The following is a 72,089-nucleotide window of genomic DNA, read 5'->3' on the forward strand; positions in this document are numbered from 1 at the left end:
TTTTTCATTTGTTTCTGAGAATACATAGAAGAAGCACATGAAGGAGAAGGAAGTGTATAATGAAAGAACAGACACTATGGAGAGCCAGTTAATACAACTGGCTTCCTGCAAATCAAAGAAAAAGAGTGAATAGGAAAGAATACAGTGCTAATGTCTAAGAAGCTGCAAGAAAACCTGCACAAGATAGAGCTTGCTTACAAGAAATGGACAATTTCAATACAAGATTGTTATTGTGGAATCAATCTGCAGCGCATGACTGACCAGCATGGCCTCCTACAACCCATGAAGATTTGGTGGGCTGACAGACATAATGTTATCCTCTGGCTACAATAATTATCCATCAATAGCTATAAGACTCTGGAATGTCTACCACAATGCTTTATATATGGAATCTAGATGAGAGAAACTCTTTCTTCTGTGGCAGAGAACATTGAGTTTTGCAAGCCTGAAGCTATCACAGGGAAATTTCTTCCTCCCCATTCGTCACTCTTGCAAAAAGAAAAAAAAAACCAACACATAAACACATAAACAAGAATCCAAAAGATTCTTAATGACATTATTCAAGACCCTGGAGACCTTGGTGCCACTATATCCTTGGACTTCAGAGTAACCCTAAACAGTGTATATACATATATATATATTTTTTTTTTCTTTTTCTGAAACGAATGTAAGTTCAGGGTCTATTGGTGGCAAACAAAATCCCTAACACAGTCATATTTCAGATTGAAAAGGTTGCAGGTTGTTATCTACAGATGTACATCACATTTTTCAAAATACAATTATAAACAAAAAATTATTGATACTATATCTTTTTTTATTATCCTAAAGCTCTGAGATACATGTGCAGAACGTGCAGGTTTGTTACATAGATATACACGTGCCATGGTGCTTTGCTGCACCCATCAACCCATCATCTACATTAGGTATTTCTCCTAATGCTATCCCTCCCCTAGCCCCCCACCACCTCCACATGCCCTGGTGTGTGATGTTCCCCTCCCTGTGTCTATGTGTTCTCATTGTTAAACTGCCACATATAAGTGAGAATATAGTGTTTGGTTTTCTGTTCCTGTGTTAGTTTGCTGAGAATGATGGTTCCCAGCTTCATCCATGTCCCTGCAAAGGACATGAACTCATTCTTTTATATGGCTGCATAGTATTCCATGGTGTATATGTGCCACCTTTTCTTTATCCAGTGGATGGGCATTTGGGTTGGTTCCAAGTCTTTGTTATTGTGAACAGTGCTGCAATAAATATGCATGTGTGTGTGTCTTTATAATAGAATGATTTATAATCTTTTGGGTATATACTCAGTAATGGGATTGCTGGGTCAAATGTTATTTCTGGTTCTAGATCCTTGAGGAACTGCCACACTGTCTTCTACAATGGTTGAACTAATTAACACTCCCACCAACAGTGTAAAAACCTTTCTATTTTTCTACATCCTCTCCAGCATCTGTTGTTTCCTGACATTTTAATGATCGCCATTCTAACTGGCGTGAGATGGTTCTCACTGTGATTTTGATTTGCAATTCTCTAACGACCAGTGATGATGAACTTTTTTTCGTGACTGTTGGCCACATAAATGTGTTCTTTTGAGAAGTGTCTGTTCATATCCTTCACCCACATTTTGATGGGGTTGTTTGTTCTTTTCTGGTAAATATGTTTAATTACCTTGTAGATTCTGGATATTAGCCCTTTGTCAGATGGATAGATTGCAAACATTTTCTCCCATTCTGTAAGTTGCCTGTTCACTCTGATGATGGTTTCTTTTGCTATGCAGAAGCTCTTTAGCTTAATTAGATCCCATTTGTCAGTTTTGGCTTTTGTTGCCATTGCTTTTGGTGTTTTAGTCATGAAGTCTTTGCCCATGCCTATATCCTGAATGGTATTGCCTAGGTATTCTAGGGTTTTTATGGTTTTAGGTTTTGTGTTTAAGTCTTTAATGTATCTTGAATTAATTTTTGCATAAGGTTTAAGGAAGGGGTCCAAATTCATACTATATCATTTCTATAATATCATCTTCAAATGGGTGGGAGAAGCTCAAGTCCAGCCATAAATGTCAACACTTGTATTTTTCTTAAAGTGTAAAGATTTATGGAGTACTATTTGTATAACATTTAACAATTAAATGCAGTTCAATAATTGAGATCTAGGTTATTACCACAATACTCCACAAGGGAAATTTCATTGAAAACAAAGAAATGAGAGTACTAAGTCTGTAACTTCAATAGCTTTGATTTTTTTTTTATTGAATTAACTTTCAGTGACCATTTCCAAATTAAAACAATTATTGTTTCTGACTGGGACATAAGTTTATTATCATATAAATGACTGGTACTTCTAGATCGTAACTTGAGACATGAAAATTACCTGGATGCAAACACACGGATTTTGTCTAACTTTAGGTTATTTCAGAGCAGATAATATATCTGTAATTCATCAAGCCATAGTTTCCTCTTCCTTACTTCTTACACTGCCTATAATTTAGAATGTACTTGAGTATCCATATTCCCGTCAGTCCAGGGAATGACAAGGAAGGAATACAAGAATGCTGATGCGAAAGTATAATTGGGTATGTTTGCCTGTCTGAATAATGAAAGTGAAAGCAACTGGTGGAAGAATGTGGTAGATATTAGTAAAAATAAGGCTAAAAGTGGAAGTTCATACGTTTTCTATTATCCTTTTTTAAAAATTTATATTTATTTATTTATTTTTTTTTTTGAGACGGAGTCTCGCTCTGTCGCCCAGGCTGGAGTGCAGTGGCGCGATCTCGGCTCACTGCAAGCTCCGCCTCCCGGGTTCACGCCATTCTCCTGCCTCAGCCTCCAGGGTAGCTGGGACTACAGGCGCCCGCCACCATGCCCGGCTAATTTTTTGTATTTTTAGTAGAGACGGGGTTTCACCGTGTTAGCCAGGATGGTCTGGATCTCCTGATCTCGTGATCCACCCACCTCGGCCTCCCAAAGTGTTAGGATTACAGGCGTGAGCCACCACGCCTGGCCCCTATTATCCTTTCTTAGATAACCTTTAATAAAATAAGCAAATGCTCTACTTATTATCCCAGAGGTTAAACTGGATCATAAAAATGTTGTGTTTATCTCCTTCACATTGCAGGTTTAAATAAAGGGGAAAAAAATTAAGGACCAGATGTCTGTATGAACACACTGAAAGATCATTTCTTTCAAAATTATATCAGAATATTCACAGCATAAAACCAGTAATTCCTTCTAGCAACAAAAAATGGAATTTATAACAAACTTTAAAAAATGTCATTCATGACAGGTCCTAGTAAGAGCAAATAATTATAAAATAAGGCTTCTCTGAGTGTAACATTTCAGAATGTCAGATCCTAAGGGGAAATATAATTTATTTCAAATTTAAATAGAAATTAACCTCAAATATCCTTATATATTTGATCAATTCAAATTTTTGCTATCGATTCAAATTTTTGCTTGTTTTAACAAAATCAGCTGTTTAGATTATCCTTTTATTATTTTCACTATTTTTGATGTTGATAAAATAACTTGCTGTAATGATCAATTTTTCGTATTAATAGAGAGGTTAACTGTGATAAATATATGTAATTATTTCTGAAAGGGTATTTTTTACTCAAAGAAAATATTTTTTAGGCTTGGTAATAACATAAAGTAATTACACTAACGTAATTTAGATACACTTTTTTTCATGATGCATTGAATTTTGACCAAATAAATTATTTTTACTTTTTTGGATCACTGTTCCCTCATAAACCTGATAATGCATATATATTTGTATATGTAAATATATATGTATATAAGATATATGTCTGCCAGTAAGTGCACATCTGGCATATATACCATTGATAGAGGGGAGGTAAATGAAATAAACTGCTTAGACCTCAGATTTAGAGTTGATTTGAAGTCAAATCTGTTTTCTAATGTTAATTGTAAAATATAGTCACTGCCATTCTTATTTGATTGTTTATTTAGATATACTCAATAGTCTATAACAACTTATTCAAAATGACTGAAGAGCTGATTATTAAATTGATCAATTTCCTGGAACAAAAATATAACAAAGATTTTCCAAGCCAAACTCTTATCAGAAAGATAGACATAAATAACATTTTACAATGATTAATATGAAAACGGTCCACTGGTGTATTTATATTATTTTGCTCTAGGAGTATAACAAAATTCTTAAGTAAAGTAAATACATACTTGAGTCATTTTTACTTTCTAAAAATATAAAGCTTTTTCACTCATCTTGCAAAAGGGTGAAAATGTTTCCACACGAATGGAAAAAAAAATCACCAATATAGATGTGGTTACAGTTTGGAATTTCATTAATTATTAGGTATTCTGGTCTCAAAATGCTTGTATTATGAAGAGGCAAAGACCCACAAGCATGCAGGAATACATACACCATCACCCACACACAGGCACATACGAACACGCATGCATACACACGCACATACTTAAGTGCTTGGTTAGCTGATTTTTCTCTAATAGTTTATAATTACAACATTTAGCATTGGTTTCAGAGTGATACATGCTAGAGTAAAATCCTGCTAGAATAAAATCTAATTACTAAATGGCAAGGTACTCTTTCTCATCTGTTTCCTTACCTGTAAAATAGCTTTCCTCACCTATCATAAGACTTTATGACTCACAAGACTTTTCTGAAGAATAAACAATTAGTCATTTTAAGTGTCTATTCCAGTGCCTGGAACATAGTAAGTAATCAAAATGTTAATTATGAATATTGCTGTAACTATACTGTGATATTATTTTTATCACCATCATCACCGTCATCATTTAGTGGACTCTAAGTTATTCCAAAACTTTTCTGAGGAAATAGAAGAGAGTAAGACACAGATATACAGATGAAAGTAAGTGCAGATATTTGTAAATATACAGGCACATGCAGCACACAATTCTCAGAATTTGGTCCTGGGACATCTGGACATCTTGGGGCCTCCAAGATCCTCTCAGGGAGTTTGTAATGTCAAACTGTTTTTATCATAGTACTAAGATTTTGTTGCCTTTTTCACTCTTATTTTCTCACAGACATAGAGTGAAATTTCTGAGGCCAGTAGGCAGAAGCAGATATGGGAATCCATGTGCCCTCTATTAAGAAAGACATTAAACAGATTTGCAGAATGTATAACAATGCCATTATTCTCACTAAATTGTTACTTGCTTTGGAAAATATAATTACTTTTATAAAAAATGTTACTAATGAAAGTATGCAATGGCTTCTTGTTGTTTTAAATGATGTAAATATGTTAAATATTTCTCAGTTTTAATTTCAAATAACTATCACTAGATAAAAATCCACAAAAACAAAATAACTTCAGTGCCCTACATGTAAAGGAGTCTTGAACTAAGAAGATTAGGAAAGCCTGCTCTAAAGATTGTTTTGCAATTTGTTTTCCATTATTTAACCATCTACCAGGAACATTTATCCATGTAATGACAATATATCTGCATCTATAATTCCATTTCTATATGGCTGAGTAATATCCCATTTTTTAAATGTACCCAATTCATTTAACCTGAGAGGAGCTAATTCTTTAACAGGGAAGAAGACCACATGCTAGAGTGTGTTTCCTTTGGGAAGAGAGGAGAGCTTGCTTAATTATAAGGCTAAGTTTTTCAACAGGACTTCTGTTAAATGTGTTGCTTGTTTGTTTTGTTTTCTTTTGTTTAAAATTTTATTACTGTGTCAATCTGCTGAGCATATTTGATAACTATAAAATCAGGCAAGGAAAAGAGCAGACCAGTCATTAATGATACATTTTCTTATCAGCTCTAACAGAATGCATATAATAATCACAGCTATGGGGAAATAAACCAATAGGAAATACCAAACATAATTGCTCCCAAGTCCATGAGCACCTAATCACTGAACATTTAATCAGTAGCAAGGAGAGTTACTTTATGTTTCACTAAACTTACGAGATGAATGTAAACCAGTGAATCCAAATTACAGCTAGATTATGAGTGTTATTCAGTGATGCCGACTTTAATCTAGAGATCCCCAAGTCTTTTGAGATCTGTTTTTTCACACTAAAGGAATAACTAAAATATTAGGTCTGAGTGTGTTATCCAGATTTGGCTGAGATTAGGTCATGCTCAGAATATCACGGTCTCAGTGTCAGTGATCAACACAATAACAGCCAAATGTTATGGAGAGAAAACAACTCTATGTCAGTAATTTAAATTCCAACTTGACTTTAAAGGTAATATCTTTATTATGTTTGCATTAGTTTGTTATTGCTGCCCTAACAAATTACCACAAACATAATGGCTTAAAATAACACCAAGTTAATCTGTTACAGTTCTAGACTTTACTATTCTAAAATCGAGATGGTAGAATGGCTGTGTCACTTCTAGAGACTTCAGGGGATAAGGTTTTCTTGCCTTTCCTACTTTTCAGGGGCCACCAAATTATTTGACACTAGTTTGACAGTTTTTCAGATAAGGACTTTTGTGATTTTTATTGCACCCATCTGATAATCCAGGATAATCTCCCCATTTGAAGACTTTTTACTTCACATCTGGAAAGTCCCTTTTACCATATTCATTTACTATTCCAAGTGACATATTCACTGGTTCTGGTGATTAGAATGTGGATATCTTTGGGAGTAGTGAAGAAGCATGATTCTATCTACCACAGCGCTTAATGCTTAATAGGTAATTTTTATGGAAAAAGGTTATCTATAATTAAGTATCTCAGTGTTTAAAATCCCTACCATGAATTCTCTTAAATAATTTTCCAAGTGATAGGGAGTGTCTCATACCTTTAATCCTAACGACTCAGAGGCCAAGGTGGGAGGATCACATCAGGCCAGGACTTTGAGACTAGCCTGGACAACATAGCAAGACGTCATCTCTAAGAAAATGTTTTAAAAAAATCTTAGCTAGTTTCAGCTACTTGGGAGGCTGAAGCAGGAGAATTCCTTGAGCCCAGGAGTTCAAGGATGCAGTGAGGTATGATCACACCCCTGCACTCCAGCCTGGAAAAGGGAGAAAGAACCCATCTCTAAAAAAAGAAAAAACAAATCCCAAACTACCTATGAATATCAAATTGTATTTTTTTAACTGAACTACAATAAAATGTGCTAGTTAATCAGGAATACTAGTTGATTTGCCAAAATATAGTTATCTGCAGCAAATTTTGTTTTTGAGTTTTGTCTGTTTTGTTGACATTTGCATTCATTTTTCAAACATGTATTGTCAATCAGTTACCATAGGAAAATTACCATTACCAAAGAATGGTATAACACATATTCTTTTCACCAAAGAAAAGTATAGTGTTTTGTGAGGGAGAAGTTATCTATGTTTGGAGGCATGTACACAGATAAATACCATCATAAGCCATTATGCAACAAGAAATTTAAAAGGAAGTGTCCAATAAATGAGGAATAAGCAGTACAGGAATTACATTCTGAAGTTCAGATAAGAGAGAAATCTGTTCCTGGGAAATTTTTATGAAAGTTCTGTGGCAGCAACTAGGGACTTGGTAACAGTTGGGCGTGGGAGCACAGAGGAGACCTGTGCTCCTCTGTGTTGATTTAACTGTTGAAGTTTAGGGCTAAGCATAGTGGAGTATCTTTTGGGTCTTAGCTATTGTGTGTTCAGAAGTACTAAAGCCACTTTCGTAGTTTATTTTATATCAACTGGAGTTTTCTACAACTCAGGTGAATTTTAGCTTTATTATGGGGGGCAGTTTGGGAGCAGGAAGAAGACATTCCAGGTGCAGGTAAACACAGAGAGGAACAGGGATGTTTGTGAGATAATAGATCTCTTAACTGAGCAGGATGATTCAAAATAATGTTCAGAAATAAAGTTTAACGAATAAGTTTTGGCTAGATTAGAAAATATCTTGAATGACAGATACAAGAGTTTGAATATTATGATTTAGACAAAGTCCTAACAATACAGTTTTTAAAAAATTAAGTAATTGAAAAAGCAATAAAGTAATAGTTAGGCCCTTTGGTTTTTACTAGGCGAGTCTGTCTGGCTATGGCTTTTGTTCTTTTTTCTGTCTCAATATTTCTAATTAGAAAAACAAAGACAAAACAAAACAAAACAATTTGCCCATTTTATTTTCATATTGGTTTGAGAATGATATGAGATCATTCATGTAAAAATGTTTAACAATTGTAAAGCAGCATGGAATGAAAGGCCCCACTTAAGTATTAAGTTGCTTATGCCCTAACACAAGCAAATGCTTTATTTGTTCCAAAAACCACTGATAGAGATGCCTTTTAGTATAGAACAACCACCTTTCAGCCCTAAGGAAAACGTGAGTAAGTACATAATAATAAAAAGGAGGAGAAAGAGAGAGAGTACACATGCTCATTTATTTTTTTCTTTTTATAGTGCTGTGAAAACAATTTTATCTCTAAGTTTGAGAACAAAAACAGGATAAAGATATTCTAATGAACTAGACCTTTACAGTGAGTTCTCATGATTTGATTCAGGTCTCACGAATTTGGTATCATCATTCAAAATACTTTTAATGTCAAATATATATCCTTCAAATATCTTCAGATCTGTATTTTCTTGTCTTTTCTCTGTTAGAAGGGATACTGAAGAATGGAATCTACTATATGCAAACATCAGTTGAGGTATTTCAACTAATTCACTAGTTTCAAGAGGTGACATTCTGAGTTCATGACTACTAAATTTATAGTGCTGCTCTTGTGAGAACCCTTGAGTGGAAATGTTTCTTCATTAAGAAAAAGAATGTGATCAGCACAGTGGAATGTAAATTTCATAGGCTCAAGGGTTTCCTTGCAGTGTTTTAATAGAGCTTGACTTCATGGTTCTCTTAGTTTAAGAATTTATCAGGCATCAACAATAGTTCCAGGAATTTCTAATAAGCATATAAACAGATAAGAAAATATTAACAAGGTGCAAGAGACTGCCGTTAGTTTAGATTTTTGAAGCCATCTAAAGTGCAATAGCATTAAACTAGGCATGCTTGAAATTTCTGAGTAATAAAAGGGACCTCAAGATTGCTCTCTAATTTTGTTTCTACTCGGGTCTCTAACCCATGACCAATCTTAGCCACCATTAGAACCACTTACACATGTCATATCCACTGTGAGAACAGGATCCTTTCCTCTGGGAGCATTAGAAAATACCGTTTGCTATAGGGCACATTTCCACTCCAAATTACATTGTTTCTCTGCTTCTTTGTTTGTTTTTCCAAAATAATAGACTGAATACTTTCCATGGTTTTCCCTAAAGGTATTTCCCAATCTTGATTCAAATTCTGCTCCTTAGTACTTTGATTCTAGCTGGGACATGAGACATTTAACATTATTGAGTGTATCAGACAAGATAGGGCATTTGAAAGTAATTTGAGAACTAATTGCCACTGTAAGTCATTTCAATTTGTAAAGATATTGGTAATAGTCTAGTCTGGAAAAGCATTTTATCCATTCTCAATATAAACACACACACACACACACACACATGCACGAGAAAACAAGAGGGCAAGAAAGGGAGCAAGAAAAGGCGATAGAATAAAAAGCGCCCTTTATAATTAGTTCTTTTTTATTTTATTATTTTATTTTATTTTATTTTATTTTATTTTATTTTATTTTATTATACTTTAAGTTTTAGGGTACATGTGCACAATGTGCAGGTTAGTTACATATCTATACATGTGCCATGCTGGTGTGCTGCACTCATTAACTCGTCATTTAGCATTAGGTATATCTCCTAAAGCTATCCCTCCCCCCTCCCCCCACCCCACAACAGTCCCCAGAATGTGATGTTCCCCTTCCTGTGTTCATGTGTTCTCATTGTTCAATTCCCACCTATGAGTGAGAATATGCGGTGTTTGCTTTTTTGTTCTTGCGATAGTTTACTGAGAATGATGATTTCCAATTTCATCCATGTCCCTACAAAGGACAGGAACTCATCATTTTTTATGGCTGCATAGTATTCCATGGTGTATATGTGCCACATTTTCTTAATCCAGTCTATCATTGTTAGACATTTGGATTGGTTCCAGGTCTTTGCTATTGTGAATAATGCCGCAATAAACATACGTGTGCATGTGTCTTTATAGGAGCATGGTTTATAGTCCTTTGGGTATATACCCAGTAATGGGATGGCTGGGTCAAATGGTATTTCTAGTTCTAGATCCCTGAGGAATGGCCACACCGACTTCCACAATGGTTGAACTAGTTTACAGTCCCACCAACAGTGCAAAAGTGTTCCTATTTCTCCACATCCTCTCCAGCACCTGTTGTTTCCTAACTTTTTAATGATTGCCATTCTAACTGGTGTGAGATGGTATCTCATTGTGGTTTTGATTTGCATTTCTCTGATAGCCAGTGATGGTGAGCATTTTTTCATGTGTTTTTTGGCTGCATAAATGTCTTCTTCTGAGAAGTGTCTGTTTATATCCTTCACCCACTTTTTGATGGGGTTGTTTGTTTTTTTCTTGTAAATGTGTTTGAGTTCATTGTAGATTCTGGATATTAGCCCTTTGTCAGATGGGTAGATTGCAAAAATTTTCTCCCATTTTGCATGTTGCCTGTTCACTCTGATGGCAGTTTCTTATGCTGTGCAGAAGCTCTTTAGTTTAGTTAGATCCCATTTGTCAATTTTGGCTTTTGTTGCCATTGCTTTTGGTGTTTTAGACATGAAGTCCTTGCCCATGCCTATGTCCTGAATGGTAATGCCTAGGTTTTCTTCTAGGGTTTTTATGGTTTTAGGTCTAACATTTAAGTCTTTTATCCATCTTGAATTAATTTTTGTATAAGGTGTAAGGAAGGGATCCAGTTTCAGCTTTCTACATATGGCTAGCCAGTTTTCCCAGCACCATTTGTTAAATAGGGAATCCTTTCCCCATTGCTTGTTTTTCTCAGGTTTGTCAAAGATCAGATAGTTGTAGATATGCGGTATTATTTCTGAGGCTCTGTTCTGTTCCATTGATCTATATCTCTGTTTTGGTACCAGTGCCATGCTGTTTTGGTTACTGTAGCCTTGTAGCATAGTTTGAAGTCAGGTAGCGTGATGCCTCCAGCTTTGTTCTTTTGGCTTGGGATTGACTTGGTGATGTGGGCTCTTTTTTGTTTCCATATGAACTTTAAAATAGTTTTTTCCAATTCTGTGAAGAAAGTCATTGGTAGCTTGATGGGGATGGCATGGAATCTATAAATTACCTTGGGCAGCATGGCCATTTTCACGATATTGATTCTTCCTACCCGTGAGCATGGAATGTTCTTCCATTTGTTTTTATCTTCTTTTATTTCATTGAGCAGTGGTTTGTAGTTCTCCTTGAAGAGGTCCTTCACGTCCCTTGTAAGTTGGATTCCTAGGTATTTTATTCTCTTTGAAGCAATTGTGAATGGGAGTTCACTCATGATTTGGTTCTCTGTTTGTCTGTTATTGGTGTATAAGAAAGCTTGTGATTTTTGTACATTGATTTTGTATCCTCAGACTTTGCTGAAGTTGCTTATCAGCTTAAGGAGATTTTGGGCTGAGACGATGGGGCTTTCTAGATATACAATCATGTCATCTGCAAACAGGGACAATTTGGTTTCCTCTTTTCCTAATTGAATACCCTTTATTTCCTTCTCCTGCCTGATTGCCCTGGCCAGAACTTCCAACACTATGTTGAATAGGAGTGGTGAGAGAGGGCATCCCTGTCTTGTGCCAGTTTTCAAAGGGAATGCTTCCAGTTTTTGCCCATTCAGTATGATATAATTAGTTCTTAGAAATGCTTTGTTTATGTTGAAGTTTAAAAATCAAAAAGCAAAAGGTTCAAGTTCTGTGTCTTAGCTACCTCATCCATAAATTAAGGTGTAAAAGTTTTAAGAAACTGTCAAAATAATCAAGATAAAAATAATGAGATGATGCCTTAAGGTAAAATACTGCTATCTGTAATATACATCATTATCATTTGTTATTATTAAATATGTATTTTTGGTGAAAATATTCATTAGAAGCCAACTTGACACAACAGATTAGTCACTGTGCATTCCATAAAGCATGATAACATAAAATTATTTGTCTAGTAGGTTCTATTTGTGATATTTTAGAATCTCTTCCCCTAAAGGATAGTATAAGAGGTGGAAACCTAGAAAATAATTTATCATTCCTCTCTGAAAGTGTCTATTCCAGTAAATAACCCAAAAGGCTTTCCTTAAAGTCCTAACATTTTTTAAATTTTAAAAAAATTAGTACAATTTTTATATATTTAATGTTAACAACATGAGACTATAGCCAAGCAAATTAACATATTTATCTCCTCACATGTTACGTGTGTGTGTGTGTTTATGTGTGTGTGTGTGTGTGTGTGTGTGTGTGTGTGTGAGGTGAGAAAACATGAAATCTATTCACTTAGCAAATTTCCAGTATATTATATAGTATTATTAACATTAACTATACTAATTATGCTGCACATCAGTTCCCTAGATTTATTCATCCTACTTAACTGTAATTTTGTACCCTTTGACCAACATCTCTTTTCTTCCCTTTTCCCAACCCTGGTAACCACTGTTCTATTCTCTGCTTCTATGTATATGACTTTTTAATATTTCACACATAAGTGAGGTCATGCAGTATTTTCCCTTCTATGTGTGACTTATTTCACTTAGCGTATGTCATTCAGCCTCATCTGCGTTGTTTCAAGTCACAGGATCTCCCCTCTTTTCTATGGCTGAATAATACTCCATTGTATGTGTCTACCTCACGTATAGTTTGTCCATTCTAGCATCAAAAGTTACTTAGGTTGTTTCCATATCTTGACTATTGTAAATAATGCTGCAACAAACATGGGGGTGCAGATATCACTTTGAGGTATTGATCTCATCTTCTTTTTATATATACTCAAAAGAGGAAATGCTGGATCATATGGTAGTCCTTTTTTACATTTTTTGAGGAACGTTCATACTGTTTTCCATACTGGCTGTACCAACTTACATTCCAATCACCTGTGTACAGGGGTTTCCTTTTCTCCATATATCCACAAAAACTTGTCATCTTTTTGTTAATAGCCAATCGTAGGTGTGAGGTGCTGTCACTCACATTGTTGTTTCGATTTGTATTTCCCTTATGATTAGTGATGCTGAGCACGTTATCACATTCATGTTGGTTGCTTGTATACCTTCTTTGAATGCCTTCAATTATTTTCTTGTCTGATTGCTCTTACTAATGAATTATTAGCAAGAATTATGTTGAATAGAAGTGGTAACAGTGGACATCTTTGCCTTGAACCAGAGAAAAACTTTCAGCTTTTCTCCCACTGATTACAGTGTTAGCCTCATAGAATGACTTTGGAAGTGTTCTAACTACTTATACATTTTGGAAGAGTTGAAGAATTGGTATTAGTGCTTTGAATATTTGATATAATTGAGCTTTGAAGCCATCTGGTTCTGGGCTTCTGTTGTTGGGAGGTTTTTTATTTCTACTTCAATTTCCTTATTTGTTATTGGTCTGTTCAGGCTTTCTACTTCTTGATTAACTCTTAGCAAGTTGTATATTTCTAAGAATTTATTCAAGTTTTCTAGGTTACCCAATTTGTTGGCATATAATTGTTTCTATTAATCCCTCAATTTTCTTTTTCATTTTTGAGGCATCTCTTTAACATCTCTTCTTTAATTTCTGTTTTTATTTTAGTGTTCTCTCTTATTTTCTTAGTTGGTCTACTAAGGGGTTTTTGATTTTGCATATTTTTTTCAAAAAACCAACTCAGTTTTATTGAATTCTTCTACAGTTTATTTGATTTATTTCTGCTGAGATCTTTATTAATTTCCCTTCCTTCTGCTAGCTATATTTGTCTTCTTCTTCTAGTTCTTTGAGTTATAAAGTTCAGTAAGATCTTAGTTCTTTTTTTAAAGTAGAAATGTTTTAATTTATTAATATAAACTTCCGCCTTAGTATTACTTTTGTTGCATCTGTAAGTTCTGATAAGTTGTGTTTTTGTTTTTGTTTTATCTTCAGGTTTTGTAAAATTCCCTTTTGATTTTCTCTTTAACTCAGTTTGTGCAAGTGTGTTAGTTTTCATGTCTTTGTGAATTTTTCTCATTTTCTTGTAATTAATTTCTAATTTCATGTCATTGTAGCTGGAAAAGACACTTGGTATAATTGCTTAAAAATTCAATTGATCCATTGTAATTTTACATATTAATGGATCATAATTTGATGTTTTGATACATATGTTGTAAAGTGAGCAAATCAGAATATTTAGTATATATATCACCTCATGCATTTATCATTTCTTTGTAGTAAGAACATTGAAAAACCTTTCTTCTAGCTATCTTGTGATATACACTATCTTACTGTTAAACACTATCACTGCATTATGCAATAGAACACCATAATTTATTTATTCTTTCTAATGTAATTTTTTACACACTGACCAACCTCACCCCATTTTCTGCTCCCCCTGGCCATCTATCTACACTCTCTGCTATATGCTGTTCTACTCCCTTCTATCATATCTATTCTATTTTAGAAAAGACGTTCCATATTAGTGAGATCATGTGGCATTGTCTTTCTGTTTCCGGTTAATTTCACTTAAAATGATGTCCTCCAGGTTCATTCATCTTGTCACACATGACAGGGTGTGTGTGTGTGTGTGTGTGTACTACCATAAAGTGAAGCACAATGGAATAAGGTATGCCTGTGTAGTAGTATACTTCTCTTTATGGTACTTCACACATATGCATTTTTTACAAATCGAATGTTTGTTGAGTAACTCTATTAACAATATTTTTCCGGTAGCATGTGCTAACCTCATGTCTCCGTGTCAGCTTTTGGTGGTTCTTGCAATATTTCAAACTTTTTCATGATTATTATTACATCTGCTGTGATCTTTCATAAGTGATCTTTGACATTACTATTAAAATTGTTTACTGGCACTATGGATTGTGCCCATATAAAGCAACAAACTTAACCAATAAATGTTGTGTCTGTTATAACTGGTTGGTTATAACCAACCAGTTGTTGTCCTCTTTCTCCCTCTCTTTTGGCCTCCCTATTTCCTGAGATACAACAACATTTAAATCAGGGTAGGTAACAAACCTACAATTGCCTCTAAGTGTTCAAATGAAAGGAAGGGTCACATGACTCACTTTAAATCAAAAGCCAGAAATGATTAAGCTTTGTGAGGAAGGGATGTTAAAAGCCAAGACAAGCCTAAATCATTGCCTCTTGTATCAGTTAGACATGTTGTGAATGCAAAGAAAACATTATTGAAGGAAATTAAAAGTGCTATTCCATTGAACACATGGATAATAAAACAAAACAGCCTATTGCTGCTGTGAAGAAATGACCCAGATAATAATAGAAAATCAAACCAGTCACAACATTCCCTTAAGCCAAAGCTTAATTTAGAGCAAGGTCCTAAGTCTCTTCAATTCTATGAAGGCTGAAAGAGGTGAGAAAGCTGCAGAAGAAAAGTTTGAAGCTAGCAGAAGTTGGTTTATAAAGTTTAAGGAAAGACGTCATCTCCATAATATAAACGTCCATGGTGAAGTAGCAAATGCTGATGTAGAAGCTGCAAGTTATCCAGACGATCTTGCTAACATCATTGAAGAAGGTGGCTACACTAAACAGAATTTTAATGTAGACAAAACACGATTACATTGAAAGAAGATGTTATCTAGGACTTTCATAACTAAAGAGGAGAAGTCAATGCCTGGCTTCAAAGGACAGGCTGACTCTCTTGTTGGGGTTAATGCAGCTGATGACTTTAAGCTGAAGTCAATGTTTATTTACTATTCAGAAAATCTTTAAGAATTTTCCTGAATCTGCTCTCCCTGAATCTACTTGCCCTATTAATGGAATAACAAAGCCTGAATAACATCACATCTGTTTGCAGCATGGTTTACTGACTATTTCAAACCTAGTATTGGAACCTACTGCTCAGTAAAATATATATATTTTTTTCTAAAATATTACTAGGTACAAATGTACCTAGTCACCCAAGACCTTTTCACCAGAGTTCTGACAAACTTGCACCACTTCATCAGAGTTCTGATGAAGATGTAAAAGGAGATTAATGTGTTCATGCCTGCTAAGCTAACATCCATTCTGTAGCTTACGGATGAAGGAGTAATTTTAAATTTCAAGTCTTTTTTAAGAAATAGTTTTTGTAAGGCCATAGCTCCCATAGATAATGATTCCCCTGCTGAATCTAAGCAAAGTAATCTGAAAATTTTCTAGAAATAATTAACCATCTTAGACACCATTAAGATTCATGTGAGGAGGTCACAGTACCTAAACTGTGTTTTTGTCATTTGTGTAGTACATATTTTTCCATTTCTTCACTTTCAGCTTACATGTGTCCTTGAATCCACAGTGAGTTTCTTATAGATAGTATGCAGTTGGATCTTGATTTTTTTGTTTGTTTTTTTTTCAGTCTCTCTGTATATTTTTTTATTGGAGAGTTCAGTTCATTTAAAGTAATTATTTGTAGGAAAAAATTTGCTATTGTCATTTTGTTAACAGTTTTCTGTTTGTGTTGTTCTTTAGTCTTTTTTTTTCTCTCTTGCCTTCTCTTAATGTATTTTGATGGTTTTATGTATTGATAAATTTTGGTTCCTTTCTCTTATTTTTTGTGTAACTTCTATACCTATTTTCATTCTGACTACCAAGGGACTTACCTAATTTTTTTTCATGATTACAACAGTCAATCTTAATATAATAACGACTTAATTTCCCTCACATACAAGAACTCTCTGCTTTTACCTTTTCTCCTACCCACATTGTATGCTATTGATGTCACAATTTATATCTATTTTATTATGTATCAATTAACATAATCAGGTATAGTTGTTTGTAATACTTTTGCAATTTAACTTTTGTAGTAGCATTAAAATTGATTTTCCCACTATCATTATAGTAATAAAATATTATCTTTATTAAGAAAATAATAAAATATTATCTTAAAATAAAGATAATATTTACCTTTCCAGGCAAGTTTCATACTTTCTTATATTCTGGTGTTGCTATTTAGCATCCTTTAATTTCATTAGAAATACTCCTTTTGGCCTTTCTTGTAAGGTAGGTCTAGTGGTGATAAACTCCCTCAGCTATTTTTTGTCTCAGAAAGTCATTATCTCCTCTTGATTTTTGAATCAAGATTTTTGAACAAGGTTGTCTGTGTATAGTATTCCTAACTGACATTTGCTTCCTTTTATTATTTTAAATATATCACTGTACTCCGTTCACGCCTGCAAGGTTTCTTCTGAAAAATTCTCTGGTACTCCTGTCTAGGATTCCCTTATATATAACAAGTTGCTTTTTCTTGCTGCTTTCAAAATTCTGTTCTTATTTTTGATAATTTGATTATAATGCAGATCAGCGTGGGTCTCTTTGGATTTATTTTATTTGGTATTCCAGAGACTTCTGAGATCTGTATGTCTGTTTTTTCCCTAGAAATGGAAAAATTTCAGCTAGCATTTCTTTGAATTAGCTTTTAGGTAATTTCTTTTTTTATGCTCCTTACAGTAACCCCATACTTGCATATATTAGTTTGTTTGGCAGTGTTTCATAAGTTCCTTAAACTACCTTCACTGTTTTTACTGATTTTTTTTTTTTTTGTTCCTCTGATTGGTTTCCAGTGACATATCTTCAGTTTCACTCAGCCTTTGTTTTACTTGACCTAGTCTGCTGTTGAACCCACCTGTTGAACTTTTCTGTTCAGTTATTTTCTTCTTCTATTGTTAAAATTAAAACATCTGGAACCAGTCTGAGAACTTTTTTTTTTTTTTTTTTGGTCTTAGGTCCTACCCTTAATTATTTACAAATACTAAGTTATTGAGTGGGACTTATATTGTGAGTTGGGTCTAAATTATATTATGAGAAAATTATTATTTGGAATTATAATTTATGTATATGGCACTTTATTTTTAGCACCTTGTACAGTGCCTGTACAATGTATGTTCTCAGCAAATAGTTGCTGAATAAATATATGTATTTTTTCCTTATAATATCACATTAGATCCTCAAAATAATTGAAAAAGGAAGAGAAAGAGATCTCATTTTATACATAAAAAACTGAAAAAATATTTCTAAGTTGCCTAAGCATTGCATAACTAGTGCAGTGAAGACAGCTTTACTTGAACTCAAGCCTAGAGTCTGACTCCAAGCTGTAGATTTTGTTTTCTTTTCTTTGTTTCAGCTGGGACCTGGTAGTATGGGGATGTTTCCTTTGTAGCAGAGCTTTAAAATTAAATATAATAAGTTAATACTTGCATTAAATATAATTTATATAAATTCAATTCATACAAAAAGTAGTATTCAGTTATATAATCAATTTCAGTTTTCTCTAATGAGGCACATATAAATAATATCTGCTAATCACAATATAAGTTGTTTTTTGTTTAGTTTGTTTTGTTTTTAAACATATTCTTCCAATCTTTTATTTTCAGTACTAATCAATAAGTGATTATATGGTTTAAAATAATATATAAGATTAATACTCTCAGTGGATTTTTGAACCTTAGACCTAAGTTCCATATTTTCCAAAAAGTCAAACCAATGATCAGAGATGCCTTAACTTATTCACCTGAACAAAAGCAACATAAATGTCAAAGGAGAGTAATTACTTAAGGACTGAAATCTGAGAAAAGGTGATAATTTTTATGAAATTTTATTGTCTGCTTACTGGATGCAAGGCTTTATACTTTGTCTCATTTAAACCTGACAAAACTTTTATGAAGTAGGTATTTCATTTTCATCTTGCATCTGGGAAAAAGTGAAGCTTGGGGTGATATAGTGACTTGCCCAAGATGAATCAGCTATTAAATTGTAGGGCAATATTTCTCTGACATCAGAGTCTGAACTTTTAACAATATCTGTTATTGACTCTCGCTAGGCCTCTGTAAGTGTGAAATGTCAAAAAAATCTTCTTAAAAAATTGCTAGAATTTTATGTAATCTCATTATAAACTATATTTGTTTATTATATAAAACAAATTGCATATTGATCCTTGAAGCTTAGAGATTGTTGACCCTGGGAGTTGTGCCATAGTAGAGAGTCTCTGTCTTCTCCCCAGTACACACCCAATATCCAGTTTGAAATTTACCTGTTTTCAACATTTCCTGTGAATATGACTTAGCAGAAGTTTAGACAAGAGTCACACACAAAGAACACAGAATGCAAGAGAGAAGGAAAACAAAGGATCTGGTACTCTTGTGGCCTCCACGGTATGCACACCATTCACAAAATTCCTCCCATCTATTCTGTACTTGATGGAGAGGACAAAGGGAAGAAAAGCAAAAAGAAAAAGAATGAGTGGGAACAGAAACAGTAGGGTGTGCCTATCATCTGTCCCCAAATCAAAGACCACAAATAAAGCTTTCCTTTCCTCCCTGTATCCATATCCCTACAATATACCCTGCAACCCAAACTACATGAAAATAGTGTAGTTTTGGTTGCAGGGTATATTGTAGAGATATGAACTACATGAAAGTAATGTAGCTTGGGCTGCAGGGTATATTGGCTTACTGCATTCATTTGATTTATGATTCAGAATATAGACGAATCAAGAAACTATTCTTTTGTCTGACGTTTCTGTTGCTGCTTGAAAATTCATTTGGGACAAGCATGACTTTTGTCCATATTTCATGGTAGTGAATTTAGTGACATGTACAATGTAGTAAAAAGAGGATAAAAATAAGAGGAAAAACAGTTTGCTGTCTGGAGACCAAGTCCATCAGGCTCACAGTAAGAGAAGAAATCAAAAAGATTTTTGTTTTGTTTTGTTTAAAGAATTTGGCTTTGAAGATAGTAGCCTTTTGCTGTCACCACAGGATAAACTTCTTTGGGAAAAAAGTCTCTGTTGGTGAGCAGTTCTCAAGGTGACCTGGTAGGCTTAGAATTTAAACAAGAAATGTCAACAACACAAATGAGTGCTAAGGAGAATAATGTTGATGCTTTTTGAGAAGAGAGCACAGGGATTTAAAAATAAACAAAGTTGGAGCTTTTGATATTTGGCACAATTTTCTCAAAAAAAATTATGTGCAATTACACTTTAGACCCAAGCACTTTTCCGTGGTGTGTAGGTGGATATTCAGCTCTCAAATCAGCAGCAGCAACCAAGTCAAATGGGTCTTTCCAATTCTTAGCCTGAGTAGGTATCAGGGCTTGTTAAAGTTTCATGATGAGGGAAGGAAATTTTGTCTTTTGGCAAGAGTGTTGGGGAAAGGTTAGAAATATTAATAATCTATTGTTAAAATTAAAACAACTGAAACCAGTCTGTGAACATTTTTATAGTAATTTGCATGAGACATAAGATTCCTAAGTAACTGAGTTGTGTTTTCATCCAGCTATCTTTCAAGTAAGGTGCTGTCTCGGTTCTCATTTTACAAATAAGAAAACTGAGTCTTTAGAAGTTTGTTTTTTGTGTTCTTTTTTTTTCCATGTCCAGGAATCAAACCTATATTGTTCAACACCAGATCCTAAGTTCATACCACTATAAGGCATTGTCCAAAACCTGTGTTCTAAATATTTTTAATATATTAACATTGAACTATGTTTAGGAAACTCTGGATTAAATAAAGTGCAAAATGGTTTCTTTTTTGTAAAACTTTTACATTGTGAGTTTCCAAGAGTGTAGTATATGTTGTAGCATTACTCACATTGGTATAACTAGGGAAATATTAATTTGCTGTATGTATTATTCTGTTTTCACGCTGCTAATAAAGACATACCCAAGACTGGGTAATTTTTAAAAGAAAGAGGTTTAATTGGCTCACAGTTCCACGGGGCTGGGGAGGCCTCACAATCATGATGGAAGAGCAGGGAACATCTTACATGGCTGCAAGCAAGAGAGAACTTGTGCAGGGGAACAACGCCTTATAAAACCATCAGATCTGGTGAGACTTATTCACTATCAGGAGAACAGCATGGGAAAGACCCACCCAGACCCATGATTCAGTTGCCTCCCATCGGATCCCTCCCATGACAGGTGGGGATTATTACAATTCAAGGTGAGATTTGAGTGGGTACACAGAGCCAAACCATATCACTGTATATTTTCAGGGACTGCAGTTTCTCAGAACAAATTTGGGAAATGACACAAGTGGTATTTAAGTGTCAACATTAGTTGCTTTTAGTGTCTGAAACCAAACATAAGGCAAAAGAATAGTTTCACGTACAAGAGAAAGCTATAGGTTGATGCCAAAGTAATTGCAGTTTTTGCCATTACCTTTAATATAGAAAAATCACAATTACTTTTTCACCAATATATTAAGGAATGTAGATTTGGTGACCCTTCATAATCACCTTAAAATTTGCCAGATGAATTCATGAGATGGAATAGTGAATGATAAATAGCATTGACCTCAAAAAGATTGCCTAGGTTCAGCACTCAACTCTGCCATTTACAAGCTGTGTAATCGCAGATAAATTACCAAACTTCTCTGTGCTTCCGTCAAATAGACATGATAATAATAATATCTATGTCATAAAAGTGTTATGGAGATTATATGAGTGAATATTTCTAAAGTACAGAGAGCACTTAATAATACCTAGTAATCCCCATGTAGGAGTTTATTAATAAACTATATAAATCTAGCCTTAGTGTTCTACCATGGATTTAGAGTTTTTTAAAAAGGACCAAAAATTAATCCACTGGAAGCTTTATTTGAATAAATTAATGAATTATAACACCATGAGAAATTGATTTTCCATAGTTTTGATAATAACTTCTCTGGACCTTTGCATAAATCTCTGGATTTGCATGCAACCAAATGTCTAGTACTGAAAGACAGAAAGACCTGATTCTCTATCCTGTCTTTTAACAAAGCTTGAGAAAATTACCATAACCTCTCCAAGTGATGGTTTTCTCACCTGTTAATCAGAATAAAGAATTCCTGTCTGGTCTTTAGCCATGCTTTTCAGGTAATGTATATAATGTGCTCGACCCATAGCAGCAATTTGCTGGCCTCTTGCAATACTGATAACTCAGTAATATATATTTTCCCCTAAGAAACTATGTGAACAACATAGATGTCAGTAAAAGTATACTCTAAAAACTGTAAGAATTAGGATACCAATACTAGGTAAGGTATTGAGGAAAATTAGTAAAGCTAATACTTTAATAAGTTCCTATGGAAATTTATTTATCTTTAATTATTATCTAGCTGACTATAACATTTGTGTATTGGTTTCAATTCTTCTTTTCTCTTTTGGTTAAATCTTCTGAATCTTGACCAAAGAACAAAGCTGAGACATCACACAAATGGACTGCAAAATATATTACAAAGCTATAGTAATCAAAACATTATGGTACTGGCATAAAAACAGACAGACACATTGACCAGTGGAATAGGATGGATAGCCCGGAAATAAACCCAGACATCAGAGTCAGTTGATTTTTGACAAAGGTGCCAATAATATACAATGCACAGTGTCTTTAAAAATGGTGTTGGGAAAAACAGATATACATGTACAGAAGGAAAATGGATTAAATATTTAAATGCAATTCCTGAATCTATACTACAGATACTAGAAGAAAGCACAGGGGGAAATCTCCATGGTATTGGTCTGGACAATAATTTCTTGTGTGTAATCCCAAAAGCACAGGCAACAAAAGCATAAATAGACAAACATGATTCCATCAAACTAAAAAGCTTCTGCACAAAAGGACACAATTGTGTCAAGAGAAAATGCACAGATTAAGAAAAATATAAAAATTATACATCAGATAATGGGCTCTTTTACAAAAGATACAAGAAACTCAAACTAATCCAAAACAATCCTATTAAAAATGGGCAAAGAACTCAAATAGACATTTCTTAAAAGAAGACATACAAATTGCCAATAGTTATATGAAAATGTTCAACATCTCTAATCATCAGAGAAAAGCAAATTAAAGTCACAAAGTTATATCACCTCACACCTGTTAGTTTGGCAATTATCAAAAAGATGAAAGATGGCTAGTGTTGGTGAGGATGCTGAGAAATGGGCACAGTTATGCTCTCTTGGTGGTATTGTAATTTAGTGCAGCCATTTTGGGAAACAGCATGAATCTTTATTAAATAACAAAAAATAGAATTACCATGTGATCCAACAATTCTGCTACAAAATATATACCCAAAAGAATTCAAATCAGTATGTTGAAGTGATGTCGATACTCCGAAGTTCATTGCAGCACTATTCACAATAGCCAATTCATGGCAACAACCTGTGTCTATCAATAGATAAAAATCAATGGATTTTTTTAAAAGTGGCAATATATACATAATGGAATACTATTCAGCCTTAAAAGAAACAGGAAAATATGTCATTTGCACTTAACATTTATGTTAAGTGAAATAAGTCAAGCACAGAGAAACAAATACTGTATGATCTTACTTATAAGTGGAGTCTAAAAAAGTCAAACTCTTGGAAATAGAAAATAGAATTGTGGTTACCAGAGGCTGTGGGGTAGGTAAGTGGATGGGGAAGGGGGAAATGGTCAATTGGTATAAAGTTTCAGTTAGAAGGAATAAATTCTGGTGTTTCATTGCACAGCATATTGACAATGTACACACAATACATCAAAACATCACATATTGTCTCATAAAATTATTCAATTATTATTTGCCAATTAGAAATGAAACATAACTTAAAAATTCTCCTAAGGACAGTAATGATTGTGTGCTATGAACCAAGGAGGAGAATTAACTCCATTTTCTGCACTTGGCATCCAGTATAAAAGGGAAAATAAATCCACTTGAATGTCTCCCTGGCATCTCAAAGACAAATTTCAATTTAATTAGACTCCTTATCCTTCCACCCTTCATTTCTACTTAAGTTAATGTCTATACACGTTTTTCAAACTTTGCTGATGGTTTCTCACTGTAAGAAACACATATAAACATTACACGTACGTATGTACAACTGAACCAAACGTTTCTCAAAACACCTTGTCCCTTAGTATTTGTGATTTATTTCCTATTTTCTAGTCTTTTTCATTTTAAAATACTGGTTGTGACCCATTGAATTGGTTTCCCATCCCACGGATGGGTAGCAACCTGAAATCTGGAACTCTCTGGGCTGCACTCTAAATAGCAGTCAACTTAGACAAGCTGCCTCAGGGGATCTTCAGGTGCTGCATGCAGCTGCCCTGAAATCCTCATTTCTGCCTCTGTAATATTTCCTAAACGCAGCCTACTCTCCAGCCCTCATCTCTCCTCTGGAAGATTTCAATAATGGATAATAATTATAAAAGCAGACAGTGTTTTTTTAAAGCTCCCTTAGTTTTTGTCTGCTAACAGCTAGTAAAACTTTTAGCTGGATTATTGATATTTTAAAATAGCTGAACTAATAAAATTACTTAATTTTAAGAGTTAAGATAAGCAAATGCTAATTTTGAATGCTTTTGCACTGTCTCTAATTTTCGACTTAATTCAAATTAAATTTTAACTCTCTCTGAAGAAGATAACGTATTCTTAGCTTACTTCAAGTCCCATTATTGTGTGTTGCCCAATGTGATGAATTTTGTATGTGATGAAGTGGGGGTTCTTTGCACCATAGTGCCATGTCTTACTTGTCCACTGATTGCTCTCAACTCTAGAGGTCAGGATTCATAATCACTCCAGAATATCTCGATCATTAGGTAGCATGGTATATGCAGAGGAAATTGGCCTGCAAGTTCGAAGACTGGGCTCTGTTTTTACCAGGTTAGTGCTTTTCTCTAGGTGGTAATTCTTCCTCTGCCAGGGAGGAAGCTGGGCTAAATGTCTGCAAGGTACCTTAGGTCAAGTTAACACCTACTTTAATTTAAAAACTGAACTCTCCCTTTCTTTAAAGGCTGCCATGTTTTTCAGAAAGTGTTATAAAAATATTTTATCTTATTGAGAGACACTTTATTATTTCATAGCTAATTCCAAACACCTAAATGTGGGGAATTTTATTTTAGATAGTTACATGAGTTTGCTGTGTACCTCATTCGGCTGATCTAATGAGTATGCTGGGAGACTCCGCAATAAAGGTAAATGTGCAAACTCAGATAATTTATAAGCATTCCACATGTTAAACAAAATTCTGGCCGGATCACATTTGCAACAGATGGCCTCTGATTAACAACGTTTCTTTCCCCTCTTCACAAGTAGTTAGATCAATCAATTTCTCACAAGGTAACTGTATTTATTCTAATACCAAAAAAGCCATTACTTTGTTGAAACACACAAATGTGCTGTGGCTAGATTTTTGAAATTATATCCTAAGTTGCATATGTAGTCTATTAAGTTTATGAAATCAAAGTCTTATAAATACTACTCAATAATTTTATCTCGACAAATGTATATAACAGCCTCTTATTTTAAGATTTCTAAACCAGAGAGGATTTCTTGTGTGGCATATAATCACTAGTTAATGATTCGACTCTGATTCCTGATGATCTCAGAACTGTAACTTCCAGCTCCATCGAGTTCTGTTTCAATCTCGAGACACTGTCTTGCTCCAACCACTCACTTGGTGAGAGAGTGCCTTTTCAGTTGGTCATGAGAGAAATGGATAAAGGGATAAAGATAAATGAAAACAAACTTATTATCTAGAAACAAATCTCTGCATATATTAAGCTCTAAGGTTCTGACATAAAATAATAATTAAAATTATAGTTGGGTAGTTGCCAGTTAAACATACATATATCTAAATTATATGTATATATAACATTAAAAGTGATTATTTTCCTATCAACATTTAACTTTTATTACTAATATAAATTTATTGACCACGAATATTACTGATATACTTTCTGACACAATAATTATTTGTTCTCATCAGTAAGTTGGTAGCCTAATCTCACACATAGGAATTAACGTTCTGTGTCACCAGTGTTTACCATATCACATGGAGGTTCTTCAGACATTTACTAAATGTATAGACATACACTAAGATGTTTTCAAACAGTGCTATGGGAACTTGGTGTTCCATTGAGGTGTTAGTCCTAATTGTTAAAATAATAATCAAAATGTTTAAAACCCACTATCCTACATATTTTGTATCTTTGTTTCCATCAACTAGTAAGCTGCATGCTTCTCTTTTTCCTGTATTTTCATTTCCATATTCTCATTCACTAGTTAACCTACCCATGGAATCCTGATTTTTCTCAATTTTCCTCTTTCTCCAACAGTCACATTGGTTACTCTCAGGTACCTTTGGCCATCTTTGGTAACTCATATTCTTACACTTACACACATACTCCTACACATATTTGTGAGTCTCCATTCTCTTGCATAATGCTGCCAGGTAGCATTCTCCTTTTTTGATATTTGTGTTGCAGGTTGCAACTGAGGCCAGTATTGTATGAGCAGTAAAATGAATTTACAAAGACAGTTGTAGGTAAAGAAAGGCAGATTCATTAGAGACAGTATGAAAATACATTGCAAGGAAGCAATGGGCAAGTCAGCAAGAGAGGAGCTGACTGCAAGGACACAAAGGCTTGCTGGAGATTTTATAGCATGGTGCTTCTGCTTTGTGCTAAAGAGGGCTCTATGCAGTACTGATAACACCAAGGTTGCAGTGAGCTAACTTGCATTCTTCCATCAGCTGAGGGTCTGGTGATAACTGGGCACAAGAGGACTATGTGTTCTGGACTATGTAGAAAGGCAGACTTAAAACTTATCTGCTTTCTCATTTTGCTTTCCCTTTGTCCAACCAGCCCAACTACTTCTCCCTAATTTAGGACTTCACAATTTGTATTAGTCACTGAGACCTGCACTACATATATTAAAGTAGCTAATAATAATCAGTGATGTCAGCAAGATCAATGAAGGGCAATTATGAATAAGACAAGAGAAAAGTAGTGGTGAGAAAAAATTACAACTAGAATGTTGGTTGACTAGTCCCTTTCATCCCTTGTACTTACTTTGACATGAAGATGCTTTCTCTGCTGAAATCTGCTCTATATCCATCTATGCACAGTGCCCCTATTTACATTAGCTCTTAAATATTCCCTAAAAGGCTTAAAGATTAAGAGAGTTTGGCTGCCTTTACAATTCTTACTTTGTTGCAACATCACGTAATTTTGTAGCATTTAAACTGCATTGAGTTACAGCAATAATAAAGTCTCCAACCATCCTATTCAGTCTGTGCTTTAAATGAGGTTAAATTTCTACTAGACCATCTTTGATATATTACACCCATGTATAAAATGAGGAGTTTGTGTTTTAAAACGTAATTCTTTTGGGAAATATTAAGACCCAACTTTTTCAAAAACATTGTCAACTGCACGTAAGTTTTATACTTAAAAGAGTGGAGAAATTAAAAGGTCATAATTATTGATAATATAAGTAAGGACAAATCACATTTTGCATATAGCAGATACTCCTAATCATTGGTGAAACATTATCACACATATTTAAATCATATTACACTTGAAAACCCAAATTATTTTGTAAACATATCAGGGAACCCAAAAGGTCAAGGGTTGTTTTTGCCTTATAACTATTATAATTCAAGGACTGAGAGGAATGATATATGTCATGTGATCTGGATGACACACAATCTCATCTTGACATCTTCAAAAGGACCACTAACCAAAAGAATATCCCTGTTACAGAACATTCATTAATACAAGTATATCATCTTTACACAAAACCTATGAGAACATTCATACTTACTCACTTATAAAATATCACTCTTTCACTACTAGGCCCCCACAGGCCCTTGGAAATTCAGTGGAAATCTGAGTTTCTTACATTTTTTTCTCTACTACAGCAAATTTTTATTTTATAAAAGCCTTTTCATTTTAAAGCCTGTTTTATTTTACATTCTAAATACAATCAGATATGTGGGTGAAAAGAGATAAATGTGTTGATGGGAAGCTTTAGTGATAAAGATAGAAATGGCATTTTACATTTTTTGTTTGAAAACAGAATAACAAAGATTGTAAAACCTGTCAAGAAAGAAATGTAGAATGAAGCATGTTTGGTAAATAAGTTTGTATACATGATGACAAAATTAATAACTGGAAATTTGAAAAGAGTTATTTTGCTGATTCTTCCACATTGTGGCAATAACAGGCTTGATATCCCCTTCTCTTTAAATAGATAATCCTTTTCTTGATTCCCCTAGGGAAATCAATATTAGGATAACACATTGAAATACAGGTGTATATTTCAGTGATGAGATATGCTTGCAAAAATAATTGGTATTTATTATTAGTTATATATAAAATCTTAGTTCACTAGTATCCATTTCCTTGATTTAATGAAAAATATTTTGCTGTGGGCATTGTCTTCACAAAGGGGCATGGTCTTGTCCATGGCCTAAGATTTTATCTGCCAAAGTTTGCATGTTGAGACTTCCTCATATGTTAGCCACATAGTAGGTTACAGACTGTTTCTGGTATTTTCATCACCTTTTCCGTGTAGATTACCCCCCAAAATCAGCAACTTCAACCATCCAGATCACGCACCTTCTGAAAAGAACCAAAGTTGCCCTAAAGTACAATTAATAAAGACATCTGGATTAGTATTTCCTTCTAGAGAGCCAAAATATTCCCATAGTACTTTTCCTGAATATTCCATGTGATATATATTTAGAATTTGCTCTTTGTGATGAAGAGATTTTTATGTTCCAAAATCAACTTTTCTCCAAGGTAGTTTGCTATTGTCCAATATAAACTTTTAAACACACACACACACACACACGCGCGCACACACACAGACACCAATATCCATACTTAAGATATTGTTTAAAGTTTCTGTTACCTTTGCAAAGCAGATTTGGGATTATTTTTACCAGCTATTTCCAACCACCTATTAGAGAGTACCTAATATGGTTTGGCTGTGTCCCCAACCAAATATCACCTTGAAGTTTAATAATCCCCACGTCAAGAGCCGGGCCAGGTAGAGATACGTGAGTTATGGGAGCAGTTTCCCCATACTGTTCTCGTGGTAGTGAATAAGTCTTACGTGATCTGACGCGTTATAAATTAAAGTTCCCCTGCACAAGCTCTCTTGTAAGACATCCTTTGCTCTTCCACCATAATTGTGAGGCCATCCCTGCCATGTGGGACTGTGAATCAATTAGACCTCTTTCCTTTATAAATGACCTAGCCTTGGGTATGTCTTTATTAGCAGCGAGAGAACAGACCGATGCAGTGCCTATGTTAAATTTTTAGGTAAGAAATTTGCAACTGTGGGAAGGTTTCCCAGAATGGTAAATTAGACACCTGACCAGATCACCATTTCCTAACATGGTTACCTTTGGCTATATTTCCCTCAGAAAGGAATCTGTTGAGACCATTTGAGGACATTAAAAGAAGAGATTAAATTTTAGCCAGACACAAGTTTTCTCCAGGAGACATCAAGTTTTATATAGCCCCTTACTGATAATTTATGACAGTTTCCTCCATGATTTAATCTCTCCATTCCATGAGACATGGCCTGGTTGCTGAAACCAAAACTACCTTCAATTATCAATTTGTTAGGCCTAGAAACTCCATATGTATATAAACACATGCCCACACACATATGTATATATGTGCATATGTATGCATATATTTCTGGAGCTGTAACATGCTTTCCATATATGTAGTTAGTATATCAGTGATGATGAGATTTAATTTCTGGTTTATCTGAGACTTCATAATAACCAGTAATATTTTACTGACATTCAATTATGCCTTAAAGTGAACTCAATAGAACTAGTATTTCGGTGAATAAGTCATAGAATCGGGCCCAGTTTGAATCTTTACCGCTTACTAGCAGTATTGTAGAGTTAAGTATTTAAGTTACTACTTCAGTATGGAGAGATAATATATCTGCTTCACTTCTATACCTCATTGACATAGAGTAATGAATCAAATTTTAACTTTTTCTCTAATTATATCTTATCCTTTCATTTTTAAGTTTCTTTTGATTTCCAACAATTCCTATTCTGAAAATATATTGACAGTTTAAATTTCCAAGTCCTATTAAGGCTGTTTTACCCATCCTTTTCCTTTTTAAGATGACATCTTAGAATAAGATGGCATGGATGTCACCATGAGATGGGGGTTTGTGGTTATCTTTGTCTCATGCTGGTCCTTCGGTGGCTCTCCACTGGCTGTGTGGAGGCTGGTATACCCTAAGATGAGGATAGTCTGTTCATATCCACAAGCATTCTACTAGTATGCATTAATGAGTTCTGTCCTCCTGGCCTAGCCACAATCCTATAGCTTTCCCTCGATGACTTATTCTCACTGAGGCCCAAGGAACTTTTCCTGAATTGTGACTGCAGGATGAATGAACCTTCTCAGTAGCCCTTAATATTCAAGATCCTTTGCTCCCACAGTGATAGCTACTAGATGTTCAGCTATGTTTTTATACTCTTTTCTAGAAAATGTAGGAATCTGTGGGTTCCTGTAAGGGTATATGGCTACAGTACAGCTTAGGAATGCCTTCCCGTGTTCATTTATTCTTTCTCTGCTCTTTCTCTGTCATCTCCGTATTGGCACATGACAGTGTGCACGACAATTTCTTCCCAGGTGGCCAAATGGTGGACAAGGATAAACTATCCTTGATTTCAGCTTTCTCTCTAAACCTATTCAATAAGCTTTCCTGCTCTAAGAACACAGTTTGGAAAGAGGCATTTCAGATACAGAGTCCCATATCTCTGATTTCTTTCATCTTACGTGCTTTGATGGACAGAAAGTGCAAGCTTCACATTTTCTCTTCCTGTCTAGTGTAATATTTACTTCTTTCTAAAGTTTCTTAAAGTATATAATGTCTTATGGGGCAATGAAAGAAACTAGATCTCTTGGGTTAAATTTCCAAGGAACCAGGATCTGATGTGGAAATATGTATGGAAGAGAGTTACTCGGGAGTCCTCTCAGGGAGAAAATTCAACATCTACTACTAACAACAAAAAAAGGAAAGAAGGACATCAAAATAGTAGGAGAAGGAAACTTCCTCAAACTCAAAAAAATGCCATCCGTAAAACTCAAAAATAAGAAGAGAAGGAAATCAAAATGAGAAGCAAACTTCCTTAAACTAAAAAAGGGCATCCATAAAAACATGTATCTGGCATCATGCTTAATTTGGAAATAATATGTTCCTCTGAGGTGATGAACAAGTCAGCATATCAACTATCACCAGTTCTAGTGCACAGTGTGCTGCAGATTTAAATTTGTAGGGTAAAACTAAGTAAGTAAAATAAAATAAAATGCATCCAGATTAAAAAACAGAAGAAATAAAATGCAGATCCATGTTCCATGTACAGGAAGCACAAGATATCAATATTGACCCTTTGTACCTCACACCACATTCTATAATTAATTTGAAATGGATCATATAGTACCTGTAAAACATTAAAAATTTTCTAGAAGGAAATATTTGCAGCCTTGTGTAGGCAAAGATTTCTAAGGGCACCTAAGAAAAAAACATAAAAGAAACTTCGATAAAATGATTATTATCAAAATTAAAATTTTTTCTCCTATAAAGGTCATATTAAGAAGTCTGCAATAGAATGAGAAAACTATTATATATATAAAAATATATAAAGCGTTATATCCAGAACATATAAAGAACTCTTACAACTCAATAGTAAAAAGTCTAGTAACTCAAGAACGTTACTATGTCTCACTAGGTCAAGCTCCTCATGACCACAGATTTAAGGAAATGTATAGTTGCTTAAATGTTTATAAGTAAATGTGTTATAGTAATCATTCCACTAATTCCATCTCTTTGCATAAAATTCACAGTTTACAAACCAAATAAAGTAAATTAAAGTTAGTTGTGCAATAACTGAATTATAGAGGATTAAGAATTGTCATTTTTCATTTGGAAGGGAAACTTCAGAATTTAATTTTTGTTTTACATGGCTTATATGTGTGCTAGAACAAAAGGAGATCTGGGAGGTGGGAGGTTCTTACTATTTCCATGACTGTGCGTAGGTTAAAATTTAAACCTTTTAATTAAGGCCATGTCTCCTAATGGGCCAGAATTCTACAAGTGTAACAGTTTAAGGGATTTGAGACAATTTTGCTGAATCCCAAGTAAGTACTGGCTCCATGAGTTTTCCTTCCTGCTCCTGCCATCCTCGACACTACAGGTTTACCCACTCCCCCTTTTTAGGGGAAATATTAATGTACTAAGCCATTGGTAATTTCCGTGAAATAATACCTTTTTCACAACGTATAATTTGGTTAGGCTGATTGAAGTCTTGAAACGCACCGAGTGGCATATCTGCTAAAAGACCAGGGGATGATATGCAGATTGTGATCTCTAGGCAGCTTGCCTTGAATAGCAATGAAAGCAACAGTAATGAGATTCCAAGGGTACATTGATCTGGATCTTGTCTTTTAATGATAGGCCACATTGGTTCTTCTTACCACTTATCTTAGCCAATGCTAATCCAGTTTGTGGAGACAGTGGAGACAGAACATTTCAGATCTTCATATGGGCTCTATTCTCTTATTTATAACATTCTGGGTGGGGGAATATAACATGTAACCACTGGAGGACAGCAGAGAGCCAGGAGCAGATGCAGTGGTGCCTTGCATGGACACATTTGGAGTAGCAGTTGATGCAGTAGTCTCTGTAGCCAGTTATCACACCCCTGAACCAGGCTCCAACTTAATTGGAGAAAAGAAAAATACTTAAGTGCTATCCATAAAAGAGATTTAGAATGTAGTCCTCTAGCCTATCATGATATTGGTATAAAATTTTGGATACTAAATGGAACAAGTAATACATAGAAATGGAAATAGTAAATGCTTCAGAATCAAACAAGTATTAATCTATTTAACACGTGTGTGTGTGTGTCTGTGTGTGTGTTTGTGAGATTTTAAACACCACTGCATTCAGACTAGCCAACAAACATTTCTTGAGTGGCTGCTATAAACCATGTACTCAGCTGGAATTTGTAAATAAGAAGATATAATGAAGTTCAGAAAAAGTTTTGAACAGAGAACTGCCATTATAAAAGGAATGTTTAAGGCAAATTCTCAAGGATGTAGAGACATGGCCTATAAATAATTTTAGCCCTAATTTAGACAGAGTAGTAGAATGTGAAGATGTTATCACAATGCCAGTATTTAACAGAAAATAGCAGAGGTAAAGATAGACAATGAGAACTAATTGGAAAGGATTAAATGAATTGGAAGATAAAGTATCAGAAGCATATCAAAATCGATACTATAAAATGCATCTAAGACATAAGGAGAGTGAGGCTAGAAAAACAAACTAAAATTTTAAAATTCTGGACTTATTTCTAATGTTATTGGAATAATTAAATATTATTCCAGAAAAATTGAATCAGTAAATTCAAGAGGGCAAAACAAGGGTATATCACTTTTTAAACTAAGAGTGGGAGGAAAGGGAATAAAAGTAAAAGCTGACAACTACTGTTTCACAAGTTTGAAATTGAAAGAAGAGAAATAAGATTGCAAAGGGGGTAACATTTTTAGAAGAGAAAGAGAAAATGTATGAAACTTAGATCCAATCATTGATATGTGTTAAATACTTCAAAAAGTAAATTTTAATTTGTTTTAGAAATAGCAATAGCTAAAACTAAAACCAAAACAGAAACACAAATCATTTTCTGTTTGAAGCCATAAACAACACATTGGAAACTTGTGATAAAAAATCATCCATGTAGATTCATATTATAATGAAGATCTTCTAGTACTTTCAATATCTCACTGGACAGAATCCAAAATGAGCCTACGTTAAACGAAGTTTTGGGCTGTTACGGTTTACAGTAACAAGAAGAATTTCACTTCCTAATTGTGTTTGGTGAGTTGGATGTAGCCCAAGTAAGAAATGTGTTGGTGGAGTGCCTGTGTTCATTTCATTAGGCTGCTAGGAGATGTTATAAAAATGACATATTACATTTATATACAAGTGTTTTTTCCACAGAGCTCTAAGCACTGTATCTTTCTCTGAAAGTTCTGCATACTTATTAACAACTACAATACTCTTGAGGGGAGAAGGTTATAGATATTATTTCTCTTTTTTGCTGGCAAGGGTACAAAGAAGCAATGTAATGTGTTCACAGAGACAGAGACACAGCAAGACAGTACTTGATTAGCTTAACCTGTATTTATGAGACATAATTAGCGTGCCTAGTATCTGCAGGAAATGTGGCAACTAGATTGAAGAACTACCACATCCACCAATGTGAGCAAGCTATGGGAAGAAAAGATTATGTGCTCACAACTTCTGTAATACAAAACTTTATCAAAGGAAAAATCTTATGAGATCTATGCTGACCAAATAGAGTAAAAAACTGGAGTATTTAAGCAAGCATCATGATATACCAATTTCTATACACACACACGCATACATTATATATATATATATATATAAAGTTCTGGGAGACATGTGCAGAACGTGCAGTTTTGTTACATAGGTATACATGTGCCATGGTGGTTTGCTGCACCTATCAACTAGTCATCTACATTAGGTATTTCTCCTAATGCTATCCCTCCTCTAGACCTCCATCCCCCAACAGGCGTCAGTGTGTGATGTTCCCCTCCCTGTGTCTGTGTGTTCTCATTGGTTCAACTCCCATCTATGAGAACATGCAGTGTTTGGTTTTCTGTTCCTGGATACACCAATCTCTATGCATATCTTTTCCGGACTTTGTAACTAGAAAACATATAATGAAAGTCTAAGGAAGGGTTTGAAAAGGAAACTGGCATGAAAAGAAATAATTGAAGCAAATTCTCATGGATGTAAAGAAATAAACTGTTAATAATTTTAGTTTTAATTTGGACATGGTAGAAGGGTAGGCCTTCTTTGGGTTTAGGTTAACCAGTTTCAGTTATCAAATATGTTTTTAAAATGTATGTGTTGATTTTTTTTCCAGGAGCACAAAGAAGGTAGAAAAAGGTCATAAAATGATTGAATGGACTTGGAAACTCTTATATTCCCATTGTCTACATGTTTAGTTATCAGGAAAAAAAATATGTGTACAAATTCTGGATTATATTATAGATTTTGGAAAGAAAATCAAATACAAAAAGTAACATTTTATGCTCTTGGCAAACCAACTAGGTATTTAGTGTTTATTGTTTCAAGGTAGCTTCAATAGCGAGAAAGTCTCAGTGTCTTAATTCGCTGAAGTCCAGACATTCAGTAACTCCTTTGCCTAATCAAAATAAGTCAGGATTTATTTCAAGTAATATTTTTCATCAAGCTTTGATGCTCAAGAAAGGGATAGTCAACTTTAGAATAAAATCTACTTTATACTCAGTACTTAAATTTTGTATTACAATACTCAGTCTTTTCTTGGAAATTTCATTAACTTTTCTCTTAAAATCAACTTTCTATACTTTAATCATTCTGTGAGTATTATTCTAGATAAATCTATACCTATTTATTACAGTAACAGAGGCAATGATGATAAGATATGGAACCATCAAATTTTAAACAAAAGCAATGCTTGTGATTTAAAGAAGAGTCTTAAAAATCAAACAGTTAAATGAAACATGGTAACGTGCATGATAGGATATTACACAGCTATTTGGAAAATATGTCTCGCTACATTCTTTATGTAATGGAAGTGAATCTGATATAGTATTTGACAAAAAAGTAATATACATAATAGTGCCTACAATATGATCTAAATATTTATAGAAAAATGCACTAACAAGTTAACTTTTTTAACTGATTGGTGAAGTTATTGGTGATTTTTATATCTTCATTATAACATATGATGCATTTTCAAAAATTTCCAAATGAGCTTGTATTACTTTGTCAGGGAAATATGAAATAAAAGTTTCATATTTACATTAACAAAAAAATCAAACTGAGATATGCAAAAGAAAAATAATGCTGGCCTGGCATGGTGGCTCATGCCCAAAATCCCAGCACTCTGGGAGGCCAAGGCGGGTTGATCACTTTAGGTCAGGAGTTTGAGACAAGCCTGGCCAACATGCCAAAGCCCCATGTGTACTACAAGCACAAAAAATTAGCTGGGCATGGTGGTGCATACCTGTAATCCCAGCTACTCAGGAGGCTGAAGCATGGGGATCACTTGAGCCGAGATTGCACCACTGCAGTCCAGCATGGGTGACAGACTGAGAGAGGCAGGGAAGGAAGGAAGGAAGGAATGAAGGGAGGGAGGGAGTGGGGGAGGGAGGGAAGTAAGGAAGGAAAGAAAGGGAGGGAGGGGGAAGAAAGAGAGAGAAAGAAAGAAAGAAGAAAGAAAGAAAAGGAGAAAAAAGAAAAGGAAAGGAAAGAAGGGAGGGAGGGAGGAAGTAAGGAAGAAGAAAGAACAAGAAAGAAAAAAAGAGACAGAGGGAGGGAGGGAGGAAGGAAGGAAGGAAGGAAATAAATCTGTGTTTGAGAACTATGATCTTTTTATCACTAATACCTTGGGATAAAACAAAGAATCATTTTGTGTGTTTCAGTGTTTGATAGTGTCGTGCTTCCAGCTTTAATATAATTCAGTTATGGCTTCCTTAATAGTACCAAACTGTTTTCTAAGTCACGTAAAAAAAAAACAAAACAAGTATTTAGTATAAAACGTTATTCAGGATCCAGACCTCCAATTAAACATTTTGAAGCATATATGGCAAATTATATCAACTGTGGCTATTGAAAGAGTGAAGTTGACTGTCATAGTGGCCAAAATCATTGACTCAATAGGCAAATAGTACTATCAAGATCTTCCAAAAAATTCTGCTGTTATAAGTCTCACTCTATTAATGTAGTTTATTTGCTTACTAAATGAATGTACAAATGGGTAAGCAAGAGTTAATGCTGATTCTTTAGACCAAAAAAAAAAAAAAAAGAGTTCAATTATTTTTCTGGAAGCAAAGCACACACAACCAAACAAATACCAAAAGTAGTCATTCAATTCTATCTTTGCATTAAAAAGGAGCTTTTAAATGTCATATGTTCAGAAGAGAAATCCTCTGTATTCTCTGTTAATGAGAGACATTTTAATTGAAATGTTTTTCATAAAGTTCATCTAAATTAATAATCACAATATATTAAAATATCCTTAAAGGTGGGAATTACATAGTTTTTAATATTTGAAATTAATTAGTGATAACTGGCACTCTTACCTATGAAATCGTTACTGTGAATAAGAAACTACCAAGGGCTACGTGGCTTAATTGATATTTAGATACTCATCTACTTTTAAATGTTTTATAAAATATCAAAATTTAAAATGTTTCAAAGTTCATCTTTTTGACCAAAAAGTTAAATTATAAATTTTCGTTTTGTGTAGAGATTAGGAAATATGCTATTTAGTCATCAGAAGAATACCATCGGTATGAAATACTTTCTAGTGTTAAGTACTATTTGTTATTAAATATACATTTTCAAAGACACATGTTGATTTATTCTCAGGTGCTCAGACAAGAAGGTAGAAAAATATAATTTTTAAAATTTGAATGGATTTGGCAACTCCTATTTTTCCCATCAGTCTAAATGCTTAATTATCTTATTCATCCATAAACTGTCTTCATTCAGAAATCCCATGTTAAATATTGTGTCAAGTTCTCAAAATAGCTTCTCCCTGATTCTTCAGGATAAAAGGTATATTGCAGATGTCATCTCCATGGCAGATTTCCTGTCTATTAAACCCATCAAATGAAATCCAAGCAGTGATCACAGCCCTTTGCTCTGGCATAATCTTAAACTCCCCTTTGCACGTGAAATGGTGGCCTGGAATGCAGTGAAACTGGGTAATAAGCATTGCATGGTCTTTTAGAGGGATATTGAAAGCTGCTCCTTCTATTTTATATATTGAACTAGTGTTTAGAATTGCTCAAATCAGTCTAACTCCTTGTACTTCAGTGTAATGCATACATTTATATAAGCAGCAACGCTGGAATTGTCAGAATAATGTTGTCTATTGATCATCGTATTCAAAATGTTCTTCTCTAGACTGAGAAGTCATTTCATTTTAATTACTGTCAATTCAAATTACATCTTTCTTTTCTCCAAGCAACTTTGCTACTTTTATGTTCAGCCTACTTTGGAAAATAATCACTGCCTTTCCTTCTGTAACCTAAGTAAATTAAACTTACGATTTTTAAATGTGGAAAGAAATGGAGTAGTCAAGTCCAATGATATAATTGGAAGTTCATATCCCTGCAAATAGAAGCATAAAATAAAATAAAACACTACCCTTTCTAGGCATATGATGAAATCTATTTACTGGAGATATATACACATACCACCTTTTCTTAAAATGTAAACTTATTTTATTCTTTCTTGCTCTTCAATATTTAATATTGGCCAGACTCTTCATTAATTCTTTGTTCATTCAACAGGTATTTACTAAATACCTACAAGGTGCCTGCAAGTGGTGTTACATGAATGAAAAAAAAATACATTTCCCTGCTCTGATAGAGGTTTAATCTTAGCATAGGGAAAAAGAAAAAATATATTAAACAATTACATTATATCATATGTTTGGAGGTGCTAAGTGCTTAGGGAACAAAACGGAATGGGGAAAACCTGGCTGGGGTGGGAATCACAGTTTTACATATGATGGTCAGGTACATGTTACAAAGGTAATAACTGAGTAAAGATTTGAAGGATGTGAGGGAATGACCCATGCAAAAAAAAATTTTTTTTTTCAGGGGAAACAGTCCCCAAGTACAGGAAACAGCCAGTGCAAATATTCTGAGGTAGGCACATTCCAGCATGATGAATAATTTTTCAGCCTATTGAACACTTTCTAAGGAGTTTTTCATCATTCAGGCCATTGGTCCAAATATTACTATTTGACAAAACTGAGAATAAAAGTAAGTCTCTCTCAAGTTCTCAAATCTCTCCAAGTTCCCAGGTATGAGGCTTAACGTGCCCTGCTTCAGAAATTTAGTTTTCACATTAGGAGGCCAAATTTATGAGCTAAGACCCTTCTTCAAAATTATGCTGAAATGTGAGTGTTGTATAATACTGCATTTGTCTTTTCTTAAATTGAGATATGCATAGAAGTAATCATGTTTAAAGTATCTGAGTCTTGCAATGTTTTTCTCAGTTTTTCAGGCTGTAGAATCCTCTGCATCTCAGATTAGCTTTTAGCAGTAAGATAGAGGCCTCAATCCTGTGTCTCTTCCTATGCAGTTTAATCCTAAACTAAAGATAAAGTCTTACATACTTTAATGAATCTTACTGCAAGTCTAAATCATGTACAGAACCCTGGTTTTAGAGAGTATTAGAAATTTAGTTTATAGTTTTATTTTTCTAACTTCTGCTAACAAAAACTTCCTAAAAGTCAATAGGAATAAGTATTAGGCAAATTAGTCTCATTCATAGATTTGTCTAAAACAACAAAAAAAGAAAGCAGTTTAGTTCTGTCTCTTTTTTTTGTTGTTATTGTTTTGCAACAGTGCATTTCAGCAGGGTAAAATACATGAATAAAAGACATCAATCTTTTAGACTGTCTTTAAAGCTGCATGTGGCTAATGACTGAGATGTTGCCAATTCCTGGCCAATGGAATTTGTGAGAAAATGTTGGATATACTTTCAGAACAATTCGTTAAAAGGAATTGATCCAGATAGAAGGCCCACCTTGTCCTTTTCTTAGTTTCTTCCTTTTACTGGTCCAAGTGTAAGTGGGATGACTGAGGCTCTAGACACCATCATGGGCCAGCAGGCGATCTTGCTGATGTATATGTGGCAGAGCAAAAATAACTGAGCCTAATCCTTGCCGACACCACTGACTTCTCATGCCAAGCCATGAACTTCTTACTACTGGACTTCCTTATTTTAAAGAAATAGTTTCATTTTGTTTAGTCTATTTTAATTTGGTAATTTTTTTTCTTTATGAGTTCTTATTCACTCCTTACTAGTACAATCATCTCATCCAATCTTTTAAAACATTTTTGAAATGATGGACATAGGTAAAAATATCTATTTTCACCACTCCAAATTAGAAGGCAATCGTGTGATTTTGAGTGATTTTTGTCAACTTTCTGAAAGGCTATCTTTCATTAGCTTGTGTCAGCTAGCCTTAGATACCTTAATTGGCTGAAACTACCCTCAACAGATTTCCCTATATTTCTGATTAGTTACCAGTGCTGATGTAAAATTTTCCCTTTAAAATGTCAATTATTTCAGTGAACTTCTAGTAGAACTGCTACCTTACACTGAATTTTCCAATGTGCTCATTCATATATGTATTCCCATGTATGCACATGGATGTATGTTCATGTGTGTATACATATATACACAAAAATAATGCATACTTATGATGTTTGTAATTGCATAAAAAATTTGTTGAGCATCTATTATATGCTAGATATAGGAAATTTAAAATGTCTTCAGAGATCATAAATAGGTTTTACTTGGATCAATGTGGCTAAAATGTAAAGTGAAGAGAAGGTTTTGAAAATACAATGACTGGGAAAGTTATGCTAAATAGAGAAATTCAAATTAGGTCTAATAGAATTTGATTCTAGAAAGATGACTACTCTTCTAAAATAAAACGAAAACAACAGACTGTTCTCTTTAAACTCAGAGCAAAGAGAAAATCCTTTACATAATACAAAGTTCTTGTTCCAGTTCTTTGAGTAATCTCTCTGAGTCACATAAGTCAAAACAAACTAAATATTGGAATAGAATGAATTCAAATAAATTAAAAATTGGAACTTGAAACCAGTGGCTTCACTTTTTAATTTTTGTTACTTTCCTTTAACATCAAATAAGCAGTGAATTTTTATTCATACCATGAACAACATTACTTCCTAATGTGAGTGGAATATAACACAAAACACAAATAATCTGACCTTAATTCTGTTACTGGTTAGCCTCAAGGAATGTTACAGTAATGTATTGTGTTCTGTCTGTACAAATCAATGAATTCTGAAGAATAAAAAAAGCAGATATTTGAAAACTATCTTTAACTGCATATTTTATGCTGATTTTAAGCAGCAGCATGCATCTCAAAAATTCATATGCTGATTCATTACATAATGGAAAGGATACTGTATTTGGAATCAAAATCCTGGGTGAGAATTTTTGCTTTACCACTAATAATAAAACCTAAGGGAGTGATTGAACCAATTCAGCCTGTATTTCCTATCTGTAAGAGGGAAAAATAATGCCTTCCCTATGTTACTTTCACAGTTGTTGGGTAGATGTAACTTAGGGCCATGGAAGAGCCCTAAATCTAAATCAGAATATCTAAGTTCCATTCCTGACTCTATCACTGATGCCCTTCATAACCTTAATTACAACACTTTTCTGATCTTTTCCTCATTTGGCTTACTTCTAAATGAAAGGCTAAGTCACATGTGTGTTATTGATATTAGTACTTTCTAGTTAGATTCTAAAGTAATTTCAAACTTACAGAAATAATGTGAGTAGCAAAAATAATTCTCATACTTTATGCAGATTCACCATTTTTTAACATTTTGTCACAATTGTTTTATCATTCTTCCTTGCATATATATACACACACACATTTTGATATGTATATATGATTTACATAGAAATATATATTTGAGAACATTACATATATCATTTCCATTTATACTTCATTATGTATTTCCTAAGGTATAAAACTTACACTAACTTCACTGAAGTATTCAGGTTTTTAATATTTTAACTATAAGCAACACATGTGAATTATACTGTGAAATCTAAAGCACTACTAAAATTATAAGTTGTTTTTCTTAAGAAACTAGCCCAAAAATATTTTATAAAAGAGCTAGCTATTTTTCAAATAAAAGTTTGAACCTACATTTTTATAGATTTGGAAACAATGTACCTGGAATATACCTAGAAGAAAATGTAATGATTTCCAATTCTAATTTGTACAGGTAATAGAAATATATGTACAATTTCTGGCAGTCTAAAAATAATTTATATTACTCATAGGGAAAATATTTCATGTATCACATCATTTGAGTCAGGTTTAATTAATCAAATATAATAGTACTTTAATCACATAGGTAGACTATTAAAATAAACAATGGTCAGTCCTGAGAATGCATTTTTTTCTACTCTAAAGGTTTAATGTTTTATGCATAGTCGCTTTAGTACATCAAATGTGTAGAGTATATTTAATACAGCATTCTTTTCAATAGAATATTGTCAATTGCAAATCATGTTTAAATCAGCTAATGGAGAGATTTGTGCGTGCTACTCCTTCCCACACACCAGCCAGAAAACATGTAGCCATGTTTGAGATGACAGGAGAATGCTTATTTGAATTTAAATCATGTTTAAGGCAGAGCTACATTAAGCAATGGCTCCATAACTAATGAATTTCTTTGGAGAAATTGCTAAATATTATACCATCATACTCCAATTTTTTAAAAACATATCTAGCAAATTCATTTGAAAGAAAACAACAACTCATTCTTTTGGGAGATATACCTAATGCTAGATGACGAGTTAGTGGGTGCAGCGCACCAGCATGGCACATGTATACATATGTAACTAACCTGCACAATGTGCACATGTACCCTAAAACTTAAAGTATAATACAAAAAAAAAAAAAAAGAAAACAACAACTGAATTAGCTCTTAGGACAGACCCACTCCAATGGAGAAAGAAAACACACCTACCACCTCTTCACTGCTTCCAGGATGCCAAATTTTGATGTCAACTATTGTTTTCTTTCTGTTACCATAGTGAATGATAGAATGGATTGCTAAAGTCCCTTGGAGAAAGATTTCTTTCTTTTTAAAACAAACGTTATTTTTTTTTTTTCTGAAGAACAATGCTATGCGCACAATGTAGTACTTTGAAGTCTTTAGGATTTTGATCATTATAATTTCCTGAAGCATACATACAAAGCTCTTTATCAAATACTTTTTCAAAGCTCTCTGGTAATTATATACTAGCTGATTTTATATTTTATTTAAAAATGCATTTCACAAGTTTTATTCCAAACTACACAACCATGTCCGTTTTTGTTCACCCCTCAAGCTCCATCCCAATGCCCCATCTTCCACAGAGTCACCTCTGTTTTGAAAAATAATGCTTGAACATTTCAGCAACCACAAATCTTTATCTGCACCTCTAATACGGCTCCAACTGCTTTCTATATGATGGTATGTTAATTTGTGTGCAATCTTCATCTCTTCTTTCACAAAGGATTCTTGTCTTATTAATATTTGAATTATCCACAAGTTTTTAAAAAGTCTGAATTAATACTAAATTAAAAGTAACCCCTCTGAAATTTCAAAACATAAAAATCTTTTCAAGCATTTTTAACTTATAAATATATCGTATTTTCTTCCACATTTTTCTGTCTCCCAAACAAAATTGTACAAGTTTAAATAACATATTAAGACACTCTTTAATGAAGTTTAAATAATATATTAAGACACTGTTTAACACAACTTTCCATTTCTGAGATTTTCCCCCTTACAGTTTATGGTAAAATCATAAAGGATCTACAAAATGGGAATTTAATGAATGAATATTATTTTCAATCTTCCCAACTCAGATACCAATATATTTTGTTAACAGTATATTAATACTTGCTATATCTCATTAAATTATATTTTTTATTTATGTAAACAGGGCCCAAAATAATTTACTTCTCAACTGCATAAATAAAGCCAAACTATTAGCGTAACTAAAATAAAGCATGGTGTATCTGGCATTATAAATGACAATGACCTGTCGAGTGATTTGATGCTGTGCTAAACTCTGGAGTCATGGAAATATTAAAGCTCATGGAAACAATGCAGTCAGAGTTCCAAAAGACCTTACAGTTGACTGGCGCTCAGATGTCTGATAAAATGCAGTAGAAATAGTACAGATTTATAAGCAAGAACACATATATTATAAACAAAGGGTGTATTTTTTTTTTTTCTTTTTGAGACAGAGCCCTGCCCTGTCACCCAAGCTGGAGTGCTGTGGCGAGATCTTGGCTCGCTGCAACCTCCACCTTGCAGGTTCAAGCGATTCTCCTGCCTCAGCCTCCCGAGTAGCTGGGGTTACAGGTGCCCGCCACGGCGCCCAGCTAATTTTTGTGTTTTTAGTAGAGGCGGGGTTTCTTTCTTTCTTTTTTTTTTTTTTTTTGAGACGGAGTCTCGCTCTGTCGCCCAGGCTGGAGTGTAGGGGCGCGCGATCTCGGCTCACTGCAAGCTCAAGGCGGGATTTCACCATGTTGGCTAGGCTGGTCTTGAACTCTTGACCTCAGGTGATCCACCTGCCTCAGCCTCCCTAAGTGCTGGGATTACAGATGTGAGCCACCGCGCCCGGTCTAAAGTGTGTGTGTGTGTTTTTTGTTTTTTTTTTCAAGGGAGCCAGGTTTGTTTTCTGGAACACATATTCTGCATGCCTTCTATATTCTTTAGAAATATTCTTTACCCAGAAATTTTCTAGTTCAGCCTGAGTTTCTCAAGAATTGGAGAACATTTTTGAGTTTATAATTATTACCATTCCTGGTCAGAAAAAGAGAAATATATTTACTGTAATAACAGTCAAGATAATATATAACAACTTTCCTATAAGGTTTTCCAAGTTCCTTAATATGACATTGCCTGAAAAAAGTATAGTGCTAGCTAGGTGTGTGTTTAACATTTAGAATGCTGTGCACTCCAAATAGATATTAATCCACAGCAACTGCGGTGAAAATTGAATATGTTACCTTAATAGAAATTTGTCTCAAAGGAAAAAAAAAATCTTATTTCAATTTATTAAATACCTCAACAGACCATTGTTTGGCAAACAGAATTGTGTATAAATAATCATCCATCAAATAGGAAAGCATAGTATTGACAGAGAAAATGTACTTCATTTTAACCTGTCTGTAAGTTCTCCTTTCTTGAGAAATGAGAATTTCATTATAAGAATTATAAGAAAATATGTATTTCACTACCAGAATTTCACTATAAGGTTGAATGATGAGCAAGTATTAATTATGTGTGTATGTGTATACAAGAGAAAGAGTGAAAGACTGAGAAATGAATGAAGAGTAAGTGTCTTTTCTAATAAAACAGCAACATAAGCAATGTTAATATATTGGGCAATATGTGGGGCAGGAAGAGACGGAGAGAGTGGAAAAGACTGTCGTGATAGGGTACAATGACATTAGTGACACTATCAGCTGTTGTAAGCTTGAATACGGTTCTGATAATGGAGATGCAAATTGTGCCAGTCCAGAAAAAGGCCAAGATGGATATGTAACTTTTTACCAGCAAAGTGGAGAATTTGTCAGCTTCTGCACATCTGTGAAAAGATTTTCTGAGTCATCAACTATACTTTGTCATAAACTTGTTCATGTCAAGCAGAGAGATGAAAAGTTCAGGGGAGCTCTCATCTCTACCATGAAGTTCACCTCTTCCTTAATTTCACTGGTAAGCATTGTAACTTTAAAATCTTGTCCTTATAAATTATTTATAATTATATATGTAATTTAGGAAAATCCATACATGGCAGTTTAATGCCTCTGAATAGCTTACCAAATGCAGAACTTCATTTTGTAGATATTCTTTCAGAATCTTTATGTAATAGAACTTTAATTTTTATTTTAAAACAAACATGTATTTATGGCCTGATAGAATTCCTTATTTTCTATATAATAAAGAAGATACTAACAGAGGTTTTGGTATTAGGTAACATGTAGACAGCATAACCTGAAAATGCTCATGGCAGAAACTTAGAGGAACTCCAATAGTCTCCCTTCCTCCATAGAACTAGAACTCTAATTTTAGAATGCTGGCTGCTTAAATGCTACAATTCTCAGGAAGCTTCCAGGAAGTGTAGCCATATACCTAACATCTGACATATAAAGCGAGAAAGAATAATATATGCAACTTTGAGGATGTATCTTTGAAAAGAAGGAAATGCCTTCTTTCTTCTCTACCTCCAATCTGCTCTGGAAAAATGAAAATGTTAAGTCCAATTTGGAAATCGTGTTACCGGTGGAGGGTCTTGACTGCAAATTGTCCAGGTTCTTGGCATTTTGAACAAATAATTGGACAGAATGCACAGCAAAGCAATGAAAGAATGAAGCAATGAAAGCAAAGATTTATTGAAGATCAAAGTACACTCCACAAGGTGGGAGCTTGCAGAGCAGCTGTTCAAGGACCCTGGTGACAGAATTTTCTGGGGTTTATATACCCTCAAGAGGTTTCCCATTGGTTCACTCGAGTGACCTGTGACTAGTCTGATTGGTTGAAGAGGAGGCCCACGACCAATCTTATTGGTTGCAGCAGGGGACCAATCAGAGGTACTTTCATTTTCCAACTGCCATGCAACAACTGCGAGGCAGCAAAAGGAGGGGTTACAACTGCCAGCAGCAACTGCCCTGCAGAATAAAGGAGGGGTTGAAAAGGGAGTAGCCTCTGATATCGAGTCAGGCAGAATCAGTCTTAGGCTCCCTGCCTCCAAACCCTATTCTCCTTGCCTCGCTTGAGACCATGGCATATAGTATAGAAATTATGTAGAAGAAAGCTGAAATAAATCTTACATTCTAGATAGATATGTAAACCTAAGCTACCTTCATCAGGACCTAGCTTTTCTCTTACATGAGAAAGAAAGAAACTCTTGTGGTTTAACAAATTTTATTTTTATTTACTTTTTTAATGCTTTATTTTTAAGTAACTGAAGATTCACACACAGATGGGGAAATTAATATTCAGAAATTCCATAAACTCTGCGGCCATTTTTCATCAGTTGTGACACCTTGCATAGCCATAGTATAAAATCACAAAGAGGAAACTGGAATTTTGAGTCTTTCTTACAAACTTATTTAATAAAATAGTATTTATTTAGAATGTGCAACATTTGGATCTCTGTTTTAAACTTAAACCTAGCTGTTCCACTTTATGGTACAATTTACTTAGAAATACTGGATTTAGTATTTTTAAGTCCTTTAAAAATTATAAATGCTCTCACATAAAAGACTACTAGAGATTAAAAGCAAAGAGGAGACAAAAAAATTATAGCCACAACTAGAGTGCTTAGCTCTCAAACTGAAGCAAACCGGACAGATCTGGGGTGAAGGTGGAAAGGTTCCAGTCTTCTCATTGATGAAAGTGGGTTTTAGAGCAATATGGGAGCTGAAGATGTAGCCTACGGCCCTCGAAAAACTGGAGAGCAGCTCTACCAAAGTGAAAGAGTGGATTAAAGCAAAATTAACTAATGCAGGATGGGTGGCCAGGACAGAAAAGAAATGCTCCCAAGCAAATTCACAATCAACTGCCTGGCCTACCCACAGTCTGGGGTTCACATTTGTATTATTTGGATCCATCAGGGTGCCTTGGGCCGTAAAAAATCAACATAAAAAGATTGGTCCAGGCTAGTGATACTCCTCAGGCTTCTGGAATAGTTACATATATGCTCTTTGAAAATGAACATATCTTCAAGTCAGGATCCACAATTCTCAAGGAAGACCTTGCAATCCAAGAGTACAAAGTGCCCACGAGCAAGAGTAGACAGAAACAAACAAACTAACAGAGCAAGATTACATCTGTATTTAATTTCCAAGGGCTGCTGTAACAAATTACCATTAAAGTTGTGGTTTAAAACAACAGAAATGTATTCTCTTACAGCTCTGGAGACCAGAGTTTGAAGGTGTAGCCAGGACTGGGCTCCCTCCAGAGGCTCCATGGAGATTCTGTTCCTTGCGTTTTTCAGCTTTGAAAACTGTCAGTGTTCCTTGTCTTTTGGCTGCAACACTCCAATCTCTGCCTCCCTCATCTACTGCTCTTTTAGTGTGTCTTCTGTGTGTCTTTTGTAAGGACACTAGTCATTGAGTTTAGGCCTACCCAGATAATCTAGAATGATCCCTTCATCCCAAGATTTTTAATTTAATTACATCTGCACAGACCCTTTCTCCAGTAAAATAATATTTGCAGCCTCTGGAGATTAGAATGCTACATGCCAAAAAAGTTACATCCACATTCTAATCGCCACTCTCTAAAGAATTTCAGATAATAGAGCCAGCAAGGAGTCATTATATGTTTATTTAAAATAATTACCTTCTTTATTAAAAGAGGCAATAATATGATGCTGTAGAAAAATGCTGGCCAGTTTTGCAAAAGCCCAGAACAGAACTTCAAAATATAAATAATGTAGGCATCAATATAAAATGAATAAATAGATGAATTTCACAGCAAATTAGGTCATTGCTAAGATTGTTAGTTATCTGAATTATATGTATGTATATATATATATATATATATATATATATACAGAGATTGAAATGCTGAGATATAAAGGACTTAAATAAGTTTTATACATATATTTAATAGAAGTTTCAGAAAAAGATAACTGAGTTACTGACAGGTAACACATGCAAATATAAACTAAAAAATATAATTCAGTGTAAATTTTCAAGAATTGTTGAAGTATATAAATCCTTACATTCAGGAATTATAATGAGTATTAAGTAGAATTAATAAATAGTAATCTACACCTAAGTAATATACAATGAAACTGCAGCACACCAAACACAAAAGGAGATACTAAGTGCAACCAGAGACCAATTTTATCTATAAATGAAGAACAATAAGTTGAAAGCAAACTTCTCAATAGAAATTACAAAAAAGAAAATCCAATAGAATAATTTTATACGTGCTGAGGATTGACTTTTTGCAACACTTATTCTTAACCTCCTTCCTTCTTTGGGACTCAAATTGTAAGATATCTCAGACTCTCTTGCAGAGTTATAGTTGTATTTTAGATTTCACCAGTTTAAATGGACACACAGCAGTCTTGTATTTAGAATCTCGTTCAATGAAGTAAAAGGTGTCAGAAAGAGGAGCACCCCTCTCCTTCTTCCAACATCATAGCTTGAGTCAACAATTCCAGTGGCAGTTTCCTGATCCTTGCATGTAGCTAAGGTACCCTAGTCCTGGAAGCAAAAGTTGAGAAAGCAATCTCCTGCTTCCAGCAAAGGTAAAATTTTTCTTGATAGATTAGTTCTGAAGTGCTATTCTATGAATCGGTTTGAAGGCCCAGGCTGGAGCTTGCTCCTCTAGGATATCTAATGCTTTTATAAATGCATATTTCCCTATGTCAAATATTCTTCTGCTTAAAGTTGCTGGAGGGTTTTGTTATCTGAAATCAAGTCTTTATTGATAAAGTACTTGGTACAACCAGTGATTGTAGGCAATGGGAAAGTGATTGGTTCTCTGATATGGTTGGTTTAAAAGCGAGAAATATCTTATTTTCCCCACTATATAATGGCGGATTAATAGTTCATGGTGTTCAGTGTTAAGAGCTTTACCAAAATTTTCATCTGTAAGTGTAAAACTTTGGAAAATTAAATGGTAGCTTGAGAGACTATGAAACAGGCTTTTTCTAATAATGCTGAAAAACAAAGAATAAAGCAATAGAACCAGGGCTTTAAACTCTTGGCTTAAGACACAATCAGAAAATCAGGAAATGTCTATGATCTGTCTAAACTATTTTCTTATATTATCTGGAGGGCTATTATAGTCAAAGATCAGACAAAATCGTACCTTTTGAGATGCTAAATTACAAAACAGGTTATATCCACAGACTCACTATGTTGCTTATGTGAAAGTTAATTATGAAAAAATAATATCCCCAAAGGCGGAATTTTTTATTCGAATAATTTTATAAGTGCAAGCATTCTAAATGCTCAAACCTCAAAAAGACTATTATAGCAATCTGCTTTATTGGAGAACTGAAATGACCTCACAGGTCAACTTGGAATAAAATACCAATTACCTTCTTGCTTTATTACTACTATCTAGTTTTTTCCACAACCATATTTAGTAACAGATCCCAGGTTGCCACAGAGGCCAGTTACAATGGCAAACCAAGGAAAAGAAGATTTCCATGCCAAAATATCTACAAGGTGATTGCATTTTTGTTTAAATACTTTTTGTGTCTGCTCCCATGGAAAATTAGCACATCTGTACCCCCACTGATGTAAGGTTTGGCCATGTGGCTTGATTTGGCAAATGGAATGTGAACAGAATTGATGTTTGCAACTTCCAAGAAGAAGCTCAAGAGCCAGTGTGTGGTCTGCCACCATGTTTCTCTTTCCCTGCCACAAAATCAACAATTTCCAGAAAGGTCCTACTCCTTTAGCTGGGCCCTGGGATAAAGAAAACATAGAGCAAAACAAACTGCAGCCGTCTCAGAAATGAGACATAACATGGGAAAATATATATATAAATATGTATGTATGTATGTGTATGTATATACATATCAAACATATATATTTTATAGCCACAGAATAATTTAGCTTAAGTTTAAGCTAATTAAAATATATATTTATATCAGCAAAACTTGATCACAGGAAGAATATGATTTTAAATTTGGTTTCATTAATTGATATAGTTAATCTTATCAGAAATTCCGACTCCATCTCCTAACTCAAACGTATGGGAGTCTAACTAATTGTTTATTCACTGAACTCATTGGTGATTTATGCTGAATAAGGTTATGGTAGAAATTCCATCATATGTATATATACATATGTCTTTATATATATATATAAAGTCTTTATATACGTATATAAAGACTCAGAGACATATGGATATTAAAGCAGATTTTTCTTGTACCATCTGCTAGCTCAGTTCATAACCACGACTCACAAGGTGACCCAGAAGACCTCTTTTCAGAAGACAGCACAAGCATCCTTGAAAAAAAAAATTGTGGTGACTGCAGATGAAAGTGAGAAATGCTGTAACTGAAATAACTTCTCTTATTTCGTTATGGATGCCGATATCTGAGGATGGCAGGATCCTTGTAGCTATAGTTAACTGCCAGAGGAAGCATAGGCATCATTACAGTATTAGGTAACATAGCTGGAGTAGAAGTTGAGTAATTTGACCCACTGAGATCTTTGATAGTGGCTCATTACTTATGGAATTCTTAAAGTAAAATCAATAGGAAGGTTATTAACCTACCTCACCTGTTTAACAAACAGATCCTGATGAACAGAGAACTACCTTGATTCACCATGATATTTATTAATAGGATGACCATATCGTTTATTATCCAAATTAAAATATATTTGAAATTGAAAGCTGGAATACTAGGCATGAAACAGAAAAAGCATTTTAATTCCATGATCCTGTGAAATGTCTAGACAAGATTACAGGCACTCTAGTCTTATATGGCTGTAACTCTATAGTCTTATATGGTATATCAAAAGCCAGTTGGGTATTGATGTTTATTGTCCTTTTTTGTCCATAAAATACAGATTTTGGTCAAATTTTATAGTTAACCCTGCATAATAGAACATGGTAATTTAAAACATTAACCAAAAATAGAAAACACTGTATCTCCATTTAAAGTGTTTCGGTATGTAAAAAACAACTAACTTTAGGGTTGAAAACATCTAAAGTACATAACCATTTTTAATTGCAAGGATCACATGGGTTATTTGTTCACTTATATTTGAAAATCTTAATTCAGGAAGGAAGATAACATAAATGAGTTCCAAAATTATCTCAGGAGGTGTCCTAATATGTGTAATAATATCCTACAATAAATTTTTTTTTAATGATTTACATTTTAAGAAACTAAATATGTTCTCCTTACAGGAAAGGGGTCAAATAGAGTAGCTGATGTATTATTCCTGAAATATGAAGAATTTGATCTTAAACCTTAAGAATTCTATACATCTGTGTGTTATTGAACACAAACTCAGAAGTACAAACTTTGAAGTTTTACTTTTGAATGTTCCACTGTGTCCTTCAAATGTATATACAGGTATTTCGGAGAGATGTTGGGGATGAATTACCAAAAATTATAGAGGGAATTACAAGTAGTCCCCTGGAGTCCCCCTTGTTTTGCTCTTCTTTTCTTTTGATCTCTAATAACCATTCCTTATGGAAAATAAGCTTGCTCCCAATGAGCTTTTCTAAGTCTTTTGAACACTTTATTTTGTAACTCCCACCCCTTTTATGTCACATTTCCAAGTTCTGGCCTTGACATGTTCATTTTCCAGGATATAGCACTGACTGATAACACTATCATTATGATCAGGGCTAGCTTTGCAGAAAGTAGCATGACTGAAACACTAGAAGACTCTCCAATCCCCCACATCATTATTCTTCATGCTTAAAGTTCAACATGTCATTTCATTTAATAATTGCCTTTTCTCTCCAGATTATCTTTTGAAATGCAAATTGTTTTAGAAAAAAATGAATATGCAAAAACCATGGTGTAAATAAATTTATCTGTCATTTTCTGTAGGTGAATAGAGAGAACTATTTAGTGTTAAGAAAGAAATTAAAAGAGACAAGAACCTGAAGTAGAGGCTGGAACACCAAAGATAATTATATTATTCCTTAGAGCCAGATGGGCTGATTATTATTTTTGATTGAGAACACACTGATCATAGCCATTCCAATTCTGCTAAAAACTACCCTTTGATGACTGCTAATAATGAAAGTAATTTTTTTGCTTTCTCACATATATTCTCCTTCAGTATTGTATTGTTATACAATAATACAATTATTATAATAATTGTGTTATTCCTTAGAGCCAAATGGATTATTGTTTTTGATTGAGAACACACTGATCATAGACATCCCAATTTTACTAAAAGTACCCTTTGATGACTGTTAATAATGAAAGTAATTTTTTTTTGCTTTCTCACATATATTCTCCTTCAGTGCAGTATTGCTAATAATCAGTGGCTAAATGTTAAAAAGACACCCTAATAAATCTGCATCTACTCATGAAAGACAGAAATGAGCACTCAAATACTATGACACTGTGATGTGTGCACACATGGTCTTAGCACTACTGTAGTCTTAAATGGCTAACTGGGTATTGATGTCAGGTACTCCACATGCTGTAGAAAATAGCCTGGCAGTGAGTGTTTTGGAAGGTCAAAGATTTGGGGAAGAGGACAGATATTTCTTTCTTGAGAACCTTTAAATGGAATAGCAGTAGGAATTCCAAAGCAGAATGGTAAAAACACATATTACCCTCACCTTCTTTTTTGAAATTTACTCAAAACAACGTGAACCAAAATCAGAAATTCAGCACAAACTCTACCCATAATTAAGCCAGAAGAGAGCTGTTGACTCTAATCAAAATGTATCAAGATAGAAAATGGATGTAATACATGTAAATGACATATCAAAGAGAAGATTCAAATTAAGAGTAATGAGTCATGGTAGAGAAAAGTATCTCAAAAGCAAATGTATTGATTAGTTCTACAGACACTCATAAGGCTCAAGAATTCACATAACTGGTCAACATAAGAGTGAGAAGAAGGAAGAGGACTGAAAATAGGGAACTTTTCAAAAGTATTTATAAAGAGAGGTGAGACCCAAGACTCTACATTAATCCATCTTTTCTCACTGCCCAGGGAAGGAAAGGTTTATCCTCTGTGGTGTCCTTTTTAACTCAGATTATGTCATCTTCTGGTGAAAGCACTCCAGTAATTTCCCTTCACATTTTTCATGTTCTATTTCTGTTTCAGAAAAAAACATAACTAAAATGTTATACTTTCTCTAAGGGTCTTTGATATACTTAATTTTTAAATAGGAGTAATTAAATTTAAAATTAATTTTTCCCACTTGAGTGGGAAGATTGCAGACTACTGACCAGTAACTTTAATGACTGTCTGCATTCAAATCTACACTCAATAGTTTTATGTCATTGACAAGTAAGTTACTTAACCTCTTTGTTCATCAGTTTCCTCATCTATAAAATGCTGGTGATAATAGCACAATTGACTTTTGAACAGGGCAGGGGCTATGGACCCCCTTTGCAGTCAAAAATCTGTGTGTTACTTGTCATTTGCCCAAAACTTAACTACAAATGGCTTACTGTTGACTTAAGACCTTACTGATAACATAAACAGTCAACTGGCACATATTTTGCCTGTTTTATGCATTGCATACTGTATTTGTACAAAAAGTATGCTAGAGAAAAGAAAATGTTATAGAGAAAATTATTAAAGGAAGAGAAAATATATTTATTATTTGTTAAGTGGAAGTGGATCATCATAAAGACCTTTATCCTCATAATCTTCACATTGAGTAGCTGAGGAAGAAGGGGAGGAGGGGCTGGTTTTGCTGTCTCAGGGGTGGCAGAGATAGAAGAAAAACTGCATATAAGTGGACCCACACAGTTCAAAACCATATTGTTCAAGGGACAACTATATGTTGACTACATATCATGAAATTGTTTTGAAGATTAAATATGTAAAAATTTACAAAATTAGCCTGGAATATAGAGTGCTATATTGGAGTTTCCTATTCTGTTATCTAAGTTCTGTTATGATGACCACCTCCTAAAATCTGACAGCGAGAACTAGAAACATATAAAGATGTTTTAAATAATTATTATCATGAGAATAAATTGACACAAAGTTAGAGACGGCTAGTTACTCATCTACTATCAATTATCTGCATCTTGTCACTGATATATTCTAATTTAATGTAGCGCAACAAAATAACTGAATGAAAGATTACATTTCCCAGTCTTTGCTTGCAGTGAGATACAAGCAGAAGCCATCAGGTAAGAGTATCTAGGAAACCTATTGGAAGTGAGAGATTTGCTCTTTTAGTTTTTCCTACTTACTCATTCTTCCTTCCTGGAATACAGATGTATTATCTGGAGCTACAGTTGTCTTCTTGTACAATAAGGTGACCACAAGCATAGAAAACGTCCTAAGGAAGGCAGAAAAGAAAGATTTTAAAAGACAGGATTCCTTAATGTCAGTAAAACAGCCATACCAATTCTGGAATTATTTTATGCACAATTTCTGTGAGACAAAATTAAGATTCAGTCATTTTAAAGCCTCTTTAATTTGAGTTTTGCATTATGTGCTGCTGAAGCCAATTCTAACTTATATAGATGCCTGTAGTGATTCCATTTGACCCAAATAAGAATATTTGTACTATTTTTACTCAATTAAAAATACAAAATTAAGCCTTTAAAATAATATAAATTCAGAATTAACTACAGACCCTGCAATGAGAAACATTTTTCAGTTAGTTTATTCTTTCCATAAGAAGTTTCTCCCTGTTTGTTTTATGATTGTATCTCCTCTGTGTCATGAAACAGAGTGTCTTTTGTTTATTTCTTGTAAAGCAGATACAAAATTTGAGTGTTCATTTTACTGTTGGTTTTTCCAGCATTACGAACCCCAAGCTTTTGATCAAATTTTTGTTAGCCTTTTATGTCTGAGGACACTTTGCAGTAATGAATAGGGAACCATTACGATGCTCATAATGTTCACAGTCAATAAAAGGACCATTTTATGTGCGTTTGTTGGCAAGGCATACATATGTGAGTTTTAGGACTGGGGAGAGTAAGCGAAAGTAGTTTTTTTTGCTGTTTAACTTAATTTCAAAGACTTCTTTTCCAAGTCTCATTGAAGTCTTGGGTGTTTAAAAAAACTATAAAGACCCTCCTGGCTTCCAGTGACTTGATTTTATCATCCATGTACCACATAGAGAATCACAATATAGTTCCTCGAATACTTGACATTTTTTACATAGACTTACGTAGGTTAGAAGACACTTTTTACTCTGTCTGCTTGCATAGCCCAGTGCTGTTCTAGACAACATGATATGGCAGAGACACAGGGATGATGAGGAGTGGTTGGAGGGGCCATTACAAAGAGGAACAGAATACAGTTAATTGCTACTGTAAATTTACTATCTATACCTCTAATATGTACCTTTATTAAGTATACCTCTAATCATCACCTTATGAGACATTAGCAACGTTTATATTTCCAAACCAGCCATCAACACCAAGGGATCTGAACTTAACTGAACTTGTTTGGGTTCCTTCATCATGTCTACAAGAATAACAAAACCACATAGCCCCGACACATTCATCAGGATAAAGGAGAATGGCGGTGAATGTGATTATCACCAGGTATCTCTCTTAAAGAAAGAGGGAAATCCAGAATCACTTGCTTCTGAAATACAGAAAATACTCCCAATTTTTAGATGTCTATTTATCATTTTCACTGAAAAAACATTTTCCCAAGATGAAATAATAAAGAAGAAGGAAAGCAGGCCACAGCATCTTTAAATGTAAGTTATCTCAAGCCACTTTTATTTTTCAGTCTGTCTCAGCTTCATTTTGGCAGTTTTATTCTCCTTTGGAGAATGGAAAAAAAGAAATGAGGTCACCATCAAGCTTTTATTCTTTGGATTAGAAAAGGCAATGAAGGCTGCATGAGCAGCAGTATCAGTAGCAAGGACATTCCAAGGGCACAGCTGTCCCAGATGCACGTAAGGAAATTCCTAGGCTTCAGATTGTGATATTCAGGGTGTAAAATTTCACAGTACCCCAAATTGCTATTTTGTAACAACAACCTTAAATTATGGTTATTGTCTTAGTGCATTTGGGCAGCTGTAGCAAAGTACTATAGACTGGGTGGCTTATAAATAACAGAAATGTATTTCTTACAGTTCAGGAGACTGGGAAGTCCAAGATCAAAGTGCCAGCAGATTCTGTGTCTGGCGAGCACCTGATTTCTGATAGAGAGCTATCTTATGACTCTAACGTCACATGGCAGAAGGAGTAAGGGGTTTCTCTGGGTCCTCTTTTATAAATGCACAAATTCTATTCATGTGGGCAGAGTCCTGATGCCCTAATCACTTCCCAGAGGCCCTATATCCTAATACTATTATCTTGGCAGTGAGAGTATCAACATATGAATTTGAGGAGGAAATCGACATTAAAATCACAACAATTATATCTTTATTATTAAGTAAGTTATCAAACATTTCTATATGTTCACTTAGATATAAACCCTTTGAAGAGAATGATAAAAACGTTCTCAATGATCCTGGCCCAGTGGCTCCGTGGTTATACGTGGTAAATAAGTACTACCTTACTATCTCTTCCCCTAAGAGGGCTATTGAAATGCACAAAGCATGTAGAATGGGTAAAATGGTTGGTTTGTGAATCATAAATCTTTTGAACTCCTGTGCCTAGATTGCCATATTAAGCAATTTTTTCGAAAAAGGATTTCCATTTAAATGTGAATTTTAGATGAACAACTTTTTTTTTAGTCTAAGTATGCCCCATGCAATATTTGGAACATACTAAAAACAGTACTTGTTGTTATTTAAAATTCAAATTTACCTAGGTGGGCATCCTGTATTTTATCTGGCAAGGCTACCCCCACCTCATAATAGTACATTTAAAACATTCTTTTAAATATTGAATAAGGTAGATTCAGTCACTGAAGAGTAGACATGTATCTTGTTTCTTGTGACACAGTTTAAACAAGTATGTTTTAAACAGTGTGATATCAAATATATTGTGAAGTTCAATTGCTGTTCCATCTAGTTTACATGATTTTTTCTTTCTCTTTAGCTGTCAATATTAAGTCCATAACACATCAGCTTATGGAATCTCAGAAACTCATGTAGAAGTGGGTTTTTTTTGTGTCTTATCACAGAAAGATACTCCTTTGCTTTGGAGATGGACTTCCAATCATGTTCTAAAACTAGATTATGAGACCTTTAACTGAAGCATGCCATGAGGTTCTGCAATTATTTTGCCTACCCTCAAGACCTAAAGAAAGTCAAATTCGACATTCCTGAGGTGGCACAACAAATATTTTCTGTATATTGTCATCGTTCTTGTTAGTTAAAATGGAAAATATATACATTCTTCATTCATTCATAATATAGTGGTTAACAATATAAACCCTATAATTAGGCAGCCTGTTTTTTGTTTCTTATTCTAGCTTCATTGTGCCACAGTCCTTATATTCTCATGCTCCATTATATCATGAAACTTCATGATGTTTAGGGTTTTAAGAATTTGTAAAAAACATAACAATATTACTTAATATTTTAGTATCAGCACAGAAAATTATCCAGGTAGATGAAAACTAACCTCTTTAAATTCCTAAACATTTAATGATTAAATACTTAAATAATTGGGATAAATTATTTAAATATGTTATATGTTTCCACAACTTATAATAAGAAGTAGAACATAGCATATGCTTTTTGAAACTCTGGAGCATTTATTGGAATGCTAATTGTTCTCAAGCACAAATGAAGCAAAGCTCTGGAGAAACATTGCCCAGAAGAATCTTTTTGCAGGGGCAGAAATGTTCTGTGTCTGTGCTATCCAATATGTGGACACAAGCCACATGTGGCTACTGAGCACTTGAAATGCGGCAAGTAAAACTGACCTCCTACATTTTAGATTTAATTCTAATTAATTTAATTTAAATATTTGCATGATGCTTGTGGCTACTCTATTGGACAGTGCAGATCTAGAGAGTTGAGTTGTGAGGGTTTTAAGATCTTATGACTAATTTCTTTAGTTTTATTTTTTTTCTAATTCTGTCTCTTCAAGAAAATTCCATATAGTTAATTGGTAGTACTTGTCTTTAGTGAACTTCGTAACTGCTTTCTATTTTTTGTTTCTAATAAGCTCAGAATAATTGTAAAAATACACTTTTTAGAAATACACTCATATTAAAAGCAGTCAATTTGAATGAAAACACAATTCTTTCTTGCGAGGAAGGAGTATGTGCTATTGTATAAAGGTGCCTCCGTAAAAAGACATTAAAAATAAAGGTCTATGTTAGTTGTGAAAGTTTTTTTTTTGTTGGTCCCCAGCAAGTACCATAAAGTTGACTTATTGGCTAAAAGCTCTCTAAATTAAGGAGTATGCTGTATTTATAAGAATTCTTCACGTTTTATTATAATTTTATATTTAATTGTAGTTGATATTAAAAATGCAGAAAATTAGATAGTTGTTTGTTATCAATGCTATTAAATATATTGGAGAAGATCCAAGAAAATAAGGAAGGTCTGAGACAGACCAGTTCTTGTCATCAGGAATCTAATTAAGGGATGTTAATCCTGTGGTCTTGAGAAACTAGGCTAAGAGAAAGATTGTAATTGTATGTGATTATGTAAACCACCAGCAAACCATAAAAAGGTATAGTTAATCAATAGTACTAAATAACCATCACAACTTGTGAAAAATGTTGTTTTTTGGCCATTAGACAAACGATGCACAGCCTGGTATTTACTAATCCTGAAGACTGAATGACATAAGCGATCCATTTGAAAATTACTGTTGATTTATTTATATTCATTTGGAAATTAGACATTCACCAAAATAGAGATAATGAGAATCTTTTGTCGTATTATAAAAAAGAAAATGAAAACCTAAACACCCAGGATGCAAAGGATTAACTTTTTTGTTTTTTGGCACTTGTGTCAAAACCTCTAACTCACACCTTCTCCAAATAGCAATTACCATGTCAAAGAAAATGCATAAAACAGGCAGCAAAACAACAACCTATCAATCAAAGGTGTTGATACAGACAGAGCACATACACAACAAAAAAGAAAAGAAATAGAAAGTCATGGTTTCCAGGCATTGTACCTCAGACAATGCAGGACTGTAACTCTTGAAAGAAGAAAATCCATAGCACAGGGATAGAAGTATATGGCTGAACCTGGCAATCTCTCTGAGTTGAAGGGACCAACTGGGTGTCTAGGGAGATCAATGTGTGTAGAGTTTGCAAAACAGAATAACAGAATCTGGAAATCTACCAGGAGTCTCCCTCTGATCTTCAACTGAGTACTGGTGAGCACATGCATATGATAAAAATACCTGAGGGCAAGGAAAGAAACAGAGGAAACAAAATAAACAAAGGAAACATTCCAGGGGTTGTATACAGGGCCAGCAATTGTTTATGTTCCTCCATCCACAGTAAAAATCCATGTAATTCAATTTAAGAATTACTCAGAATGAAACTTTCATAAAATCAACTGTTTTCCAAAACTTTCACTATGTTGCAGAACAAGGTCAAGAATATTTATAGGAAATATCAAACATGCAACAAGTTCACAATATCTAATATCCAAGTGAGAATTGTCAAGTATGAGACAGCAAGAAAGTGCAACCATGATGAGTAGATGGTCAAAAAGATCCAAACCAAAGTTCCGAGTATGAAAAATAAAATGAGGTGACAACTATGCTAGTTTTTCAGCACTTTGGAAAACATTGACAATGCAATGCCCTCCAGATGATCCAATCATTCCATTTGTACTTACTCAACAGAAAACTTGCACTTAAATTGTCATAGAATATTGATTTTTAATAACCCCAAATTATAAATAACTCAAATACCCATCAACAGATGAGTGAAAAAACAAATTATAGAATATCCATATGTGTCAGTCAGTTCAGGCTGCTATAACAAAATAGTTGGCTGGGAGGCTTAAACAACATACATTTAGTTCTCACAGTTCTGGAGAATAGGAAGTCCAGAATCAAGGTGCCAGTAGATTTGGAGTCTGGTGACCGTCCTCTTCTTTTTTTGCTGATGGCCTTCTTTTCATTATGTCCTCACGTGGCCTCTCTTTGGTGTAAAAGAAAGAGCTCTTGTTTCTCCCTCTTTTAATGAGGGCATTAATACCATCATGAAAACCTCACCATCATTACCTAATTACCTCCCAAAGGCTTTAACATATAAGTTTGGTGATGGGGGACACAAACATTCAATCCATAGCAGCATACATATGGAAACATAGTATTCAACAATAAAAATAAATGTACTATTGATTATGCTGAATAAAAAAAAGCCTTACCTGCCTCTGAAAAATTAAAAGAATATATTCTCTATAATCCCAATTATATAAAATTATTTCAAAAGCAGGGAAAACTGTAGCTGAAGAAAGCCTATCTGTGATTGCCTGAGGATGGCTAGGTGGGGGAGAGGCAAGAGGGAAAAATTATAAAGGAACATAGGAGAATTTTGGAATTTCTAGATATGTTTATTATCTTGATAGTGGTGATGGTTTTACATGTATTTATAGACACATACACATACATCAAATCTTACAGCTTAATTTTATTAAGGTTATGTTTTAAATTGAGATCAATATAGCTATAAAAACAATAAAAGATTTAAAGGACATGATATAAATATTTGAAAATAGACACATATAGTGCATATTTGGTGCTGGAAATTGTTCATAGAACATATAAGCATTGAGTATTGTGTTTGTAGTAGACAGTCAATACATATTACTCCACCATATGGTCTATGTAATATTTTTATTTGAAAATATGTGGCATAGAGCTCAAAGTTTATATCTAAATTACATCTCTAATCACAGTATCCCTCTGGACCTTTTTGGCTTAAACTCAAAAAAGTGAAACAAAAAAGGTTTTACTAAGCCCTGAACCCCAACAACAATAACATTTAAACACACACACACACAGAAACACAGACACACACAGAAATACACACACACATTATCTTTTTCAGTAAAATTAATAGCATTCCTATTTAAAGTTATGCATATGAGTTTCTAGAACTCTTTTTAGTGATACCTAGAAGTTTTTAAAATATAACTTATTAACTTATTAAACAGACTGGCACTTACTGGTGCTCAATAAATATATTTTTAATGAAACAGTGAGCAGTTTTTTTATCATTTGCATGTTTTATAAGGGCCTGTCTATGAAGATAGCTTCCAATAATGTTTAAGTGATTTCATTATGAATTGGCAGCATTAAAATCACTGCTTTTTATAAAAAAAACTATTTCTTTGTATTCATATGTCCTAATTGATAATGTTAAATAACACTAATGAAATAATATTAGTGGTGTCTAATATTTAAATTTAAAAATAAAATAATTTTTGAAATATTTTTATAATGAAAATACTACATATTGTATCTTGTAAGATACAGAGAAAGCAGTATTTAGAGGGAAATATATAGCCTTAAAGCTCATATTAAAAAGGTAGAAAATACTGAAGGGTGATTTAGCATATATTTACTTAAACACTTCGAAGAAGAATACAAAAAAATTAAAATAGAAATAAAAACATAAGGAATTTAAGAAAAAAACCTTAGAAAAATATTAGAGTACACTTACAAGGCCAAATTTTATTTGAAAAATTAATAAAATAGACAACTTCTAATGACAGCAATCAAAGAGAATGAGAAGCAGCACAGTAAATATTAAGATATGAAAAGACTACATAACTACTAGTATACTAGTACCACTTCCCCCAAAAATAATAGAATACTTTGATGCTTTTTTTTTTTGAGACAGAGTCTTGCTTTGTTTCCCAGGCTGGAGTGCAGTGGCATGATCTTGGCTCACTGCAAGCTCTGCCTCCCAGGTTCACACCATTCTCCTGCCTCAGCCTCCCTAGTAGCTGGGACTACAGGTGTCCGCCACCACGCCCAGCTCATTTTTGTATTTTTAGTAGAGACGGGGTTTCACTGTGTCAGCCAGGATGGTCTCGATCTCCTGACCTCATGATCCACCCACCTCGGCCTCCCAAAGTGCTGGGATTGATGCTTAGTTTTATGCGTCAACTTGGCTGGGCTATGGTATCCACTTGTTTGGCCAAACACTAGTCTAGATGTTGCAGTGTAGATATTTTGTTGATGTGATTAACATCTACAGTCGAATGACTTCTAAGTAAAGAATGATGATGATGTGGGTGGGCCACATTCAATCAGTTGAAGAGCTTCAGAGCAAAAACCAAGGTTTCTCAGAAAAGAAAGTTTCCTTCATCAAGATTATATTCTAATAATATAATAATCTGTTATTTGAATAATAGAAATCCTGCCTGAATGTCTATCTGTTGGCTTGACCTATGGGTTTGGATTCAAGACTGTGACTCCAACTCCTGCCTGAGTTTCCAGCCACGGGGCCTTCCCTACAGATTTTGGACTTAACACTGTGATTGCATGAGGCTATTTCTTTAAATCTCTCTCTCTGAGGAACCCTAACTAATACAAATATTACAATAATGTAATACCAATACATTTGAAATATGACAGCAAAATTGACTGAAAATGAAAATTTAAGCCTGCATACTTTTATGTTCATTAAAAATTAATTTGATTGAAACCTTTACACAAAGAAATTACCAAGTTTATATAGTTCTATAGGTGAATTCTAATTTATATCAAGAAGTTGATCATTAATTCTATATTGTCCCTTCCAGACAATAGAAAAACAGGAAGCATTACTTGTCAGATTTTATGCTTTATTTAAAAACCAGACTATTATGCTCCAAGAAAAAAAAATTACACCCTAAAACATCACTCCCCCAAGAAATATATACAAAAGCTCCCAAAGAGTATCTTAGCAAACTGAATTCAGCAATGGATAAAAAAGACGTATCGAGTTGTTTCTTTCCTAATAGATTCAAGAATGGCTAAACATTGTAAAATCTGACATTGTTATTCATTGAATTATCAGGTTAAGTAAGAAAAAATATAAATATTTCAATAGATTAGTAAAAAACTTTTAATAAAATTCAATGCCAACTTATGGTTTTAAATTAAAAAGGAAGGGAAGAAACATACTTTTCCTGAGAATGAGTAAATACCAACAATTGATAACACATATATAGGCCTACACTGTAGAGAATTCTCTTGCCCATGTAAACCAATACAAATCAAGAATAGCAAATGTCAATCAATTCTTTGTAATACATTCATATAGTGGAATACCTACATAGCAATGGAAATAGATAAATGAGGGTTGTATGTATCAATAGAGATGCATGTTAGAACATAGCATTGAATGAAGAAAAGAAATAACAGAAGGTATTAAATTCTATTTTCATAAAACTCATCAAAGAGAAAAGCTGGCATATGTATCTAAGAGAAAGACTTTCACAAACACACACACAAAGCAAGTTCCTAATAAATACAAATCAAATTAGTGTTTAGTTCTTCAGTAAGGACAGAGGGATATGGGTTAGGGAAGGAGCACATAGATATATGGCAAGAAATTGATAATGTTCTAGTCATTAAAGTCGATTGTGTATTGATTGTTCTATTATCAGGTTTCTTTATTACATATCTATCATATATGTAATGTGTATAATATATAATGTGTGTTTATATATCTGTATGTGTATATATGTGTGTATGTGTATCCTGTGAATCATGCTTGCATCACGTAGGCTAGATGGGGGCAAAGGAGCTGTAGCATCCCTGGAGTCAGTCCTATTTTATTGACTCTTTCACACACTCTTCCCAACTATTTCCCTATTTTCTTGCCTCATCCCCTTTACTTGACATTGTTGCTCAAATGTGTTTTAGTAACTATTTCCTGATTGGAAGAGCAATACAACACATTTCTAAACAGCTGGCATAGTGGAAAAATTAAAGTGAAAATCACCCATAATTCTACCACATAGAGAAAATATCACTTATCTCATGTGTGCATGCACTATACATACACACAAACCCCAAAACAGGAATTTCTATATGTTCACCTTTGTCTACTGCCATAATGTATTATATAATAGGAAAATAAGTAGTAGTATATGTAACATTATGTATGATATAAGCAGTACAATATGCAACATTAAATATTAATGTGTAATATGTATGATATACTATTATACACTATTCTATATTATAATATTAATATAGAATATATCTTATATATTAATATTTACATGTTATAACAATATAGAAAATATATTCTATAATGTCATCACGTAATTATATAATGTATACAGTTAAATGTGCATATTTCTTATTTTACTATGTATTTTTTCAAGTCATTGTTTTTCATGACTGGAGCCTATAGGCAGAATTTTTGTTTTACTCTTCTACCAGGTCAACCTTTCTTTATCCAATGTCCAGTAGTTTTCTCTTGACTTGTATTTCCCAATTATTCCTTTCAATTTACAGATACTTCTCAGGGCTTTTGAAATCTTTATGCAATAGCTAAAGTTTCTCATATACCTTATAATAATAATTAATATTATTTGTATTAAGATAAGTTAAAAAATACAATGTGTCCCTTTGATATTGGGGTATTTGGGATTTCTGTAAGGTCAGAGACTCAATTCTTATAAACATTTATTTTGTTAAATACAGCCTTGGGAACAAATCAACATCCAGTCAGCAAAATTATTGTTAGCCCTAGGTGTAATCAGAATAAAAATAAAATGTTTAAAAAGAAGCACAATGCATAAAGAAAGATGCTCTTTACTTTTCTGGCTCTTTGAGAGAGAAGTGCTGTCATATTTCCTTCCTGGTCCTAAGGTATGATTGATACTCCTCTCTGCTCTACTCAGAGCACTCTGTCTGGAGGAAACACATGGGACAATAGCACCAATGGCTTCTGACTCCTACCTATAGTACCACTGCCTTTGTTATATTTGACCAGTCATTTTCTTTCTTTGCCTAGGATGGGAAGGTATGAGACTCAATAAAAAATACAACAAATTGATGAGTTTTAATAGAAAAGTGAAAAAATATATAATTTTAATTTATTGGAGCCTAGTCATTTTTCCAATATGGTGTCCCTTAGTCAATGCTTTTTTTTTAATATATTTTAGCTCAACAGAATTGAAAAACTATGACTAACCTCACAATAACAACAACAATAACAAAAATCTATTGATGCTCCCCATATTTTGAGAACTTTGAATAGGATATATTGTAAAGAAAGGTAAAGATCAAGAAATGTTTCACTGAAAAAAATACACTTATTTGGAATTTAAGTGTAACTTAGCCTGTATGGGCTATTGCAGTGACCTAGAATTTAAAAAAGACATCCAGTTCTAAGATAGTGTTCAAATCATTGTCAAGAATTGTTACTCAACATTAAGCTCATTTTCTCTGTGTTTGACTCTGCATCTGTAGCTCTCAGTAACATGAAAAGGTCATTTTATCTGCTTTCTATGGAAAATTGCTAAGGAAACCAAAAAACTTTTGACTCTATCTGTGCCTTTCTCTTTGATTTGATGAGAGTTTATATGGAAAATTAATAACAATTTTAAATATAAATAATAACAAAGAGCAACAGTAGAAAAATACTTTTTAAACAATTCATACCAAAATTTGTTTGTATTTGAAGCATTATGGAGAAAATGCAGAAAGAATTCCACCGTTGTGCTTTCTTGCTCCACGAAATTCTGAAAGTTTTGTTTGTAATTTATTTGGCCTAGGGATTAATGAAAGCAGCGGAGCTTTCCGTTAATGCGGAAGCTTTTGAGTGCTTCGTGTGTATAAGCATCACCAGGGAGGCTTGATAAGCACACTCAGACCTACTTTCAAGATATGGGGTAAGACTCTGAGACATGCATTTTAACCAATGATATTGATGGCCTGTGACTACCCTTTTAAAACACGGTCTTCAGTTGGTCACTCTTAGATTCTCCCTCTGAAACGGTTGTACTATAAATTCTTTTAGGAAGTTGTATGTTGATTTTCAAACACTAAGACCCCAGCTACCTTAATACAGGTCTTTTTGTACCTAGATATTGTGATTAGCTGAAGAATTCAGTTTCCAGTAGGAACACCATGAAGGTGTAAATTGTGGGAAACCTGCCAACTGGTGAAACGAATAGAGTCTCTTGGGGTGATGGATTAAGTGCACCTGAATTCCAGCAAATTTTAAAGGGCAAGCTAATTCCATTTCCTTATTTGTGTGGGTGTTTACAACAGCATGTTGAAAAACCAGTTCTATGTGATGTAATCATAAAAACAAATTAGTAATTATCTCCTACTGTTTCTTTAACACTGCTAATAGGAAAGTACAGATTACAGGTTTTCCACAACCCAGGAAATCTCATGCCGTTTTTCGGCTACTCACAGGTAATAGGAAATTCTATATTCAATTAGAATTACTAAACATAATATAAATTCAGTAAATAGAATGTCCAGTACCATAAAATAATCAAAACTTTGAAGGAGAAGAAGTCACTCTTTCCTCTTCTGCATCTGGGTCCTGCTGAGAGCTGGCTATCTGCAGTGAGAGGAGGCAATGCAGTAGTATTTACTTCTCTCAAATTCTACTTCTTCCCCCCTCCTGAAGCTGGCTAAAAGGAACTTCCACTCTGCTAGAATGGAAGAGAGAGAAGAAGGAGAGGCAGATAGGCATCTAAAAAATATTTTATATTACCGGTAAGATTGGAAAATGTCCATTATTCCTGGAAATAGGCAAATTTTTAAATTTTTAAAGCAGACTCTTTCTTAGGCAGCTTTGTTAGCTCTATCCTGCTAGACTATCCTGCTATCCCTTACAACTGCACCTATATTGACAGGGAAAGCAATTTCTGTTTTCTTTTTCTTCTTTGAGCTCCAGGTTTTCCAAAGCCCATGCTTTCTCACTTTCTTTCACACCTTCTCTCTGTTGGTAGCTCTTCTCTCCCCTAGATAATTGTTTGAGCAAGATTTTAAATGACCCCAGGTAGACATTGTTACCACTAGACTGATCCCTGGATTTCGCGCAGCTTTGCCCTACTGTCAGGGATTCAGGGAGTGTGGATACTGCCAAGACACAGCTCTCAGATCTGTTGCCACAAGCTACACTAGCCAACACTCTAGTATTTGACAGCCAGTAGAACTCTGCTTCTCAGTAAAAATGTTCAGTGGATCACCTAGTTACACAAACACCCACACACGTACAACTGCACTATTTACAGAAATAACTTAAGGACACATAAATGTTTGGCATATGATTTATTTCCTATTTAAATATAAATAGACTCAACATGCTAATTTTGTGACAAAAGTGACTGCCCCAAAAAAATAAATAAAAGGCAGTACCTTTTCATCTTTTCTATGTATTCTATGTATTACTCCTCTCAGAATTTAAAGGAAAAATTTGCAATATGTCTTAACACAACCTTTAAGAGAAATGTAACCTGGTTTCTCATCACTACTTTTGCTTGCCTTCTTTCAAGAATTATTTATCTAATATGAATTATTTTTGAAATCATTTAGTACCTATTAAGTACAACGTGTCATCTGTGACATTAACATTTCCTTTATCTTTCATGGTTTTCATCCAGGATAGTATTATTTTTCTGTCTTTTTCTTTATAAGCTTTTGGAAAAATAAATATGAATTTAATATCTAAGAAAGTTTCAGTGTGACTTCCTTAAGTTATAAAGGAAGGAGATGTAAAATATCATGAAATACTATAGTTAAAAATGTGACTTTGTAAAACTCCTGAGAAAGTGTAATTTTGATGACAACAAAGATAATTGTGATAATAACCATGATGACAATTATTCGAATAATAACGATGGTTAGACTAGACTAATAGAACCGTCTAATTCAGTGGTCCCCAACCTTTTTGGCACCAGGGACTGGTTTTGTGGAAGACAATTTTTCCACAGACCAGGAGTGGGGATGGTTTCAGGATGAAACTGTTTCACCTCAGATCATCAGGCTTTAGATTCTCATAAGTAACATGCAATGTAGATCCCTCACATGTGCAGTTCACAACAGTGTTGGAACTCCTGTGAGAATCCAGTGCTGCCACTGATCTGACAGGAGGTGAAGCTCTCAGGCAGTAATTCTCACTCACCTGCTGCTCACTTTCTGCTGTGGCGCTGGGTTCCTAAGCGGCCACGGACTCATACCAGGGGTTAGGCACCCCTACTCTAATTGATGTTTTCATTAACATGACAGAAAAAATACCAGACAAAAAAGCAAGTGTGCGCATTTTAAAGTGTAGAAAATTGTTACAGAAACTTTGAAAGTGACTTTTATTTGTAATAGCAAATGGACTACCATTGTACTGTTTTTGCAAAATATCATTATACAAATGTAAATAAGTACCTTTGGTAGATAGAAAAGTAGTTGATGTGACAGATTCTGGTTGTCTAAAACCAAAGCACAGAAGGTAATATAATGGAAATAAACCTTGGTAATTGAGGTCAAGCTTGTTAGAGACCATTATTAAATCATTCCATAAAAAGCCAAGCGCATTCACATTTCTAATTGTTCTTTTAAACTTGAATATGGGAAGAATGAATACAATGATTATGGACAGCACAATTGCTAATTATCTTTCAAAATACTATATATAGTTGTAGTTAATTGATATTACACCATTCATCCAGAATCCAATTCCTCAACTTTGACTCAAGGAAAACATTGGGAGGGGGAAGATATACAAAGAGAAAATACATATTTTTTTTTCCAATTGTAGCATATTTTTCTGCTTAAAGTTTGCGTAATATTCATTGTTTAAAAAAAAAAAGAAACTCTGGATGTTATTCAGAAAAATATGGGAGCCAAAATATCTTTGCTCAGTAATTTCTTTTGACAAAATTTTAAAAATAAACTTCATAAATGTAAAATAATATGAACAATTCAATTTGTACCAAAACATATAAAATGAGAATAAAGATTTCCTCTTCACATCCGATGTCATTACTCTCCCTAAAGTCATCTCAAGAAGCAAACACTAATAACATCTCTCTAGACATCTTTCTATGAGTAATTACAAATTAAAGTATAATCAATAAATACATGAGTAGATGGGTAAATGGATAAATGAGTGTATAGGTAGGTAGATAAGTAGATATAAATATTGTTTCTAAAACTAAAAATATAATACATATAATTTCTTAAGATTTAGGACAAATCCAATTTTTTATCTCCTTGTATCTTCTCACAGTCACCCAACTTTAACCACTTGCTTAATTAAGAACTTCAGCTGAAGCTATTATTGCCTCACGTCCTGTTACACTAGCTGCCACAGCCTCCAGAATGGTGTTGAGAACCAGGGTTTATCTGGCCCTCCGTTATGCCTGAACAATCATTTATGTCCTGACTAGGCACATAGAAGTTCTATCTTCCCATTTAGCCAAGAAGAAAGAATGTGGGGATCCCGCTGTCTCGTGACATTAGCGTGAAGGGCCCCAGGACACAAGGTCAGGTAAATGCCGCACCAATTCATTATAATGAAAGTGTTTCTTGAGGATCAGGCTCAAGCAAATGAAGAAGACAGAAGTAAATTGCATAAACAGGTTGTCCAGACTCCCATGTCACCTACTTCTGTTATATCAACTCTTCTCCAGCTTACATCCAAGTGAGCCTCACTACAACCAATAGTCAAGGAAGGAAAGGACTGGAGCCCTACTTTGCAAATTGGTTGTCATGATATTGCAACATCTGCCACAACTCTGCTGCTGATTCATAACAGCCCAATTCAAAGATGGCCCCAAATGAAAGTATAAAGAGGAATCCTCCTCGGGGATGGAGGGGGATGCAAAGTTGTAAGCAGTATACTTGGTTGCCCACCTTGTATGGCAGAAGTGGCCCAAGGCGAAGGCATATTCTAAGTTCTGAAACTAGTAAGTGACTTGTGTCTTTAGGCAGAACCTGGTGCATGACTGAAAAATCAGAGACAAGGCAGTGTGAAGAAGAGGTATAATACAGATGGATCTATGTGAGTGATCACTAAAAGTGCAGACGTTTTGGTCTCACACTAATGCACATTGGAGAAAATCCTCCACAGCCAAGTCTCTCAACAGTCAGTTGAACAAGATAACCCACCTTGTGGAATGTCTGCCAGACTTTCCCTTTGTTAATCGTGGTGGTTCTGAAGAGCCAGTGAGGAGAATAATTATGGTGGCAGGAATGGAGACAATGTATGGGTTCAATAACCTGGACTTTTTCTCAAGTCTGTTACAGTTACTGCCACTTCTGAATACCCAGCTCTGTCAGCAGCAAGCACAGATGCTAAATCCTCCTTATGGCACAATTCAGGGCAACACAGTGGCTGAACTGGGTCAGTTACAGTAATGAGCCCCTTATACATTGGAAGAGATGGTGCTTTACCCTTTCCAACAGGAACGTATACTCCCTATATTGGTGTGTCTTCTCTCTCTACCAGCTCATAGACCTATGTTGTTTGCTCAATGGAGAGTCTCTGCTGCCTCTTGCATTACTGTAGTTTCATCTTCTAACTTCACTGGTGGTGTCTCTCTTCCCCAGTGATTACGCCTGGCTTCAGCATAGCGTATATCACACCCCTGAAGCATGAGTCACAACTGTGCCAGTGTCCAGGTCTGAACCAGCTGAAACTTGGAGTCTTCAGATTCTAACAGAAAGAGGTTCATATAACCTGGATGTACAGGGAGATAAATGTCCCATGGGACAAACTTGACTAATGAGGGACAAGAGACAGGAAGGATCCAGCATATAATTTTCATATTTTTTCTTCCCTTGAACTATTTCAAGGCACAGTGTTCCAGTGACTTCTCAAGGATGTTCTGCACACTTATACAGTCAGTTTTATTTTCTTGAAGATTTGGGCTCAATATATTATATTTGTTTACTGTCTTTCCTTGCCTCACAGTTTTTCTTTCTTTCTTTCTTTCTTTCTTTCTTTCTTTCTTTCTTTCTTTCTTTCTTTCTTTCTTTCTTTCTTTCTCTCTCTCTCTCTTTCTTTCCTTCCTTCCTTCCTCCCTCCCTTCCTTCCCTTTGTTTCCTTCTTTCTTTCTTTCTTTCTTTCTTTCTTTCCTTCCTTCCTTCCTTCCTTCTTTGTTTCTTTCTTTCTTTCCTTCTTTTTCTTCTCCTCTTTCTCTCTCTTTCTTTCTTTCTTTTTTTTTTTACTTTTGGTGCCCTGAGTTTGCACTCCAAATACATTACTAATATGTAAACTTTGCCCCAGTATGTTTTCTGGGCACCTAGGCTAAGGCAATCTAATTATTTTATTTAATCTTATTTGTATTTGAGAAAAGAAACTAGACTGAAACTTAATTACCGAACTACTAATTGTCCATGACATACCTATTATTGGCTAACTGATGTATAGAAAAAAGAAAAATATATGCGTGTGTGTGTGTGTGTGTGTGTGTGTCTACTTATATATGAACAAAATATCCAGAACTTATGTTTTTATAACAGAATGTTTCAATTTTAAACATTATTGATCGTGCCACCTCAATAAAATATAGTGAAAATTTACATTATGTCATGACTTTCCATATCCCTTCCTTCACCTCATAATTATTAATTATTTTATCATTTTTAAATTGTTGAAGATTATATCATCTACTTTATAATTCCCCCAGATGTTACACTTACATATTTAAATGCTTTTAATGCTTCCCACTAAGACTTGCCAGTATTCCTTTTCCCTGAGACCCTAACTAAGCTCCCTTGACCTAATTAAGTTCCCTTAATTATTCTCCTTAATTGCATCAACAGTTTTATGAAGGCTTTGTTTTCTTCTTTACTGGTGTATTGCCTCATTTTGCAGAAGTATATCCTGAAATAGCTTTTTAGAAAAGGGTCTCGGAAAGATAAACTTTTTGGGTCTTTGTCTGAAAATGCCTTCTATCTGAAGTTATACTATGTAGTTTTCTATGCAGCTTAAGGATATAATTGTAGGTTGAGAATTAATCCCCTCAGAATGTTGAAAACACTGCTGTGCACCTTCTGAAACTTTGAGTATTGATTAAAAAATCTGTTACCAGTCTGATTTGCATTCCTTTGTATGTGACCTGCTTTACTTTTCTTGAAAAATTCCCTTTAATTTTTGTTTTCTGAAATGCCATGAGGGTACATC

At 34.2% G+C, this 72,089-nt stretch overlaps 1 long non-coding RNA gene across 1 annotated transcript; it reads right to left on the reverse strand.

Moving 5' to 3' along the window:
* Window positions 1–22,208: 22,208 nt before the first annotated feature.
* LOC129531469 (uncharacterized) lies at window positions 22,209–45,907 on the reverse strand. The gene is made up of 3 exons (XR_010129994.1): window positions 45,737–45,907; window positions 37,930–37,993; window positions 22,209–25,439 (listed from the first exon to the last, which is right to left on the reverse strand). It is a non-coding gene; the product is annotated as an uncharacterized lncRNA (long non-coding RNA).
* Window positions 45,908–72,089: the final 26,182 nt, after the last annotated feature.

This window comes from Gorilla gorilla, chromosome 12 (genome assembly GCF_029281585.2).
Source record: "Gorilla gorilla gorilla isolate KB3781 chromosome 12, NHGRI_mGorGor1-v2.1_pri, whole genome shotgun sequence".
NCBI lineage: Eukaryota > Metazoa > Chordata > Mammalia > Primates > Hominidae > Gorilla > Gorilla gorilla.